At 38.4% G+C, this 72,089-nt stretch overlaps 1 protein-coding gene and 2 non-coding genes across 3 annotated transcripts; 2 read left to right on the top strand and 1 right to left on the bottom strand.

Moving 5' to 3' along the window:
• Positions 1–2,668: 2,668 nt before the first annotated feature.
• Positions 2,669–4,722, bottom strand: LOC112085113 (microsomal glutathione S-transferase 3). The gene is made up of 4 exons (XM_024154080.1): positions 4,691–4,722; positions 3,100–3,175; positions 2,844–3,016; positions 2,669–2,744 (listed from the first exon to the last, which is right to left on the bottom strand). Exons 1-4 carry the CDS (start codon positions 4,720–4,722, stop codon positions 2,669–2,671), a joined length of 357 nt encoding a protein of 118 aa, XP_024009848.1.
• Positions 4,723–41,962: 37,240 nt separating this feature from the next.
• LOC112087133 lies at positions 41,963–42,068 on the top strand. Its single transcript, XR_002899910.1, has one exon. It is a non-coding gene; the product is annotated as a small nucleolar RNA R71 (small nucleolar RNA).
• Positions 42,069–65,487: 23,419 nt separating this feature from the next.
• On the top strand, positions 65,488–65,598 carry LOC112087399. The gene has a single exon (XR_002900086.1). It is a non-coding gene; the product is annotated as a small nucleolar RNA R71 (small nucleolar RNA).
• Positions 65,599–72,089: the final 6,491 nt, after the last annotated feature.

The following is a 72,089-nucleotide window of genomic DNA, read 5'->3' as shown; positions in this document are numbered from 1 at the left end:
GAAAGGAGCTCAAGCAAGAGGCGTTATCTTTTCCCAAATCGTTCATAACGAGCTCACCGATGGTGGTCCACGGATCACTAATACGATGGGCCAAATGTGATTGTACTAGATGGGTAGTGGAAAAAAAAAATATAGATTTCATTTTTTTTTTTTGGGTTTCTTTAACCAATATAAAACCGAACAAACACCAAACGGAATTGAATCAAACTAGTCACAAACCAATTAGCTTCTTTTTTTTTTGAAATGAATGTAAAATTATATTCATGATCAAAAAAAGACTTTTTTACAACCCCTTGAGGTGCGACTTGTGTTTAAAAGAGAGAGCTAAAAGAAAGATAAAAAAATTTGATCAAGCTCGGGCACTAAACCACATTTGAAGCGCGCCCTCGTATCTTCTATCACCTATGTTGCGAATGGATTGGATTCAGCATCGAACTAGCTTATCGATGAGATGCAGAATTCTAGTTGCCGGAAGCGGGTCGTCTCCATGCCGGCGAGAGTTGCGTTATCTCCAGATACTATGGACAGTAGCTTGAAGAGAGAAGCGAAACAAGAACAGAGTTATACGATGGAGCCGCGAGTCTGAGAGGAGACTGAGAACATCATTCCAGCTTGTAGTAAACCTGTTCCGGAGCAAATTTTTGGTAAGCTTTGTCCATATTTCCCCCGAATAGCTGCAAGAGAAAAATAAATGGTCCCGAGATTCCAGGCTAGAATTGCAGAGAGAGCACAAAGTGTTTGCCCCAACATTCCAGCTTTGCATCCGATCTCCTGTGGATAAACGATTTAGAATGGCGAGCCATGTGAAAACCACGAACTTCGGAGTACAGTGCGTGAACCAGACTCCTGAGTGCCATGGAACTGTAGCTGAAGCCGATCGAATGAGAAGCCAGGTCTGCTTCGAACTAAAAGAGGGTTTGAAAGATCCCTCTTTGTGCTTCCATAAGAAAATATCCTTTGTTCCCGAATTGAGTTGCGCAAGTCTGCTTTCCAACGCATTTTCAATCTCTGAGAGCAGATCGATTCGGTGGCGTCGACGGCGTCTTCGTGCTAATGACGCAATAGAAGCGTTAAGAGGGATACCAAGATCTATAGGTCCTCTCACCCCTATCAGATCAAAAATGCGTCCCATACCCGACCAAATATCAAACCAGAAGCTCGTGTTTTCCCCATTTCCAATGTCAACCTTACAGAAAGAGCTAGCCAGAGATCTATATTTAAGGATTTTACGCCACATCCATGATCCTGTACTAGTGTTGTTGCTGATCGACCAGAAAGACTCTTTCCGAATAAGATACATTTGAATCCATTTGACCCAGAGGGATGGGTGAGATGAAACTATGCGCCATATTAGCTTTAAACAACACACATTGTTTGCCTCTTTCAAAGGCCGAAGACCCAAACCTCCTTCAGATTTAAGCTTGCAAACCTCTTCCCAAGCAACCTTTGCCCTGCGAGGGTTCAAATCTGGGCCTGACCAAAGAAATGCAGAGCAGAGTTTATCGATATCTTTAAGGCATTCACTTGGAAGTCGAAATCCTGCCATCCAAAAATTCGTGATACTATGTAAGACAGATCGAATGAGCTGCAATCGGCCTGCAATAGACAAAGATCGAACAGTCCATGAGCAAATTTGCTTGCGGCATTTCTCAAGTAGAGGCAGATAGTCTTGTTTCCGCATTTGCTTCGTAAGAAGTGGCAAACCCAGATATCGTACAGGAAGGTGTCCTGTCTGAAATTCAAATCTTTCCTCAAGTTCAGTCCTTACCGAGTCTGTAACCCCTGCGACATAAATCGTAGACTTCTCCATACTAATCTTCAGGCCTGAGATCCTCACAAACTCATCAAAAACCTTTACAATGCCTTCAACCGATCTCACTTTACCATCAGAGAGAACCATAATGTCATCAGCAAAACTGAGGTGGGTAAGTCCCAGGTTTTTACATTTCGGGTGATAGCCAATACGCTTAGCACTTGCTTCTCTGTCCAGAAGTTTTGAAAGCACATTCATGCTAATAACAAATAGATATGGAGATAAAGAGCAACCTTGCCTCAATCCTCTGCTACTTCGGAAAAAACCGGCAAGCTCTCCGTTAACTTGTACTGAGAATGAGGCTGTAGTGATGCAGAGAGAGATCCAGTGAATGAACACATCAGGGAAGTTCATAGCGCGTAGGGCATTAAGAAGAAAAGGCCATTGGACAGAATCAAAAGCTTTCGAGATATCTATTTTGATTGCGCAGCGAGCAGGGGAAGTATCTCTATGGTAATCCTTCACAAGTTCTGTCGCTAAAAGGAGGTTCTCAATAAGTAGACGATCCTGAATGAAGGCTGACTGATTCATCGCAATGAGCTGAGGCAGGATACTTTTGAGCCTGTTGGCAATAGTGTTCAGTTATTATGTTCAGCAATAGTGTCCTTAAATTCGATCGAGACTTAAAGCAAACCGAAATGTCCAAACCTAAAGAAGAGGCTTGAGATTTTTGCATAGGTATGTGAAATTAATCGTTCTACACAGCACCATGATTTATTAGAAGTTTAAAAAGTAAGAAACGAAGTGACAAACTCTCTTTATTACACAAGTTTGTGGACACTTTACATGAACCGGATCCAAAAGTCCACGATCAACCCCCGAGAACCATCAACCTCACAAAAAGACTATCTCAACTCAACCACGGATCAGACTGACACCAAACGAGATGGTACAGATCATCAAACCAAGCAATCCCAAAAAACCGTATTTGCTGCAACATAGAGATCAAAAAGGCCAGTGGATAAGGCTACAAGTTGAAAAATTTTAATGTCAAATCAACTATCGGAAGAAGACGAAGAACAAATCAAACCCGATGGTGAGGCGTTTCATTGGATCTCCAGTAGAGTAACCTTTAAAGTAGAAGAATCGAGTGATATTGTAAAGCAAACCCAAACCAGCACAGAAGCAAGGGTGTTTCATTCCACCAAGGATCATTAGTATGAAGTACATTGGCATTATCTCTAGCGAGTTTTGATGACCTCTCTGCAACCAAAATCCCCAATAAGTTTGTCTCAGAAGAGCACAGAAGAACACAGAATCACAAGAAAGGTTTTCGTTTTAAGAACCTGAACGCAGTTGAAGAGCTTAGCGTCTTTGTTTTTTGATTCTATAGCATATAATGTTGGATACGGAACATTGTACCTGCATCAAGGATTAATAGAATGAGTTCATAAATGTTGATTTGTTTTTTTTTCTCTAAATTGGAGATGAACAAACATGCTTCTCAAATGAAATTGAATAAAAGAAAAAAATAGAAAAAAAAACAAAGAAGGTTCACACTAAGCGAACCAAACCAACCCGAATTGAAATTTTCGGTTTCATTTCGGTTTGGAAGTCCGAACCACTTGGCAGCCTTCAAAACTGGGATCGGTTATCGGTGCTGAAGCGAAATGTTTTTCTTAAAAAAAAAAAATCCCAAACCGACTGATACTGGATTATACCAAAATTCATGAAAATATATTTAAAATTTTAAACCGAATAAACGACAAAATTAACTGAAAATAACCGAAGATATTCGATTTGAACCAAATCTCACACAAAACAAAAAAATTTAAACTACCCGAAATAACCAAAAACCGAACCGTAATGTTTACGGTAAGATTTAAGAACCGAACGAACCAAAAATTTGAAAAACAGCCCGATTCGGTTTGGATCGGTTAACCGGATTCCCAGGCTATTACGAATTTACTATCGGACTACAAAATCCAAAATTTCAAGACGAAATTGGATCAGATTGAGACCAAATTCTTCCAGTATTTGATAAAAAATTGCAACGAGATAATAATTTTAGATCACAATAAGTCAATAACATGTTTTCTCAAATGAAAACTGTTGAGGTCGGTTTTCACCCTAAGTAGATAAACCACCTCAAAATAGCTAAGTATGGAAGAAAGATAAGTGGGAGAGCCGTGGTCGCCAAGTGGGAGAGCCGTGGTCGCCAAGTGGGAGAGCCGTGGTCACCAAGTGGGAGAGCCGTTCTCACCATGACAAGTGGAGAGCCGTTCTCACCAAGACAAATGGGAGAGCCGTGCAGATAGGCCAGTAGGGAGAGCCGTGAAAGAAGACAGGTGGACCGAGCCGCATCGAAAGAAATGGGCCGAGCCCCACTTCAATACTTTTGGGCCGAGCCGTGTATCGGTGCGGTGGGCTGGATAATGTCTCCATGGCAAGTGGGCCGAGCCGTGAAGAAGGCTAGATGGGCCGAGCCGTAAAGATGCTTGGACGGGCCGAACCAAAGCCTTGAGAGATGAAGTCCATGGAAAACCCTAGGCGAGATGCAAAGGCGGTCAGCCGCACGAGGCGATAAGGAAATACTCCGAAAATCTCGCTCGAGATTTTCGGCTAGGCAGTTTAGAAAGTTAGTATAAATATATGATGTATGCAATTCATTCCGCCAACTTTGGCAACCCTAAGCAATAAGGACTAAACACTTTACAGCAATAAAAATCCTCTTTTGATCTTACTGTTCTTGCGATTACCCTAGAAGTTTCAGATCCCTTAGTTTCTCTTCACAAATTCTTGGTTGTGCGAGTTTTGGCTCACACAATTTGGCGCCGTCTGAGGGGAATCGAAACTTTCTTACTCTAAATCGACGAGACTTTAAGATCCGAAAAACATGGCGAGCAACACCCCCGACGACAACAACAACAACAACACCGGCAACGGTGCGGAGAAGGACGCTCCGGCATCGGGCACGACGACGGAAACGATCGAAACCCAGGAGGAGATGCGAAACATAATGGTTGCGTGATGAAGAAAATTGACGAACAGGATAAAAGAAACGAGGCGATTACAGAGAGGCTCGACGCGATGGCGGCTGAGCGACTGCACCCAACTTGGAGAGCCGGAATTCCCGACCCGATGGATGGAATCCGGAGACGCTTCGATTTCTCGACACCTGTAGAAGCCTCAGGGAGCGGCGCGAGAAACCCCTCGGCTCCTCCAATGTCTCGTCTCCTCAACGAACAGACCCCCGCGGCGACCCGAGTCAACATAACCGAGCCGCCCCCTCTCCGCCGAAACTCGAAGCGACGAGCCAGGGAAGAAGGAAACGATGCGATCGACGTAGACGCCCAGCAGAACGACGAGACCATGAATCCGCAACAAACTGGCTCGGCTCGCCGAATTAGTCAAGAAGAACTCGCCTCGGCACTGAACGGCATCCGGACTGACGAAGTCTCCGATCCGACCCGCGGCGATAACCCAACCGAGGTAGAACAAAATCTCTAATGGATCGAGCAGGCAGAACGCGAAGACGAGCCGAGGCGAGAGGAGCGGGAGCGACCCCCCCAATCAAAGGGAATGACTCACGCACAAACTCTCGAGCTCAAAGAGCTGCGAGCCTCTATGGCTCGGACAGTGGCTGAAATACGCGCCATGAAATCTCAAGTGCACAACGCGACAAGTGCCGCGCCCGAAATCGACCGAATGCTTGAAGAAACTCAAAGAACCCCGTTCACTGCAAGAATCAAGGAGGCCAGGATTCCCGAGCCGGGGAAGGTGAGAATCCCGTTCTACGAAGGAACAACCGACCCAAAAGCACACATCACCGCATTTCGAATAGCGATGGGACGAGCTTCACAAAGAACGCTGCTAAACTCACCGAACGCGAAGTAGATGCCGGATACTGCCTGCTCTTCCTGGAGCATCTCAAGGGAGCCGCGCTCGAATGGTTTTCGAGGCAGGAGCGCAATTCTATCGGCAGTTTTCAACAGCTCTCCGCTTTGTTCCTTAAACAATACTCAATGTTTATGGACAGAGGAACATCTGATGCCGACCTGTGGACACTATCCCAAGGACCGAACGAGCCGCTTCGGGATTACATGGCAAGGTTCAAGACATTCGTATCCAAAATAGAAGGGATAAGCGACAAGGCTGCACTCGAGGCTCTGAAACGATCTTTGTGGTACAAGTCTGAGTTTCGACGGGAGATGGCTCTCAACACGCCGCAAACAATCCAAAACGCTTTGCACCGATCATCAGACTTCGTCGTAAACGAAGAGGAAATGAAAAACTTGGACGAGCAGTACGAAGCAACGAAAGCGGCAATCCGAAGCTCAATTTTGCCGCGCCCCGCGAAAAAGGGCAACCCATCGAGCAACACAACAACGCAGAGCTCGGATGAACCTAGAAGCGGAGGCGCCCATAATTACCAGGTAGGCACCGGACGCGGAAGAGGAGAGCCGCGCAACAACACTTGGGTGAGAAAGTCTGCCAACTACGACAAGAAGGCTTTCTGCGAGTATCACCAGACCTACGGGCATTCAACGGCTCAATGCCGAACTTTAAGAGCAAAGCTCGCAGCAAAGATGGCAGCGAGAGAGCTCCAAAATGCGGTTAGCATCAAAGACCTTGTCCCTAACGAACAACAAGAGAGAGATGAGCCGAGCGGCGCGGCGGAACCCGCGAATCCTCCCCGACGAGGCGATAACCCCAAGCGTGACAGGAGAGGCGAACCTGAAGAGCGATCCGAGCCGAGGCAAAGGATCAATATGATCATGGGTGGATCCCAATACTACCAAGATACCGTATCCTCCATCAAAGCCTATCAGCGCCGAGCTGAAGCGAAGGAGAATTGGACAGAACCAACCGACATCCCAAACACAGTGATCTCCTTTGCCGAGGAGGAAACGGCAGGAATCGATCGATCTCATAACGATCCGTTGGTGATTGAGTTAACAATCAGGGATCATGACGTAGCAAGGGTGCTCATCGATACTAGAAGCTCGGTGAACGTCATCTTCAGGGAAACACTCAGAAGAATGGGATTTGACCTCTCCGAGGTCGAAGCGATCCCCAAACTTCTAACCGGATTTTCAGGAGACACGACGATGACTATGGGAACGATCAGGCTTCCTGTGGTAGCTGGTGGAGTCACTAAGATCGTCGAATTCTGCGTCACCGATCACCCAGCAATATACAATGTGATCATGGGAACTCCGTGGATCAACGGGATGAGGGCGGTACCCTCTACCTATCATCTCTGCCTCAAATTCCCAACCCCAGCAGGTGTTAAAACGATCTGGGGGAGTCAAAAGGAGTCGCGAATGTGCTGCCTAGCCGAGCATAAGCTAAGGAACCCCGTCACCGACGCACGAGCAGACATCGACCGAAAAAAGATGAAGACAGACCGAGAGCCCGCGAACGAGCTCTCGAAACTCTTATAGCAATTACAGATCGCGGAGAGCCGCGAAACACGCGCCGAGCCAGTATGCGACGCAGTGGACTCGGTATGTATAGATGAGGCGCGCCCGGAGCGATGCGTCGAAATAGGAACAAAACTGGAAGAGCCTCTGAAAAGCGAACTCCTTTCCCTCCTCAAGGAAAACATCAACACTTTCGCCTGGACAGCAGAAGATATGCCAGGCATAAGCATCGACGTGACCTGTCACGAGCTGAATGTGGATCCAACCTTTAAACCAGTGAAGCAGAAAAGAAGGAAGCCGGCCCCGAACGAGCTAAAGCAGTTAACGACGAAGTCGAAAGGTTACTCAAAGTAGGATCAATTGCCGAGGCCAAATATCTGGACTGGCTCGCAAATCCGGTGGTCGTGAAGAAGAAGAACGGCAAGTGGCGAGTATGTGTGGATTTTACCGACCTCAACAAGGCGTGCCCAAAAGACAGCTTTCCCTTGCCACACATAGACCGGCTCGTCGAAGCCACTGCAGGGAATAGACTGTTAACGTTTATGGACGCGTTCTCCGGCTACAATCAGATCCTAATGCATCCTGACGATCGAGAAAAAACGGCATTCATAACTGATCGCGGGATATACTGCTACAAAGTCATGCCGTTTGGGCTCAAGAACGCAGGAGCAACGTATCAACGGCTCGTAAATAAAATGTTCGCAGCTCAGCTCGGAAAAACTATGGAAGTATACATCGACGACATGTTAGTCAAATCACTCAAGGAGGAAGACCACGTCGCGCATCTACGGGAATGCTTCGAACAATTGAACAAGCACAACATGAAACTAAACCAGGCAAAGTGCAGGTTCGCGGTCACCTCGGGAGAATTCCTCGGCTATCTGGTAACTCACCGAGGCATAGAAGCAAATCCCAAGCAGATCAAAGCTTTAATTGAGATGCCCTCTCCGAGGACGAAGCGCGAAGTGCAGAGGCTCACAGGAAGAGTCGCCGCGCTAAACAGGTTTATTTTCCGTTCCACAGACAAATGCCTGCCCTTCTACGACACCCTCCGAGGAAACAAAAGATTTGAGTGGGACGAACGATGCGAGACGGCTTTCCAGGAATTGAAGAATTATCTGGCGAGCCCACCAATCTTAGCAAAACCAGTCGAATGAGAGCCACTCTTCCTCTACATCGCAGTGTCTGCTACAGCTGTAAGCGGTGTGCTTATCAGAGAAGAACGATCCGAGCAAAAGCCCATTTTCTACATCAGCCAGACATTAACCGATGCCGAGACTCGCTACCCCCAGATCGAGAAGGTTGCCCTAGCCGTCGTAGTCTCGGCTTGGAAACTGCGCCCGTACTTTCAATCACATTCGATTGTTGTGCTCGCTACGCTTCCACTGCGCTCGATCCTACACAGCCCTAGCCAATCCGGTCGGCTCGCCAAGTGGGCCATAGAGCTAAGCAAATATGACATCGAGTATCAGAACAGGTCGTCTGCAAAGTCACAGGTGAACTTCCCGTCGAAGCAACAAACGAGCCAACACTAGACGAAGTGTGGACGCTGCACGTCGACGGCTCGTCTTCTAAACACGGCTCGGGAATAGGAATCCGCCTCACCTCTCCCACCGGAGAAATATTGGAGTAGTCTTTTCGCCTGAACTTTCACGCCTCGAACAACGAAGCGGAATACGAAGCACTGATTGCGGGCATACGACTAGCGCAGAGAATTGGAGTTCGAAAGATAAAAACCTTTTGCGATTCACAGCTCGTAGCATGTCAGTTCAACAGAGAATACGAGGCGAAAGACGGACGAATGGGAGCTTACCTCAAAGTGGTCCGAGAGTTTGTGCAAAAATTCGATGGGTTCGAACTCACTCGTATCCCCCGAGGAGAAAACACCTTGGCCGACGCATTGGCAGCACTCGCTTTTACCTCGGACCCAGACCTCCGGCGAACGATCCCAGTCGAATTCATCGAACGTCCTAGCATCGAAGAGGTGGAAGGAGTTCGGCTGATAAATCCTCCTGAACAAGAACCAGAGGACGACGAAGCCGTTCCTATGGACGAAGACGCCTCGCCGGCCGAGCCGGAGTACGGCTGCGATAAGGAATGGCTCGGAGCTATCCGAATGTATATCGCCGATGGAGAGATGCCAACCGACAAATGGGAAGCCCGCAAACTAAAAGCTCAGGCCGCGCGGTATGTCCTCGTCGATGGCGAGGTGTTTAAGTGGAGATTTTCAGGGCCTCTCATGACATGCGTCGAAGGACCGGAGGCAAGAAAGATCATGCACGAGGTGCACAGCGGCGCGTGCGGGAACCATTCCAGCGGAAGGTCGCTCGCTATCAAGATTAAACGGCACGGCTACTTCTGGCCCACGATGGTAAAGGACTGTGAGAAATTTACAGCGAAGTGCGAGAAGTGTCAGCGGCACGCTCCAACAATTCATCAACCCACCGAGTTGCTCTCGTCAATTTCATCACCTTATCCATTCATGAGATGGTCGATGGACATCATCGGACCTCTACATCGCTCGAAGCAGAAGCGTTTCCTGCTCGTCCTCACGGATTACTTTTCCAAATGGGTCGAAGCCGATTCCTACGCAAGCATAAAAGATGTTCAAGTCGAACACTTCGTCTGGAAAAATATCATCTACCAAGACGTAGAAGAAGCGTTCAGTCCAAAACTGATCCTTGCTGGGAAAACCGCCAATAATCCGTCGCTTCGCCTTGTTGGAAATATAGAACCTATTTCCTTTCGGAGCTTTCCTGATTTCCAGCAAGTTCAGCAGGTGATTCAGCTCGATGTCAAGACCGCATTCGAAGCTTCGGATTAAAATGCCGATCATATGCCGTAATCCCCTCGGCATAATCTGCCCAATCGAGATCCTGTGTTTCCAAAGGTATTCGAGGATCACTCCGGGTATCGGGAACCAGAGAAAGCAAAGCTCGAAGAACGCCTCGTACAGAGTGAAGTGATTCTCCGGATGCTTGTCGGCTCGGTCGCTCTTCTCGGGAACGACAAACTCCACCGCCTCGGATATCCCGAAGCGATGCCTCAACGCCTCGAGCGACTCAAGGGAAGAAAGCGTAGAGCCAGGCGGATCAGGCTTTTGTCTTTTAACTCGTGGCCCTCGCCCAGATGTGGAAGCGCCTCGGGACGCCATGAGACGTTCCAACTCGTACTTCGCCTCGAGCAGGTCAAAGGGAAATGCTTCCTCCTCGACTTTTACTATGGCGCGATTAACACTTATCAGGAACCGGGTCCTGGGGACGGCTCGTCGAAGCCAACGGCTCGTCATCTGCAGAACCCTCGTTTGATGGATTCGCATCATTCGACGCCTCGTCAGACGAACGATTGGAAGGGTTCGGCGAAACAGACGCCTCAGAGGATTCTGTTGAACTTCTCGCCTCGGCATCTACGCGGCTCGGCTCGTAATGAAAAAGCGAGTCCAACGAATCGTTGGAGCGGCTCGACATGATTTACAAGTTATACAATAATTACAGAAGGGCTCGGCGAACCTCTGCCGGAAAAAGATCTGGGACGGCGGAGACCTCGGAAACCCTAGCCGGAAAATAAATAAACTAGAGAGAGAAAGAAGAGAGAAGGGAGAGCTACCTTTAGTGAAAACGAGTGAGTCTGGAGATAATGAGGAAGAGTGAAGGAGCTCACCTATTTATAGAAAAAACGAAGCGCGAGAATTCCGCGTAAACCTCGGGAAGCCGTCCAACAGCGCGTGGGATCCGCGGTGAACTGGCTATACCGGATTGCGTCGTTGGCATGCGCCAAAAGATCAGGGATTTCCTCTCGGAAGACCAACAGTCAGGACACCCAGGTTAATGAAACGGCTTGGTATTGACTCTTTCCCTCTTGAAACGCCTCGTCGTTAACAAAACGGCTCGGCATTGAATCTGTTCTCTTGAAACGCCTCGTCGTTAACGAAACGGCTCGGTATTGACTCTTTCTCTCTTGAATCGCCTCGTCGTTAACGAAACGGCTCGGCATTGAATCTGTTCTCCTGAAACGCCTCGTCGTTAACGAAACGGCTCGGTATTGACTCTTTCTCTCTTGAATCGCCTCGTCGTTAACGAAACGGCTCGGCATTGAATCTGTTCTCCTGAAACGCCTCGTCGTTAACGAAACGGCTTGGTATTGACTCTTTCTCTCTTGAATCGCCTCGTCGTTAATGAAACGGCTCGGTATTGAATCTGTTCTCTTGAAACGCCTCGACGTTAACGAAATGGCTCGGCGTTGAATCTGTTTCTTGAAACGCCTCGTCATTAACGAAACGGCTCGGCATTGACATTCTTTCTTGAGACGTCTTGCCGCTAACAAAACAGCTCGGCACGAGCTTTTTATATAGATATTCTATACAATTTTTTGTCATTTTTATCAAATTTACTAAAATAAATGTTTTATAAACAAATTTACAAAAATAGACATTCTATACTTTCAATTCTGGGTGATTCGACGAACAAAACGCTGGAAAAAGGAATGATTCATGTGATTTGATGAGGACTGGTCACGAGACAAGAGAACAGCCAGTCCAAGTGATTCATTTTCATCAATTCTAATGTTAAAAATTCTTTAAATATAAATATTTTATAAAATATTAAATTTTCTATACAAATTTACAAAACAAATGAAGAGTGAATACTCACTCCACCAGTAACGACTCCGTTGGCAATTAAAGACATGAAAAATAGGCAAAACTCACGAGGAAAGAGAGGCAGCGGTTCGAATTGATCCCATTGGCTTCTTTGAATCTGGGTACTCCTTGATATGGCTCTTGATGTAGGCAACATCGATCGCACTACGATCAGTTACTGTTTTGTGAGAATCCAAGCAGGTATAATGAGAGAGACTACAGCAAGAGGGGCTGCATTGGAGGAGGAGATCGCGTAAGATTGTCGATAACAGCGAGAGATGTGCAGCGATGAAGAATTAGATAGATAGAAAATCTGTTAAGAGAGAGAGAGATGAGAGGTTTAGAAATTTTTTTTTACATTAAAAAAAATGATTTCAACAAAATAAATCTGTGAAGAAGGGTATTTTGGTCTATATTGTACATTACACATAAAATATAATTACTAAATGATTTAGATATTGTTAATTTGTTAATTATTAAATATTTGATGGTAATATAATTTCCCTAAAATAATTAATTGGGAGAATAATTATCCTATATATTAAATAAGAATGAAGTTTAATGAAAAAATCCGATTTGTTTTAATTTGATTGGCTTAGAAAATCTCCCTTGCCAACGTCAATGATGACGTTTATTCCACGTCATATGTGATATGGCAAGGGTGCTAGCTCTGTGCAATTTCATTGGATGTTGATGCTGATGTGTTATTTCTGTTCAAGTTTTTCTGATTTAAAAAAAAAGAGAAAATCATAAATGGATAAACACGCGGATCTTTATACCCGATCCAGCCCAATTATCTGTATTTTAAAAACATCATTTGGCCCAATACTTCATACAAGCTCATTTATCAAAATTTTAAAATTATGGTTTCAAAAAACTTTTCCGCGTAAGAAATTAGAATTTTTTTCCAAAATAGAAGATTACATTAACTATTAGCAAGATTTACCGGAGTTAATGTAACAGAATATACAGAAACCTTAATATTTCAAAAAGAAACAAGAATTTATCTTACATTTTAATACTATACGTCTATTTTGGTAATTAAATCAATTTGAATATATTGATTCTCAAATATTTCCGCAACAATACCTACTTCTACACACATTCCGAATATCCATATTCTTCATTTCATTCTCTTTTTCAAAATAATTTCAGTTCCGCCTAACATCAATTTTAAAATGTTCTCATTGACTTCCTCTCCCTATATATACCACCTATCCTAAACCCTAAAACTCTACCATTCTCATTAACAAAAATGGCTTTAGTTCGCAGACGTTCGGCTGCTATAGTTCCATTTGCCAAATTAGATCAATTAAAAGAAATTCAGAAAGTTAGAGCTACTATATTTTCACTTTGGAAAGTCAAGAACAGACAGTCTGGCTTTGTTATAGAAATGGTATCGGTTGGCGAAGAGGTTTGTATGCGATCTTATGTATTTTGTTTATTGTTATTTTAATCAATTTATAGATTATATAGTAATACTATTTATGTGTGATTCACAAGGCACTAGGATTCATGCTACTGTTGATGAAGAATTGATCGCAAAACATAAAGGCATCTTTATAGAAGGAAAATCACTTTCTATTAATTGCTTCATCATTAAAGAATACTATGGTGATTTTAGGACTACTCCATTACCATACAAGATCGGTTTGTGCAGAACTACCTGTGCTAAGGAGATTAATGATTTTCCATCAGACTTGCCAGAAAAATATTTGTCTGATTTCAAGTCAATCAAGGACGACAAACTCGACAAAAAAGTCCTCATCGGTATGTCATCATCGCTATTCTGAAAATTATATTCTAATGTACATATTTATCATTGTATACAAATATTTTGTCATCAAGATGTCATTGGACAAATTGTCACCGTTGGGAGTATGGAAGTTATAAAAACTAAATGCAAAAGTGGGATCAGCGAGAAATTGATGATAACACTCCGAGATACCAAGTAAGTAGTTATGATATCATACTAAAATAGACATGACAATATTTTAACAATGGAACGCTAATATGTTTATTGCTGAAACGATGTCCAACTGAAATGTACACTATAGGGACAATATGCAAAAGCAACTGTTAAGTATACTGATAAACATATGGCTGCTATTGTTGTTTGTATAATGCGATTTGTTTGTATAAAAGAGTACAAAAGTTAGATTTGTATTGGATTAGTTTGTTAATTATTCTTATTTTTTGTTTTTCGAGTATAGGTGACATTTCAGTATCAAATGCTTTCAACTCCACCAAAATTTTGTTTGATCCTGACGTCAAGATCATGAAAGACTTCAGAGAAAAGTATGTTATATGACAATTTTAATATCATTTTAACATTTTTATATTTATATAATTATTTTTTACGGTTTTGTAGGTTGCCAAAAAACAATCAAAGGATTGTGCATGCTGAACAGAGTTATTCGACTTCTTGGGGTGGTGCTATTGACTACCGTGAAAAATTTTTAGGTGTAAAAATAGGAGGCAGACGATAGCTGGAATTCGTGATACAAAAGTGGTATGAGCTATATATTTTATTCATGGTACAAATATATTTACATTTTGCTATATACATATTAATGGTTTTGTTATAGCCTGGCAAGATTGTAACATGTGTAACGGTCAAAGACGTTGACACTTCAAAGCTGTGGTATTATTGGGCATGCAAACCTTGCAACATCAAAGTTTTAGAGCATGTATTATGTCTGATGATGAAGATTACGATAAGAGGATTCCTCTTTTCAGTTGCAAAAATTGTGGAGATATTTATTCATATGATACCATCGTCGCAAGGTAATACAATGATTTGTCCCATGAAGTCAAGAAAACATTACTTATTTCATTAAGACTTTCTTTGGTAAGATATATAGCAGATATAGCAGAATTATTTCATGTCGACTTTCTCTGATTGACTGGCTAAATGTTCACTTTATTTTATTACATTGATTCGTTCCATCATACATTTATTCCGACACTAGATTACATGTTTATTCATGTAACATTTAAATAACTCATTCTTCTGTTTCCTTTCAAACTATGTAGCTACTATATTGTATTATTTGTAACTGGTGATTCAGACGTCGATGTCCGCTTCCTGATGTTTGATGACACTGCTCAAAGATTGTTAGGTCATTCAGCTGAGTCTATAATGGAGCAAAATGATGAGGTTATTTTTTAAATAATTGTATATATTATGCATTATTTATATTTTCTGAAATAATATTAATTCATTTAATATAATGTTGCGCAGGATTTACCAAGAGGGCTCCCTAATGGCTTGACAAAGCTCCTAACCATGAGGATACTTTTCAAAATAACAGTTTCAGAAGAGCATACAAAAGTTAGCCAGTCTCCGTATGTAGTAGAACTATGGTCTCAAGATGTCGACGTTATGACTGAGTGAGATTCTCGATCAGAGGTAATATATAGGATAAATTTTACAGACTTCTCAAGCTCGCATATCTGATCATTTAGTTAAATTAAGGCGTCAACAATGTTTTATATTTCAGCAACCGTTGATGCTTACGAGTTCTGACGAACTTGAGAATCCATCGTCTGGATCTTCACTCACTCCTTCATCTAAGAAGCTAATTAAAAGTCCCGACTATTTTGATGAAGGTGAAAGATCTGTTAACAAAAAGCGACCTAAGCAAGAGATCCCGATGAATTTATGAAGAAGCAAGAAATTGTAATGAACTTATTGCAGAAATGCATTGCTGGTGATTGATTATTGCTTTTGATCATTATAACAAAGTTGTCCAATGGGTGGATATCGTTTGAACTCTATTCGTTATTTTTTGCGGTATATGTGGAACTTTTTTGGCATATTTTTATTTAATTGTGGAACTTGAATGTTGCCCTAGAATTGTTTTTAAAATCCAATTTTTTGAGATTTTAATTTATGATTTAAATTTTTTTGGTTCAACCAACTGTCATAAATTTACACAAGAGTTTCAATTAAGACGACATTAAAACCTTAACTGTTTTACTCCATCACATAGAAAACTATTCATTTCCTTATTCTCTTTCATCTTCAATCATAAAAAAAAATTAAAACAAATAATGTCTCCTTGTGAAAGAGTTTCCGATCTTCAGAAGACAAACGGCGGATATCGTATTTGTGTACAGATACTAAGAGATTATTATGATTATACTCTATTTGATCGACCTAATCTGATGTTAGTTCTTGTGGATGAATTTGTAAGTTTTGGAGGGTTAAAAAGATTTACCGTATATATGTTTTAGGAATGTATTTGTTAATTATTTATTTTTATAAACCGTGTAGGGCAATTGCATCATGTCTACTATTCAATATCATATAATGGCAAAATTCGAGTATGAATTGGTTGAAGGAGATTGTGTTTTTCTTGGTAATTTTGAAGTTACTGACATAGTGATTCGTCCAAGTATATCATCAAACAACTATCATATACATTTCATCGAGGAGACCATTGTTGAGAAAACCGATCCGAAATCTTCCAGAGGAATATACTTTTTTTGAACATTCATAAGTTTTTTATATAGATTTATTCATACAGATAGATATCTTGGTATGTTTCTTACAACTTTTTATTTTAAATCGTTTATCTAAGGAACTCCCAACATGAATTTAAAGGCAGTCCTTTATTTTTGCAGTTGATCTTCTCGGTGTTGTCACATTTGTTCAGAAACTTCAGTTAGGAGTTCCTATGTCCGATACATCGGACACACCCACGCAACATCCACTTATTTGTTTTAAAATTCAAGATTTCAGGTCTGTACAACTTATCCTCAAAACATCTGTTATGTGTATATTGTTTACAAATTTTAAAGTATATTAATAATGTTCTAAATGATTTAAATATACAGTGGAAAATCTTTGAAATGTATTGCTTGGGATAACTTGGCAAAAAAATTTGAAGAACTTTGGAGGAATCGTAAAATGTCTTCTAGGCATATTATTGTATTGCGATTTTTCTCTTTCACTAGATGGAGAAGTAACTAAATAGTAACTACCTCATTATTTGATACTGTTAATCAATTACAAGTTTAACATATATATTTTTCCATATACTGAGTATGTTTATGTATTTAGATGAATGGATAGTTGAATCGGAAATATTCATATCTGATATTCTCGAGGATCCTCTTACTCCAGAAGTGGAAATAGCAAGGTTGAGGTATGCTTATTCCATCTTTGATATTGTATCCTATATTTTAATATATATATATATATATATATATGTACTATGATAAAAAATTCTAATATTATTTCAGGCTTGCAACTTCAATTGATTTTACTCCGGTCCACGATGAATATGAAGACCAGTCTCAGTAAAAGAGATTATTGTTTCCTATTACTAGTGTTAAACTTGGAAATCTTCCCTTCTATATTATTCTGATTGAGATAACTTATCCAATGATAATGTATATATGTATATATATATATATATTTAAAACAATTTAATTGTGTTAGCATTTTTTCGTGAATTGGACTCTATTGTTTTCAACGAAAAAATAACTATGATATTCATATCTGTATTAAAAAATAGAGTACATAAATTCCGGTAACTATGATATTCATATCTGTATTAAAAAATAGAGTACATAAATTCCGGTATTGTACTCTCATTAATTATTTGTAATTAATGAAATGAATTAATTGACTTAATTAAAGAGAAGTAGTCAGTACAAGATATGACATTTTCTACTATCTTTACATATTTTTCTATATAGGTTTAATCAATATAAAAGTCAAATATACCTATGAACTGAATGTAACCAATTTGGTTTGTTCGTAAGTCACTTGGTGCAATAAATTTCAAATATTGCAATTTATTCTAATTTTAAAAAACGACACAACCTTTCAAACCCTATACTTGCTTTGCTGTACATATAAAAGACCAAGTAAAAAAAAACGTCTCGCCATCTTAAGTAAAAAAAACCTAAAGTCCCAGAAAACAACCCTTTTCCTCAAACATGCCTCACTATTGTACCCTTGAGTATCTTTCTCCCACAAAATCTGACTCCAGAATTCTTATAAAAGTTCTACGAGTTTGGGAACAATTCAACTACCGTAATCAACGCCATGAATTGCGTCTTATCTTCGGTGACGAAAATGTAAGTTCATCTTCTTGAAGTTTTTTTTTTATTTTGTTGCATGTTATGAACATTTAAACACATGAATCTCTAAAATGATTACTTGGTTCACAAATTTATGACTACAAAATAGAGACATCAATAGATCATGATCTTATTTCTTCGCTCGGTCCAAAGTTTAAAGAAGGAGAATGGAATTATGTCAAATTCTTCAACGTTGTCAATGCGTTCGGATCGTTCAGAAATACTATAAACTACCACTTCATCAACATGAACGCCAATACTGTTGTAGACAAGACATTTCAAGTCAATCCTAAGCATATGATAGATTTATGCCATTTGATGCCATTATCCGAGGGAATTTCCCTACTGAGTACTATATCGGTTAGGTTTCTCACCTCTATTCAATTAAAGAATTATTATAAATATTGTGTAATAAATGTTTTTTCTTCGTAGACTTGATTGGCGTAATCATCTATGTTGATGATGAACTAAGTACTGACATTGATGATCCCTATGAGATGATTTTTGGACCTTCTCACAAATTGGACATTCAGATAAGGGACATGAAGTAAGATGTTTTATATTATCATCTATATATGTAAAGGCCAATAATTTGTCTTATGTTGTACATATGTATTTTTGTTAATGTTGTTGTAATATAATTGTTTGGTTTAGTTATGTTGATATGGATATCGAAATCATTCGGAAGACTGCTCTAGAATTCTGGAAGAAGTGAGAAGACATAGGTACTTATGAAACAGTCTTGACTTTGCGGATGTTTCATCTGACCTATGATTCTGAAGGTTAGTAATTAAATTTTATAATCGAGTGGAAACATTCATTTCCACTTTCTTAATATGATAATTTGGCTTCTAACATGTGTGTCATTTATATTTTAAAATCATACAGGGAGATATCACATAAGGAATGCTAGAGACCATTCTGAAATACTTTTCAACCCCCACATCAAAGAGGTTTCTGATTTTCTTGACTGATAATTTTTCTAATTGGTATTAAAATATATAATATGTTTTATGGTTTATTTTTTTTTTTTTCAATTGTCAACTTGAAATTATGTTTGGTCAGGCTTCTTTTTACTGATATCCATGGAGATCCGAGCTGGCCATAAGTTTAATCCCTCTTATGTACTTATATTTTCCCGTAACTGTTAAACATTCCCATTATGTAATATTTTTCCATAAAACTGGGATGGATTTGAACCTACTTTCGTATATTTGTAATGAAATATTTAGTATTTATTTATGGTAATGTATAATTACCAATTTACTTATATCTTTTAATATCATTGTATTTATTGTTTATATATTTTACATGTATATATGTATAGTTTTGGATATAACATATACCAACTATATATAGAATCCATTTGATTTTAGAAAGGTTACTTTTTTTATAGACATTTTGTTCTATCGAATAACGCACATTTCCATGATAATAAGACATTACCAAATTATACTACTATAATATAGTAACAGCCTTTTTTCATATTATGCCAATTTTAGTACCATAACAATTTATGTAAGTAGACTTCGACATTTACATTTATTGTGAACCTTTATGAATTTTTTTATTCATAATTATGCCAAACGATGCAACTATAATGCTTCTCATAGGCAATTTCATCCAATGCTCATTATTGATCTAATAACAAATTTACGTGTAAGAGTAAATTGAAATTAATTCCGATTGACGTTTTCATTTCAATGCTGACAACTGACGTTAAGCTTTTCTCATAACATTTAGATCTGAGTGTAAAAATATTATATAAATTATCGATGTTTTAATGTTGAGCTTATAATCTTACGAATCAATACACACATATGAGAAAGTGATCTGGGAAAATAATTCATTTTTATTTGAATCAAGATAATACAATTTATTGTAGCAAACATGCTTAGATAATTCCAATAAACAGAGATACTTTTAGCTAGACTCCAAAGGTTTTCCTTCCACGTTTATTCTTATGTGCCTATAAGATTCAAAAACATATAATGTTGTTAAATTCAAACATATTAGTTAAACAAATCAATGTTTTAATGGAATATATATATATATATATATATATATATTAACACCTTACCCACTCCGATGTATCTAGGTAGCGGATCTCCGTCTTAACGAAGCCGCATTCTATACATTTCAAACCTATCTCCAGATCTAGATAGAGATCGTGTTTTCCTTTCTTGCAACATTCCTTTGGATCATCAGTCGATATTTCTTCATCAGGCTGCAGATATTACATATTGATATAAACATCCAATAATACAGAAATCATCAATAAAACCGAATAATTTAAAGATGAAATTACCTTAGAAGGAACCTCGATGGCCTTCGCAGTTGATTTGCTCAGAAAATCATTCATCTCTTCCCACATATTAGTTTCCTCCATCTCTGATTCAAAAATTGGAGGAGGTGATGGTTGTTATTCCACACCAAATCTCATGTTCAATAGTGGTGTATTAATTCTCAGTAATCCGTTTTCATCATAACGTTTTTCTTGGTGATTCTTCATTTTTGTCTAATCTCTTATCAGGCGTTTAGGGTTACAGAGAAAATTTTAGAAGTATGTTTATAATCGAAGCAACTCTTATTTTATATAGGATAGGGTAGTTAAAAAATATTAAATGTCACCAAATTTCTATGTTTTCTTGGGAATACTGTTTCAACCAACCAGTTTGACTTTTTAACTTTCGTTTTTGGTATATGGACATAATATTTACACAAATCTTCTGCGTCCAATTCATACAACTTAGCTGATACAAAAATATTGAAAAGTTTGAATTTTCCTCTTTACAATTGTATTTTAAACCGAAGTATATGGTAACATAATATTGTGCTCCGATAATTTCGAACTAATATTCTTATGATGCAATTATGTATAAATTGAATTAGCTAACCATATATTCGGGATTTTTATAAATATAATATGAAGGATATTTATATATTGTTATTACTTTCTAAAACCAGATGCATATTGTAATCTTTAACGTATTCGTATATTCGTGTATGCCCTATTTAATCCATCTATATATTCATATCATACTTTTGTGAACTGCAACTTCATTTGTTACACTGAATAAAAATTCTCAATATTCTCTATTTCTACTTCTATGAACAGGATAAGTAAGCCTTCTGCGTCCAACTTTAATCTAGTAAGAATCCTTTTGATAGAATTATAGAAGACTTACCCTTTATAATTTATTATAAAACATTATTTGTTTCCTTTTAACTGTTTTAACAAGTACTTTATGATTGTTTTCAGAAATTATTCAATTTCATCTACCAAGAACAAATTCTTCCAAGCGAAACAAGGTCGACAAACTAATGAAAAATACAAAATTTACTGCTCGGATGGAGTGTAACAAGATATACGCAACTACCAGATTCCTGCTCTACACTGAATTATCTCATCAATTTGTCTGGAATGCCACATTGCATGAGTGGAGGCCACGGGTGAATGGTTCAGGAAATCCAACTATTCTTCAACAGTATTCAATTTATGATGGGAAGATTTTTTATTTGGGTTGTCAGTTGAATATCCTTAGAGGTCCTTGCAGTTATGAAGATATCCGAACATTTAATGGTGTTGTATATGACACCTTCAGAGAAGCTTGCTATGCAAGGGGCTTATTCCCGGTCAATTAGATTTAAATGTCTTTCTTAATTTTAGTTTTGAAACTGCATGCTGAATCTTTATTTCAATAAGTTATTTTCGTTTTGTTGTTTTTAACCGTCTTCATTTTTACAGTATTTTTTATGTTGAATATATGAAATACTAAGGTAATTCATCTACTAAATACTATATTTTCAACAGTTACATATTACATAATTAATACAAGAGTCAACCAATTAAAGCATTATAAAATATAGCATAACTTATAATTTATAATTTAGTGAATAAACTGTTATCATTGTATGTTTAAAGTATTATTGATGCAGATTAATCATAACTTAATTGTTAATATGATAAATTATATCTCAATTTTTGGAAATCTCTCATAAAATTAAAAAACTTTTTGAATTTCAATTTTAAATGAAATACATAATATAGATAAATCCAATTTCTTGTTATTTTAGATAATTGTAAATGAGAAATAATAAATCTAACAATCCTATAAATTAGGAAAATCATTATAGATTAATATTTCCACTCCCAATTAAAAGTTTGTATTTCTTACACAATATTGGATCTCATTCGATGTAAATAACAATTTTCTACATAATTAGGATTCTTTCTAAAAATTCCAGTGAATAATAAAAAATATACAATAGCAAAAACTTATGAAAAACGTTATATATTTCTGTTTACCTACTGAACAAAATTACTTGTATCTCACTCTACAAGAAGTACACTGTCAAAACTCTATCCAGAATTTGGTATAAAGTACTAACAGTATACTTCCTTTCGAAAGTGACCATTCACAAGTAATATAATTACAATAACTCTGTGGCGATACAATGAATAAAACTACTTCTTCTGATGTGATTTTTCACAGATGCACAAGAAATATTATGTAGGAAAACATGTATTTTTCTTTCATGTAAACATATTTTTTGTACGTCTGTGAGAGGATCACATTAGAAGAATAATTGTAGTATGGGTTGTGTTTGAGTGAGTAATTGTTTGTTTGGTTAGTTGATCAAAATTCTCTTCTGGTGTGTATTTATAGAATTCTTAGAGAGTGACTCCTCATTTTTCTTCCTTCTGTTTCATATTCCCCAAAAGTCGTTTATAATTAAAACATATTAAATAATATTTGACTGATTTATCACAAATTTCGAAAGAAGATACATTGGAAATAAATGAATACATCTTCGCATATAATCTATAAAATATGGTCATATATGTATTCACAATTAGATGTATTCTTCATCTACACTTTCTTCATTATACATACCTAATTATAATTACGTAGAATTTATAACTACAAATATGAGCCAATTTTAAGACACAATCCAATTCTTAAACTAATAACATACAATTCGGCCCAAAATTAGTAACATTGTACCCACACACACTGTAAACTATCAATTTTGTAAAATTTGATCCAATAAACTTAACAATATACCCAATAAAATTAAAATTTAAAAAAACGTTCAAGCCCGCACATGCGTGCAGGCCAGTATCTTAGTCTATATTAATAAATCAGAAACACTATTACTTAGACTATTAAAATAATCAATTGGGAGGATAATTATCTAAACAAAAAAGTTTATCGTAGACTATTATATTGTGTGAATCTATATACTATTAAATGATAATCGATAAAACTATTACTCCTATTTTTTTTTAAAAAAAAACTATTTATGTTGCCAAACAAAGCAAATCTATTTAGTTTTGATTTAAAAATTAATTATATTTTGCTTATATTTGAATTTAATTCCAAAATTTTAAATATGTATTTACATTATTTTGAAAGAAAATTGCATTTTATAACTTACAAAAAATCACAATTGACAGGCTGACCATATCAAAACTATATGACTATTAGATTCTCTGTATAATATATATAGTGACTAAAATAATTTTGTAACTACGTGATTATCCGCACCATGTGTGGAGTAAATATTAACCATAATTCAAATTTGTAAATATAAATACAACTACAAAAATATTAGCTGATATTTATAATTGCAAATATATATGCTGAATATGCAATTGTAAATAATGATTAAATTAATACAATTGCATAAATGCTAATTAATTATTAGTTTATAATTAATTTTAATACTATTTTATATGAATAAAATTGCACATTAAATATACTAAAATTGGATTAATAAGTTTTATCTTACCGGTTCAACATCAGTCAAGATACTTTGCTTTGATATATAAAAATTTGAATTATAATATGTATGAAAAAATTTAGATTTTCTTATTATTAAATAGATAATATGATTATTTTTTTTAACAAAATTAAGATTAAATATACAATTAATAAAAACTACACTCTAACCAAATTAATGTTACTTAAATGTTTGAGTATTAAATATATAATTAATATAAACTACACTCTAACCAAATTAATGTTAATAACATATGATGTAATTAATCTATTAAGTTGAGTCTACTTTAAAAATTTTTTTGAGAAGCTCTCTGAAATTGATACCTCAGCATGACAAAGTTGTTAATAACACATGACATAAATATCTTGTTTAAGTGTCCTTCTCAAATATTAATATAAGATATTACTAAGAGAAATATGTTTTTTTTTCCTTTGTTTACTTCTTTTCTCTCCCTCTTAGCTTATTTGCATTCTTTTTAGCCAAAAAAGTATATCAAATTCACTGAACCACAAAAAAATAAAATTTTTTATCTGCACATATTATAGTTTAAATTTTGAAAATGAACAAAATTTATTCAAAAACACATGTCTTAATACAAATAAAACAGTCTATATAGACTATACATACATAAATATAGATTGACTATTTTATATATTATATATGTTTGTGGATTAATGTTTGATTATTTTTTATTCAAATTTAATATTATTTTATACTCATATATATATAACGTTCGCATGTTCTACCTTTCTTTGCTTCGTCACTTCCTGGGTTAACAAGCACAACATTATATCCAATATTGCTCTGATCATTCTTCTTATGATCCTTAGAAAGTTTCTCAACTTTCTCTTCTACTTCTTCTAGAGCATAGACAACTCTATCCAAAGTAACATCAAGCTCTTCAGTCTTTTCAGTAACCTTTACTACTCCTTGCCACTGCTCCAATGTGTAGTCATATGTTTGGTTTTTGCTCTCATTCAGCTCCTTATCCAGATCATCGATCTTGAAAGTTAGGGTTTGCATCTCCGTTTCACTTTGTCGAATATCGAATTTGTTCTTCCCTTGCTCTTCTTCAACAGACTTCATTCTCTGATTCAGCACTTCATTGTCTTTGGGTTTCTGTCCCTCCAGTGTCTTCACATGCTCAGAGAGGTCATCAAACCTCTTGTTAAAGTCGATGGTGATGGCATTTATCCTTGTACGCAGGGCAGCTTCAAAGAAGGCTTAAGAATCAAGGAACCGATTCAGCTTGGATTCCAACTGATTAAGAAGGATGTGAAATCGATTGTTCTCATAGTTCTGGTGCAGAATCTGATGAGGCAGAGGGTGAGATGGTCGTTGGTTCACCAGGGGTGGAAAATAGGGTTCATCTCAGTAGGTTGGAGTTCGTACGCCTCTAAGGTGGTGGTTCGGCTGAGGGATCCGATCCAAGTGGTTGGAATCACGCCTGAATGGTGATTCACATGCGCAAAACCTTCGCTTGGAATTAGGGTTTCTTCTTGGATGATCCATGCTTCAAGGAATCTGAAACTAGGGCAAACAGAAGAAAGAATAAGCAGAAAAAGAAAAAGCTAGGGTGTTTATAAGTTCGGTTTACTTCCTATGGCGTTTTGGCAGAAACTTGACATATATATAGCCTTCTGTGGCTAAAAACTTCCCCAAAAATGGCGCCAAAATTTGATGGACCTCAGGGTCGCAGGTCTTTTGCAAGCACGTTGGTCTGGAGTTATAAATTTTTAAAACCCTAATGTCTGAAAGTGCACAGATATAGGTTGTAGGATTTAGGGTGTCGATCCACAGGGAAGATGATTAATCTGCAAAGAAACACCAAACTGGGATAGTAAGCAAATTCATAAACTCATGGAGGTTTTGGGGTTTTTGGTTACGGGAACTAAAACTAATCCTAACCTAATATTTACGCAAAACTAAATGCAATGCAAATGAGTTGTTAGAGAATATGTAAAAGGTGTTCAACTCAAACTAAGGATTCTAATCTCATAGCGGCGATTAAGACTTCTCCGGTTTACTCTAATCGATGGGCTAGCATCTTCCGATTAGCTTCCGGGCAATTTATCCTTATCTATTTCAGGGATCTACATGGAACTGGAATAGGCATATGTATGGCTAACCAACTCTCTTCATCTTAACCAACTAATCACTTAATTCTGACAATTAACTCTCGCTCTCATGCCAGGAATAAGATCATGCATTCTCAATTGAATTCGTTTGCTCACATCTTCTCTACAGGTAGCTTTCGACTCATGTAGCGAATATGTTCTTCTGAAACTAGGTACGGATGATCTAATACAACACTCACGTGGTTCTGGTCGATCCTAGGCTCAGAGAATATGTTATGAATCTATCCTCATGCAGTATAAACAACTTAGAAGAGATGAGATCCAGAATATGGCTTAGAAACTTAGAAATCCTAATCGAAGATAGACTCCTATCGATGAATCTTTAGAAACTTGACTCTCTGGGACAAATCTACATGATGCAGGAAATGATATAAGACATGAAATAATGCATAAGATGAAATAGAAAAGCTATATAGATAAACAGGAGAAAGAACAATGGATCCAGGGAAAAATCCCCTTCTCCATCGCCTAACTCTAAGAAAATAAAGTTTTGTGGCTCAAAAACTCATTACAGGAGCACACACCCGATTAAGGCTGCTAAAAAATGAATTTATAGGTCTCTAGGTCTTCCAGGTCTCATTTAGGGCTTCTCTACAGAGAAATGATGAAATGGGCTTTGATGTTAGGCCTGGTGGCTCAGCATAGGTCCACCGCTGGTGACAATCCTCCAGGGCAGGTGAAATGCTTGTTTGCCGCGGGTGAGAGTCTTCAGGGACTGGTGAATTTGGTCAACCTGCTTTCTCCTCTTGAATCTCTACAAAATTGAGCTGGGTCAGACGGTGGGAAGGTCTTCATTTGAGACTGAATTTCTGACGATCTGACTCTGAGATAAAATGTGAATTTCTTCCATTTTGCCATCTTTTCCCCTAGGTTTCCTGAAAAGAGCCTTGAAACTACAAACATAGAGAAATCATAATAAAAAATTCCTAAACTGATTAAAACCTTTGAAAAACCATTTGAAATCAATGGTGAAAATGCGTACAAATACGGTGTTATCACTCATTCATTTCTTTCACTTTTTCTCTAGGGGAATGCTCTTTTTCTTTTCAATACTTTGTTATTTTCTTTCATTGAACACTTAACTCTTTTCTTTTCTTTCAGTCTCTCTCTTCCTTTTTCTTTCTTGAGACTAACAATTCACTTAGAGCTTTTCTTTTAATTTTTCACTCACCACTTTCTTTTGCAGAGTTCATTCCCCTATTTCATTCCCATTTGTTTCCTCATGTCCACACTCTCAAAGATCTCACTTTCAGCACAAATCTTAATCAATCCCCAAACCTCAACTAAGCCTAAGCTAGTCCTGATGATGGACTAGAATCTACATGCGGCCCTATCTCTGTCGCTCTAGACCCAAAATTTTTTACCAAGTCTACTTTGAAAGAGGCTTCACATGCACACACTAATCATTTGGCTTCAAGGATGGTTAAGTTCAAGATGTGGTAGCTGTCTCAAAAGTGGAGGACTGCTATTTGAGCTAGCAAGTGTGGCAAAAAGGGATAAGAAATCTCAAATATGTATAATGGTACCCATGAATCAACAAACAAATGCATGAACATGATAATTAAGAAGTCAAATTCAGGGTTATCACTTTAAGCAGGGCTGGAACTATTCAAAACCTGATCCACCTAACACAAAGATAGTGAATAACAAGTTCCAAGCATGGATCAATCTTGATTTATTTCTTGTTTGCATGCATCAAATAATTAGAAACTAGGACAATGAACCAAACTCTTAAAGTGATGCTCTCTCAAGGAAAAATCTATCATTACTCCCTATGGATATGTTGCAAACCTATATGAAATGCAATCTAGACACAATCCTAAAAATGTGAATGCAACTAAATGACATTTTTTGTGAAAATTTTTTAGATTTTTTTGTTTTTTTCGGGTTTCTATGCACTTCGATGCTATGCATAATCAAATGAGACTCAAGATGCAAAAAGGAACATAAAAACATAGAAAACATGATCAGTAGACATAAAAGCCCTCCCCCACACTAAAGTTACACAGTCCTTGTGTAATAAAAGCATGAGAAAGAGGATAAATCAAACAAAAAATGCAAAATGCAAAAGAAAGAAGCTATATGGATATGTACAAAGGTTTGAAGTGTACATAGCTACTCATGTCTGACCCCAAGCAGTAAGAGAGGTTTGAAGTGGAGCAGTGCAATACCCTGACTTAGAGCTAAAACGGCCGGAAAAACAAAGTCATGGAATCGACTGGGAGTTGAGCTGGAAAGTAAGCTTGGGCCAAGAGGAAGCTTTTGGTCGAAGCAGATGAAAAAAAAACGCAGGCAAATTTCAAAATGGTTCGGTGGCGAAGAAATTGGCCGAGTATTAGGCAAAAATAAAAGAAAAACGGCTAAGTGTCAAGAGGAGTGTGGAAATCTGGCCCAAAGGAATATCCGAATATTTATAACCACAAAAAGAAGGAAGAAAACTGTGTGGCAGACTGGGAATATTCCTGACGTGAACAGTACTGTGAACAGTGTCGTGAACAGTACCGTGAACAGCACCGCGCTGACACATGGAGACAAAGGGAATGTAGTGGGGACAAAAGCTGCGGCAGACGACCTAGGCCTGAACAAAGGCTGCTGTAGAACTGTGTGGTGTAAGGACGGACCAATGCATGTACTGATGGGACAGGGCGCAGCTGGCTTAGTGGGGGACAAGGGCTGATGTAGCCAACCTAGGTCTGAACAAGGTGATGTAGACCTCCGAGGTGGCGAGATGGACTGTTGCATACGCTGATGGGATGTCTTGTGCGACACTTGTACGGCTACATGGGAGGGATGCTGGCTATATATAGAACCTCACCCCTTAAGCGAATTCATTCCAATAAAACTATGCTTCTCTCTAGAAAACATTTCTGTGTGAGTTTAGAGAGAGAAATTTCAAGAGTGTGAGAAGTAAATGGTGAAGGCGGGTCGTGGTTAGGTTCGCAGACAAGATTTAGGCTCGGAGGATCTAACTTAGCGCAACAGAAAATCACGGTGAGTCCCTTTGAGTGTCCCTTAGTGTAATTCTCCCTATAGTCCATAGAATTTTGGTGCAGGTTTAAGGATTGCATGTGGGCTTAACCCGAGAGATTTTGGACGTGGTTCAGAGATTGTGAGAACCCTCGGATATAGCCGTGGGGTGTGTATCCGTTGGTGCGTTGGGATGGTGGTGCTGGTAAGCCGTTGTGGATAATAGTGAGCCGAAGGTGTCTAACGGTAGACAGAGAGTCAAGCCGTAGCGAGGTAAGTCCAAGTAGGGCAAGTAGAGCGAGAGACGGTGTAATCCGTCAAACTGGGAAAAGAAGTAAGTCCCGAACTGCAGAAGCAATACCCAGCACGCGACCGATGAGCTTAGAGTAAGTCCGGAGGAAGGACAAGTAGGCAAGAGACAGTGGATCCGTTGAGCCGAGAAAAGTATAAGTCCCGGAAGGGCAGAAAATAGCAATAGATGGTATGTAAACGTTGAGCTAGGTGTGTGACAAGTCCCAAAAGGCTGAAGCGACACCAGGTAAGTAACCGGTGAGCTTAGGATAAGTCCAAGTAGGGCAGAGAGAAGCAAGAGACGGAGGAGAACCGATGAGCTCAGAGAGAAGTCCCGAAAGGCAGAAGCAACACCCGTTAGGTAACCAGTGAGCTTAGAGTAAGTCCGGGTAGGGCAAATGGGAGCAAGAAGCGGTTGTGAACCGATGAGCTCAGAGGAAAGTCTCCGAAGGGCAGACTACGGGAGAGACCCGTGAATCTTGTGTGAAAAACAAGAGAGCTCCGTAAGTGTTTGTGTGTTGCATGTAGGTTGCATGTAGAGTTAAGGCGGGAGTGAATTCTGGGTGGAATTCCTCGGTCTAGACACAGCCCAATGGTGAAACTCGGGGACAAACCTAGGGTTGCGCTCTTGGCCGAGTGCTGCACGACGGTGTGGCCCGACTGGTCAGTGGACCGTGGACATGTTCGGAACGTGAACCCGCTTTGTGATCCTGTGTGGTGATCAAAGTGTGCAAGGTGGTTCACGGGGCAGAGGTGTCGAACTGGTGCATGTTCAGGGTGGAACATGGCACGTTTTAGGGGGCCCTTGCATGATGTAGTTTATGTCAATAGATGCACTTAGAGTAGTGATCTAGACTTGTTGGTGAATAGCTTTTGCTGTGAATTGATTGGTTGGTGATTGTGTGTGAACATTTCGATTGCTTGGTTGGTTGTCCATTGCTTTCCTTGTTGTGTGAGCTTTGGCTATGTATGTTAAGCGAGATTGTGGTGGATTGTGTTAGAGTCTGGACTCACTGAGTATTGTGAATACTCAGGACTTTTAATATCTCGCAGGTAGCCGTAGAAACCGGGAACATAGAGGGAAGGAAACATACACTAGGCAAGCCACAGTAGATTGCAGTGTTCTTGTAAGATCTATATATGTATATTCGTTAAGCACGGTTTTGTGAAAAGATGAATCAAATATTATGTATTGGAACATGGTTTTGTAAAGATATTTTCAATATGTAATAAAGAAGTATTTTCTCACAAAACCTCGTCTTAATGATACTAGACCTTGTCGGGGTCGAAACAACTCGGGTTCGCAGTATGGGTTGAAAAGCCTTAGGCTGTGAGCTCGGGGAACGGTATCGGACATGGACTAGCTCGAGTAGTATGGGATGCTCGGGCCGGTCTGTGTCCGTCTCCGCATTGTAACGCTTCCAGCTCGATCTAAGTCATGAATAGACTTGGGTCAGGGGTGTTACAAGCAGGATAGAGTGTTTCCCAATGGCAGGCTACCCTCTAATGACTCCTCATGGAAAACATTGGCTGGATCAATCAGTGCTCTTTGCTGTGTGGCACCAAAGCAGTACAGGTGTTGGAGCTCTCTCCTACCTATTCTTGGCGGGTTGGTGCTGCTCTTGTGAATTATTTTTGAAGTCGTGAAGGCACGGCTTCTTTAGCTGGTGTCACCATCGATTTGATCTTCTTCTTCAGCTGCCTAACACACTTTGCCAACTTGTGAATGGTTTTCTCCTGGTACTTGCACCACCTCTGAAGGTTGTTCAGGCGATGATGAACCCTGCAAGTCTGGTAATCAGGTGAGCCCAAAATGTATGGGTCAAAGTGGTATATCTTCCCACCATATTGCTTGAGAGAAACCTGAGGTTCATCATCATCATTGGCAGCTTCAGGAACCTCATTGGTGTTACCATCCCTTTTATCTTCTTTTTTTTTCTTCAAGTTGAGGACTGGTGGATCTCTTGCTGAATTGAAAATCTGATGCTTAAGCATTATGAAAGAGATGTTGTGCGTCTCCTGAAGAGAAGTGAGAGATGGGTTTGGCAAGAAAAGTTGCACAAGTTCATCTTGGATGAGTTTGAAGTTGTAAGCTAATCTATCCAATAACTCTTTCAAAGAAACCGATTTTGCAAAGATGGGCTTCATCAATCAAATCTGGCTTCACACCTTTGTCTTCAAAAAAAACCTTCTTGCCTTTAAGATCTTGGTGAGCAACCAACCATTATGCAGCTTCCTGATAGCGGCCTTCTTTCTATCACAAAAGACTTCCTGACAGCTTCCTGATAGCGACATTGTCCTTGTAGACCAGCATCTGAATTGCAAAGAAGGCGCTAAGAGAAGGAGTTTGTTGAGACCTCTAAACTTTTCCTTGTTTCTGAGACGACTGATCAGCGGTTTCAAAGCAGCTCCCAAAAGCTCAATCTCTGGCAAATGAAGAACTCCAGAGTTGTAGGTGGTGAAAAACATTTTTGTCAAGGCTCTGTGTGCAAATCTGATTGCTGGGTTTCTGATCCAAGACCTCTTGCTTTTTTCACCTCTGTAAGCTCCAAAGGCTAATGGTTTCCCATAGACCACTGATCTCGTGCTCTGGGTAAGAGAATTTCTATGTATCCTCTTCAGCAGTTGCTCTTGCAAATCCAAAGATTTCTTCAAGCTCTCTAAAGGACACTTGTTATTCTTTTTCATTGATGGCAAAGGAGATGTGTCCAATTCCATTGTTTTGGATCCTTCTTGGATCCCTCTTCCCATATATGAACATCTCCAAAGAAGCAGCTGAGTTACCCCATCATAAGCAACATCTTTCATCTCAAAGAAAGCTCCAAGACCCATGTTGTTGAAAAGGAGCTTCACATCATCAAGTATTCCCATCTTTTTCAACAACTCCTCATCAGGAAACCTAGCTTGTACAACTTTTTCCTTGGAGAACTGCTTCAGGAGATCAGCATGGGTCGGTTCAGGCATCTCAGGTTTCTTGGCTTTCTTAGCCGATGGTTTTGCACCTTGAACCGCATCAACAACAGCTGTGGCTTCACCCTCGGCATCACTCTCAGTCCTCTCATCATCAGTCACCACCACCTTCTCTTTGCCTTTTCCCTTGGGCCTAGGCACTACATTAACTGCTCTCTCATCATTCTTTGCCTTTTTAGCAGCTGGTTCTCCATTGCCTTTCTTGGTGATCTTCTTGGTGTCCTTTTTGGATCTAACATTTTTGCCTGATGTGGATGCATTGCTCTTTCCAGCCTGTGCTTTCTTCACTTGTGCAAGTGCAGCAGTCTTCTCAGTCATCTATAAAATTTTCTCAAACAAAAAATGAGCACCAAGGGAAAAATCCACAAAAAATCACCAAGTGTCAAACAAAATTGCAAAAATTGGTTTTTCTTGAAGCAGATGGTTTCCCAAGCTAAGCATTGATAAAACAAGATCTCAACAATGCCAATCACAAATTCATAGCAACAACTCAGCAAGAAACCCACAAAACTTCAAAAATCAATTTAAAGCTGACAATTTTGCATTTTAATTTCCAAAATTCAAGAACAGGTGAATCTTCAAGCAAGAACCAAGTTTTCCTCTGTAATATACTCACCAAGCATTTACAAAATTAATTCCAGGGCAACTAACAGCCAAAAAAAATCGATTCCACAGTTTTCAAATTCAAAATCATCATTGAAGGTATGAAAAAAATGAGTTTTCAGAGACAAAATACCTTGGTATTGGCAAGTTTCGAGCTAAATGCGGTTATGAGGCAAGATAGGAAACAAGGAAAAATACGTTGGTATTAGCAATTTTTCCTCGGTAATAAAATTGATAATTTATCCCCAACACACATATACAAATTGAAGATACTTTATATATGCGACAAAAAAACATTATCAATTTTATTGGTTATTATACATGAATATATATATATATATATATATATACTATATATCTAAAAATCTGAATTTGCCATTCTTGGAATCTTCATGTTTTTAGTGAGTTAATACAGAATGCTTTAATGCTTTAATATATATATCTATATATAATTTGTACATATTGATATATTTTTGTGAAAATTAATTGCTTGTTTCTTGTGCCGCTAGAGAGTTGAGAAAGATTATAAATCTTGATTTACTTCATCTGTCTAGAAAATTATAATACAGATATGAAGCAACAAAATTCAAAAAATTATATTATTTCTGAATCAGGAGATAAATAATCTCTTCTTGCATCCAAAATAAAGATATTAGCAGAGAATAAAATCGATGAACAATGAAAACAATTATTCAAAAAAAACTATATAATTCTTAATTTTTTTTACAAGACATTTTTTTGCTAAGAAAACAATGTCTCAACATATTTTATATAGATTATTTCACGTTATAATATAATTAATCAAAAACCAAAGAACAAAAAGTCTCGTAAAGCAAAAACAGAGGAACAAGCAACCATATAAATAACGCATCAGTCTCCAATGATTCCAACATGCTTTCCAGTTCCGAGTTTCTCAATATTAAATATCTTGTGGTACATGCTTGATGTGAGTGCAGTTAGCAACACAAGTTTTACCCTAAACAAGCTGCAAGTGCACAACAAACACAAAAGTACTTAAAGATGCTAACTGTGTGTTGAGGACTCCTATCTGATGCTAAAAACAATCGTAAACCTAATCTAATAAAAAGGGGTTTTGGTTTGTCACTAAATCTAATTATGCAGAAAATTAAAAAGCTGGAAATAAAAATCGGTTGAAAACTATATGTAAAACGGCGCTGGATTCAAAGTTCATCTTTAAGGTTCATGTTCTAAAACACAAGGAACTTAGGCAAGGATTTTCTATGACTCTGAAACTAGGATAGACACATGTAAGATTAGCCAACTGTCGTCACCCTAATCATCTAGTCACTTGTTCATGGCAATTAACTCTCGCTCTCATGCCAGAACAAGATCATGCTTTGTAGATCGGAATCCATCTCGGCTTACGTATCCTCTGTAGGAAGCTTTCGTCTCCTACGACGGTGACGTCCATAAGATTCAGTTCAGACAACCCAGATACAAAACTCTCGTGGCTCGGTTTAACCCTAGGATCAGATTCTGGGTGATCAATCTAAAACTACCGCTTTGAGATTTGGATGAATGGGAGAATCAGTTAAAAATCGAAATCCTTTTTCCTAAAAACCTAGATGTCATTCGAATATGGGGTCCCTTTGGATTACCCTTTCACCCAACTAGGTCACTACTCAGACATGGCTGAGGTAGACATCATCATCGGTTTAGAACTAAGAAGAAGAAAAGTAAAAGAAACAAAGTTGCAGAAAAACTTCTCTTATTGAAGACAGAATGGCGATGGAGAGCTTCTACAAAAGCATAAAAGTAAAACCTAAAACTACAAATGAGTTCTCTCTCAAAGAGAAGAAATAAGCTCTCTTACAAAAGACCTAAAAATGAATATTTATAGTGTTTCTCCAAGTCTTGGGCGTCTAGGGCTTGTAAAATGGGTGCAGGAAGTGTCTTGGGCCTTAGTTGGGCTCCTGAGGTTCGGACATAGGTCCACCGGCGGTAAAACCTCCTGAGCCGCGGTGGGAAGAAGGCTGGCCGCGGGTGAAAGCACTTGTGCTTGACTGGACTTGTGTTGATCGGTCTTCAGTGAATTGATGATATCTTGAGATCTAAACGTTGGATTTCTTTGATTCCAAGTATGTTGGAAAGCTGGTTGTCTCCTCTATAGTGTCTCCAAATTGGGGATGATCAGACGGTGAACGGTTTTCATTGGTTGCCAAACTTCTGACAGTCTGAATTTATCCAAAAATGTAATTTTGCTCCAAAATGCACTCAAAAGTTTCAAGTTTCCTGAAAAGCCTTTTAAAACTAAAAAACATGGAAAACACTTATAAAACCTTTAAAACTAAGTGGAAAACCCTGCATAAGATACTGAAAATGATCCATAAAAATGGTCAAAATCAGGTATTATCAACTCCCCCAGACTTAAACATTTGTTTGTCCTCAAACAAAACCAAAGATCTGAACCTGGAAAAGAGGTTTGAAAATCGCAAGAACTAACAAAATCTCAGAGACCATGCTTCTAAACCAGAGTTAGTCATTATGCTCAAATCAACGATAGTCTATAAAATTCTCACCAAAACACAAACATAACTAGTCCGTTGATCCGTCATGCGAAAATCTACACACTTAAACCTATCCTCCAGTCAACTAGCTCTTAACATTCATTTATAGGTTCCACTGGTTCTCATCAAAAGGAGTTTAGCAAGGCAATCAAGGCTAGGTATTCAAAATGGCTGTTTAGAAGGTGAGACTTTTAGTGTTTAGGGTTACCTTTTCTGGAGAGACAAGTTATTATGCAAAACAGAAAGAGAGGGTGGAGCTGTTGATATCCACAGTTTCCAGTCACATTCTTCTTGCTCTAAGATTCTTGATCTCCCTTCTTTAGGTTCTCCTCACAACTCCCCCAGACTTAGATTTTTGTCCAGGTTTTAAAACCAATGCTCACAAATGAATACTTGCAGCCTTTGCTTCAAATAATTTCGGCTATCCTAGACTCTTTAGGCTTTTAATTTCCTTTCCTTTCATTCTTTTTCTCTTTTTTTTTTTTTCTGAAAGGGGAAACCGCCTTTGGATGTAGAGTCTTAGGAAGCACGAAATTTACCTTTAAATTCAAGCTTTTTGAGGCACCATTGAGCTTTGATAGATTCTTGATGCTCCACTTTCCCAAATTCTTTCAGTGTTCTTCTTGACTGACTAAAAACCATGTTGCTCCTCTCTCTCCGGCGTTTTTGCACATATCTGTTGATATAAACTAAAGAGAGAATGCGTGAGGTTTGAACATAAAGGTTTGGGTAAAGGGTGTGGTACCAGCTAAAGATTAACTGGCCATCTAGGACAACAAAGAGTGGTAATAATGATGTAAAGATGTCCTGGATGTATATCATGATGCCTGCTAGAACCAATGATGAGAAAATTAGATGTCAAGATTATGTTCAAGTGAAATGAGCTAGTCTATACAGTCAAAAAAGTCTCCATGAATGGAAATCCTCTGGTGGGAGTTCGTAGTGCAAGTACTCTAGCTACCGCCTTTCCAGTACTAACCACAAAAGAAACTAGCATGTAAAGTCTAGAAGCACATGGGTCTTACTCATCATAGTTTTGTGTCAAACATTCCTGAAAAATACTCAAGGTCTTTTAATAAGCATAGAAAATTTTAAAAATTGCAGAAAAAGATAAGAATCAAAGAAAAATAGATTAGTACGGATAGACATCCTCCCCCAGACTTAAATCACACTGTCCCTAGTGTGAGAAAGTTGGCGAGAAGATGGTGAAATAAAATCAAAAGAGTCTAAAATAAAGGAAAACAAAAATGGTGATAGAACCGTGGGTATGATGTTGTGATGGATAGGCGCTTATGTCTCATGGCTGTCATCTGTCTCTGTAGATGAGGAGTCATCATCAAACCGGCAGTTCTTCAGTTGTCTCTTCATGTGCCTGTTGATCTTCTCTTGCTGTTCTTCAAAGCTGCAAAGTCTGCATCACTCCTAGTGGATGCTCTGATCTGAGAAGAACTGGCTCTGGATGAAGATGGTGCAGGATGAAGTCTCCTGCTGTTTGCAGCTACCTCTTTCTTGGCTTTTGCAGCCAGAAATTGCTTCATGGTTAGAGGTAAGAGTGGCAAAGATGGTAGGAAGTTGCTAGTCTCCGGTTTCCATCCTGGGTCTGAACCATCTCGTAGACGTGGCATTGATTCCAATGGTAGCAGGACCCTGTACTCGGTGGAACTAGTGGAGAACTTGTAAGCAAATCCAATTGGGTCCATCTTGGCCCTAGTGATAGTCCTGTCTCTAGAGAACTGGGAAAGATCAAACCAATCCTCTCTAAGAGGTGTCTCAGCTGAAAAATCAACTCCTGTTGCTATCATAAGCGAAACAATGATGCTCCCAAAAGCCGGTGAGTAGTCCTGACAATCAGATGTAAGCATCTCATGCTTAACCTTCACTAGGTTCCTTGCAATGATACATGCAAAGCAAGGAAACCTGGGTTGATCTGCGAATGGTAGTTGTAGTGTCACCAACTCTGGCTTAAGGACATTCGCTTGATTCGCTCGCAAAAACATAGTGTGTGCTAGTAGCTTATGAACATAGCGAACAACATGATGAAAGAGTAATGATGCCTTGGACCTTCATTTGTCATAAACTCAATAACCCATCACTTTCAAAAGATCCTCATCTGGATCCTTCTCAAATGCAATCTCATCACAATACGGCCATTTCAAAGCATCACATATCTCTAAGATGGTAAGAGAGTAAGGATGACCTCCGATAGAGAAGGAGAGTGTGCCATATAGAGCTCTAGGAGTAGTTCTCTTCTTGGGAAAAGGCCAATTAGTACCTCAACACAGATAACTGGTACCGATTAGTACCCAAACAATTTTGGTGTGCTAATAAGTACCCGAACATTTAAAATTTTGAATATCAGTACCTGAACAATTTTTTTTGGCCAAAACATGCTTTGACTTAATTTTCGTTAGTCAACTCCGTCTAAGTATTAACAGAAAATCCGAGTTGGCACTAGAAATCTGAGGTGGCACTATAAATTAAAACTACTGCGCATTTACCAACTGAGCTAGAGAAGTCTTTTAATTACTCCTCTCAAATGTTTTTACTATGACTAGCTCAAACCATGAAGACATGAACAACTCGAGGATCTGATTCTGCCCTTCGATTTTGTTTCAATTAGCAAATTAGATTTCGTTTTTGTTTTCAAATGAATCCATGTTTTTTGAAATTTTCCTTGATTTGAGCGATTTTTTTTCATTGAATTTTTTTTATTTCAACTGAATCCATCTTGTTTAAATTTTTTTTCCCGGTATAGGTTCTTATTGAACAGATTTTGCTTGTATTTCATGTTTTTCTTCTCGTTTCATCATATTACTTTTTTTTGTTTTTTTTTGTTCTTTATTCTTCTGTTTGGTTTCTCCAGAGAGATCCGGCAATGTCGAACCTTTACCAAAATTGAAGTTTTAATCGATCCATCCAACCCGATTTCATGGCGAGGAACAGATCTCTGCAGCTGGGAAGGGGTCATCGAAAATGGAAGAGTCAAAGTTTTTTCTCAAAAAATGGAAGAGTCTCGAAGCCAACTCCTTTTCCGACAATCTTATATTTGGATGCTTTGTTATGTCTATATAAACAATAGTTGGTAAACATATGTTAATGGGTTTGGCTAGCTCAGTGGATACACGCGTGAATATAAACCTTGTGGTAGAGGGTTCGATTCCTAGCAGCTGGAGATTTTTTTAAAAAAACTTAAACTTATCAAAACGACGTAGTTTTAATTTCATAGTGCCACCTCAGATTTTTAATGCCAACTCGGATTTTCTGTTAACACTTAAACAGAGTTGACTAACGAAAATTAAGTCAAAGTATGTTTTGGCCAAAACAAAATTGTTCAGGTACTGATATTCAAATTTTTAAATGTTTGGGTACTTATTAGCACACCAAAATTGTTTGGGTACTAATCGGTACCAGTTATCTGTGTTGACTAATTGGCCTTTTCCCCTCTCTTCTTGTAGCTCAAAGTTGCTGATGCAAGGAACTCCTTGGTGTGGTTCTCATAGGTCTGAAAGTTCTGCTCCATGAATGATCTCATTCCAAGCCTATCAAGATACCATATCACATCTTCTCTGATTCCAAGCATCTCAAGAGTTAAGTAGTCAATTGCTGGAGTTGGCTTGATCTTCAGCTTCCCAAGCTGCGCCAAGTAGTTGATGTCTGGGTCAATGGCTTTACCAACAAACTTCACTTTCGGCCTAGAGGAAGACTTGACTCTTCGAGGGAAAGATAGCTGAGTGGAGGTTCGCTCAATCTCTCCTGAAAAGATTCTTTTTTGCGCGGCAATGAAGGTGGATAGAGGTTCATCTTCACTCAGTTGTGTCTCGTTCAATGCATCATATGTCTCCTGCGAATGGGGCTTTTTCGCATGAGGGCTCGTCTTGGTTCGAATCAGTCGAACTTGAGAGAGATCCATGACCTGCAAAAACGAGATTCTCGAGACAAAAGATAAATCAAGCTGCTTTGATATCGATTTTTATGAACAAGGTGTTTATAGAGATATCACAAACACATTATCATGACAAACAAGCTGTAAATGCATCAATTATTACAAAATCTGAGAATTTCTGGTCAAGTTCGATATATTGATGTTCAACACATGAGATTTCTAAATCAGGATGTTGTTTATGCTCACTCACATGTAATCTAATCTGTTTTTCTATCAACAAGAACCAAACAATCCCGATTTGCAAAGCTGAACCAAACAGATCTCCAAATTTCGATTTGCTCAAAGTCTCAAATCTCAGATTCTCGAAAATTTCAAATCTATATGGTCTAAGTGTTTAATCATGCAATTAAACTACCCAATAGTCTAGTCTTAAGTCCAAAGACAATCTCCAATCATTCTAAGGTGAATTTCTACTTATTTAAGAAAACCTTAAATCTGAGTTCTTAAATAATAGTAAGAAATTTGAGCTCATACCTTGGAAAAAGAGTGAGATATGTTCGAAAATTTGGAAAGGATTTGTCAAGTTTGAAATGTGTCTTTTTCTCAAGATCTCCAAGCTTGTTGGGGAAGATGAAGAGAAAGACCTTTTTGATTTTTTAAATCCTCTTTTTCTTTTAAACAGGTGTTTTTCCTAAGAAAAATTTATTTTTAAAAGTTTAGAAGACTTACCTGGCGTGTTTAACACGGAAATTATGCTTTGGGAACTTCCCGGTTAAAGTCCGGAATAAAACAGGAAATTGAAGTTCCGGTTTATGGGAAACGGGGAAGAACTCGCCTGGGAACCAAACTATCACCGGCCGCAGGTGAGACGCGCGCGGCCGCGGCGGAGATAGGCTTGGCCGTGGGAGAGGAACGTGGACCGCAGCTGAGAAGGGCTTGGACGCGGCTGGGTTGAACTTCCGGTTTCTCCCGTTTTCCTGTTTCCTCCCACTATTTTTTTTTGTATTTTCTGGTTTTTTTAATGTTTTTGGTTTTTCTCGGTTTTATGAAAGCCTGAAATGCATAAAAAAAGAAAGAAGATAAAATAGAAAAGAAATAAAAAGAAAAGAAAAGAAAATTATACCAAATGGGTTGCCTCCCATTAAGCGCTTTTGTTTAAAGTCTTTTAGCTAGACTCTTGGCAGGATTAGGATTTAGAAGAAGAGACAGGATCCCTTGAATTAAGAGTTCTTGGGATCCTTCTTAGTCTGAACTTTGGATTTCCTTCATCTTGAATCACAATCTTTTTTCCTTTCATAAAGATTTTTGCATCCTTGAGGACATGTTTTGTCTTCTCAACAATCTTTTCAAGGTTTTTCTCCTTCTCCTTGCTGATATCTGGTGGCACCACTATTTTGATCTTCTCAAATTGCCTGAATGCAAGTGCTTTTAGTTCCTTTTTGTCCTCCAACACCTTCTCCTTGTTCTTGTCATTTTGATTTGGAGCTGGGTCTGGCGTGGTCTTATAGAACTTTTTCCTGTCCACATTTAAGAAAACTAAACAGCAATTAACATGGTCAATAACAGCACCTACACTGGCTAAGAATGGGCGACCAAATATCAAAGGCCTATCTTTGTCTTTGTCCATCTCCAAAACTTGAAAATCGGCTGGGATTGTTTTGTTTCCAATGATCAGTGGCAAGTCCTGTATCATTCCTTCTGTTCTCTTTTGAGATGAATCACCAAAGATTATCCTTACTGGAGATGGGACAAATGTACCTATACCAAGTTTCTCACCAACAGATTTTGACATGACATTCACATAGCACCAGAATCATATAAACAATCTGAAAATTCAATTCCAAAGATTGAACAGGTGAAAGAGTAACACCTTGGATCCTTAAACTTTCTCAGTCTTTGGTCAGGCAAGCGTTTGGGTACCTTAACCGAAATGACATGGCTTCTCTTATGCTCGGTTTCAGAGTCCATCATGAGAGGTTTAGGTGTCGAATTTTCCTTAGAGTCTGCGACAGGTTCTTCTTCCAAAACTACTGTCATAGCATTGCAGAACTTCTTTGGGTTATCTTCCACTGTTCCTGGTAAAACTTCTGTTTGTCTCTTCATTGAATCTGCAGTTTGACCTATCTGATGTTCCAACTTCTTGACATGGGTCGCAAGAGATTCAAACTTCCCATTCAAGTCATTGTAAATACAATCGATCTTCACCCCCATTTCCCTGGATGACTTCTCATTGCCTTGAGTGGTCTGCATCATAGTTTGTTCAAGCGATTTTACCTGTTTACTTATATGGGAAAGGGTTGCTTCTAATGAGCTGGTCTGTGCTTGTTGAGGATTGAAAGCTGGTCTTTGTTGGAAGTTTCCTCCTCCATAGTTTCCACTTTGAAACTTGTTTTGAAAAGTCCTTTGCTGCTGCGGATAGGGCTGATTCTCGGCTCCTTGATTTCTGTATGAGAGATTGTTGAAGTTGGCACCAGAGTTCCTGAAGTTGTTGTTGAAAGCTGGACTAAATCGATTATGATATTTCTGAGCTCCCATAAAATTGATCTCTTCCTCTTGGTACACGCCATCTTCTTCATATCTTCCATCTTCCTCATTTCCTACAGCAGTATCACAAGCATGTATATTCTTATTTTGAGACTTAAGAAGTTGACTTACCATGATTTTTAGCTCAGAAATCTTCCTTGATTCATGACTAGTAATAGTCTTCTTTGATCTGTCATACTCAGGGTTGTTGTTGCTGTTAGCTACAGCTAGATTTTTGATGAGTGCTCTCCCTTGTGGTATGGTTTTTGAACTGAAATCTCCATTGCTGTCAGTGTCAAGAGAAAGTTGATACTTCTGCTGAAGTCCTCTGTAGAAGGTGCTTAGCAGGTTTGCTCCAGAGAAACCATGATGAAGGCAGTCTCTCTCATACTCCTTGAATTGCTCCCAAGCTTCATAGAATGATTCTATTGGGCTTTGTTAGAAATTTTTTATTTTGTTTCTCAGCTGGTTCGATCTTGACTTGGTGTAGAAGTTGTTCAGGAATGCTGACTTGCATTCTTCCCAAGAAGTAATAGAACCAGATGGCATGGATTTTAACCATCTAAAAGCTTTATCACTTAGAGAGAAAGGAAAGAGCTTACACTTCACATAGTCCACAGTTTCTGGAGTTGTTTTCACCATTCCAGAGATTTCTTCAAAAAGATCAGTGTGGTCCATTGGATGCTCAGTAGAGATTCCATGGAATTGGTTCTGCTTCACCAAAGAGACAATCTGAGGTTTTATCTTATGATTTTCTCTTGGAACAGGAATTTGAATAGCTGATGGATTTTGAAAGTGTTGGTGAGGTGCATCGAAATCGGCAATGGTCTATTCTGAGGCTGTCTTCTCGCAGGATTGGCAAGCTGTATTGGTCGGTTGGCTTCTCTAACAACTGTTGGAACAATGTTTTCATCGTTCCTTCTTCCTTCAGCATCGGCCTGGTATTGTCTCCTTTGATTATCAGCGGCTTGAGCAGGATTTAGAGGGACTCGGTTTCCCTCTTCATTGAGTTGTAGCTGTCCATCTTCTTCATGGGCAGCATCTACGTTATCACCATGAACTGAATCACGATCATCATCTCCAATATGATCCTCCTGATCACGGTTTAAAAGATCTTCCTGATGGGCATTAGGATTGGCCATCTTGAGCGTTCTTCGTCTGAGTTTCCTAAGTGCTCTTTCGTGTTTATCAATCTCGTCTAAGGGCAATACGATTTTGTCAGGATTTCTCCTAGTTTTCATCCACATGTGAGCAAAGAAAGCAAAGATAAAAAGAGGAGTAAGAAAATCTCCAGCAGAACTCGAAAATCTTGAGGTTTAGGATTGAAATTAGATTAAGAAGTCAAGTCAACAGCGACAGATCCCCGGCAACGGCGCCAAAAACTTGATGTGAGTGCAGTAGGCAACACAAGTTTTACCCTAGACAAGCTGCAAGTGCACAGCAAACGCAGTAGTACTTAGGGATCGAATCCACAGAGATCTGTGTGTTGAGGACTCCTAACTGATGCTAAAAACAATCGTAAACCTAATCTAATAAAAAGGGGTTTTGGTTTGTCACTAAATCTAATTATGCAGAGAATTAAAAAGCTGGAAATAAAAATCGGTTAAAAACTATATGAAAACAGCGCTGGGTTCAAGGTTCATCTTTAGGGTTCATGTTCTAAAACACAAGGAATTTAGGCAAGGATTTTCTATGACTCTGAAACTAGGATAGACACATGTAAGATTAGCCAATTGTCGTCATCCTAATCATCTAATCACTTGTTCATGGCAATTAAATCTCGCTCTCATGCCAGAACAAGATCATGCTTTGTAGATCAGAATCCATCTCGGCTTACGTATCCTCCGTAGGTAGCTTTCGTCTCCTACGACGGTGATGTCGATAAGATCCAGTGCAGGCAACCCAGATACAACACTCTCGTGGCTCGGATTAAACCTAGGATTGGATCTGGGTGATCAATCCAGAATTACAGCTTTGAGATTTGGATGAATGGGAGAATCATGTTAAAAATCGAAATCCTTTTTCCTAAAAACCTACATGTCATTCGAACGTGGGTCCCTTTGGATTACCCTTTCACCCAACTAGGTGACTACTCAGACATGGTTGTGGTAGACATCATCATCGGTTTAGAACTAAGAAGAAGAAAAGTAAAAGAAACAAAGTTGCAGAAAAACTTCTCTTATTGAAGACAGAATGGCGATGGAGAGCTTCTACAAATGCATAAAAATAAAACCTAAAACTACAAATGAGTTCTCTCTCAAAGAGAAGAAATAGGCTCTCTTACAAAAGACCTAAAAATGAGTATTTATAGTGTTTCTCCAAGTCTTGGGCGTCTAGAGCTTGTAAAATGGGTGCAGGAAGTGTCTTGGGCCTTAGTTGGGCTCCTGAGGTTCGGACATAGGTCCACCGGGGTGAAACCTCCCGAGCCGTGGTGGGAAGAAGGTTGGCCGCGGGTGAAAGCACTTGTGTTGATTAGGCTTCAGTGCATTGGTGAGATCTTGAGATCTAACCGTTGGATTGCTTTGATTCCAAGTGTGTTGAAAAGTTGGTTGTCTCCTCTATAATGTCTCCAAATTTGGGAAACACTTATAAAGCCTTTAAAACTGAGTGAAAACACCTGCATAAAATACTGAAAGGGATCCATAAAAATGGTTAGAATCAGGTGTTATCAATGCTTCTCGATATAATCTCTCATAAAGCCATGCTGGTTCACCCGTAGCCAAATATGATTGGAAACAACCATCCCTTGTAATGCTCTTTGCTATGTCCCAAGTCATCCTATTAGGTTTTAGAGTCTTCATCATAAAGAAGATACAGTTAAACACAAATACTAGGAGCTAAATGTTTGTTGTTAGGGAGCTATTAAATAGAGTAAACCCTAATCAACATTTCACATAGATTAAAAAAAATATTTAAATATACAAAAAATCATAGATTCATTAAAGTACATACATTTAAATAGTAATCACCTGCCTTAAAAAACATTCATAATATTTTTGGCTAACAGATAAGTTAGACATTTGATTAGAAAATTCATTTTAAAATTTATGTAAAACTTAGTACCAAATTTGGTAATATATTAGGTAGTCACCATTACCCTAGATTCTAACTCCAATATCTTAGGTAAACTTAACCTATAAAAATAAAGTGTATAGTGCACTTTAGAATATGGTTTTCTTACTTATCAGACTGTGAACGTCTATTCTCAAAACGCTAACGAAATCATATATTATTAAATAAAAATGACACATATAAAAAACTATAAAATAAAAAAGTATAATCATTCAGATAATAAAATAAAACCACAACAATATTAAAAACAGCAACTGATGTGGTGTGTCGTGAGGGTTGTCAAGTTTTACCCTAAATGAAATCAATAGCCGCAAGTGCACAGCTGGTCGATTGTAGTACTTAGGGATCGAATCCACAGGGAAGGAGGATCTTTTCCTGCAAAAAGCCTTTGAAATAAGTATAAAGTAAGGAAGTCTAGAACCAAAACGGTTTTGTGGGGGTTTGGTAGTGTGTTTAAAATGTGAAAAAAACGAAATCTTAAAAGAAAGTACGAGAATTAAATAACCTAATAACTAAACTTAACGAAAATGAATAAAAACGAGTAAAACGGATGTAATTGTTTAAATGAAAATCTACTAAAAAGGAAAGACAATATTGAACTAAGGCTTGAAACAAAAACGGTGTAAATCAATAGGAAAGAAGGCGTTGGGGTTCAGGAAAGTTTTCTCAGGGGTACGAACGATTCAAAACATTGCTAGAGAGTAAAATTGATAAGATCTTAGCTTAAAATTTTTGAACTGGAGTCACGGACGTATGAATACGCCACTGTCGTGATCATAGACAACTATCTCTCTCAACCCTGACCAGTAGGTTTCCACTCTGGCCCTGGAAGAGAAGAGATGCATTATGTTTAAGACTCGTCAGCATTCACAAATCGCCCATAGGTAGGTTTCCACTCCTATGTTTGTTTTGCTCTCCCAAACTAGATCTGATACCTGATGAACACTTTCGTGACACCAAGCATCTGGATCAGATTGTAGTTCATGACACTACTCTCATGCAGTAAAAACGAATTCAGAAGAAAAAGTTCTAAGATTCGGCTCAAAAGCTCATGGAATCCTCATCGAACATATAAATCCCCATCGAAAATCCCTTAATCCCAACAATAAAACTACTCAGACATAATGAACGAAATCAAAAACATAGTATTAACAAGTAGAATAGAAACCGAAATTGAAAAACAAAGAACAAGGGTTCAAGAGAACAAATCTCTCTTGAGCAGTTGGAGCGGCTGGAGCAGTTGTAGCCGAAGCAACTACCAAAGATCCAATGCCTTCAAAAGAGTGAGCCATAGCCGCAGTGAAAGCAGTATCAGAAGATTCACCCATCTCCATACTAGAACTCCCCAAAATCTCGATCTTGCGATTAATATCTCTTTGATATTGTTTAATTACATAACCTAAGTCATTGAGATCCAAAATATTGAGATGAAACCTCCCTAAGCTTCCATCCCAACATTGGAACATGACTTAAATCATCTCTTGCTCCCTGTTATCATTTCCCAGCCTCCTCAGATTCTCGGACAATTTGGCGATCCTCTGTCTGAGAAAGGTCACTTGGTCTACTATTTTTTTTTTTGGTCCATCTCCGTCAACGTCCGGAAATCTGAAACTATCCTTTGTACACCAGAAGTTGATGGCCAGACATCTGGATTGGACTTATAGGGACTGTAGATGATGGCACCAGCAGTGACACACTATAAGAAAACTACCTATTTACATCGGAACATTTCGATGTAAATTCGACGTAATACAGAGTTTTCATCGAATTAGCGACGAATTCCAATTCATTGTAAAATGAGTGTCGTAAAATACAAATCGTCGTAAAATGGAAGTAAATGTTCCGACACATAAAAATTGTCGTAAATTCGTCGGTAATAATGCATCGTAAATCGAAGTAAAGAATTACATCGGTTTAACGACAAATTGCATTTCAACACAAAATTGACATATGTAAATTTACATCGATTTTACAACGATTACCCGACAAAGAATATTCATAATAATGAATTAATTTCTTCAGAATTTGACGTTAATTCATCGTATAATTTTGATGGTAAATCGTCGTAAAATAGTTTAACGTAAATTCGTTGTAATGATATCAACGTAAATATATAAGAAAATATTTTTTTTTAAAAAAATTGATTCCTAATTTATTTAATATAAAATATATCAAAAATATTATTAATAAAATATTGAATTCAAAATAAATAATAATATTAAAATTTAATTCAAATATTCAAAAAAAAAATATATATAAAATCTAGTTCATGTTCAAATCATAATCGTCGATATTAAGATCGACGTCCGTATGCGTCTCCTTGTCATTTTTCGCTTGTCCGCGGGAAGCCGCTGTACTGTCAGTACCGGTCTGTGGACCAGAAGTAGTGCTACCCAAAGTCCATGAAAGCTGTTGCTTCTCTCCTAACGCGACCATCAAGTCCGGAATGGTCGCCGCTATATATGATATCGAAAAGGCCGTTGAAGAACTAGATCTCCTGCTTCTGCACGACTTGCTCAGTCCGCGAGCTGGTGATCTCTGCATGTGCGACATCTAACTTCTGCCGCAGCTGAACCGGATCCTCGTATGGCCGGCTTCCCGTAGTCAAGGCGACTGGACAGTCTCTAATAGAGCCCATCCCTAAAATACGATCCTTCTTTCTCGGGGCAACCTAAAAATAATTAAAAACTTGATATAATTAAAAACCTTTTCAAATAAATATTAAGTAGTAGTTAAAAATTAAAAAGAAATAAGGTTTAATTATTCGAAGATCTTATCTTGCTCGAGGACGGTCAAAGGTACTTGGATAATACCGCTAAGTGTGACTTGGGTTTGCCGTTTGGTGATTTTCTCCATGCATCGTTGTAGATCTTCTCTGACCGAGCGTCTACAAATGATCACTGGAGGAAGTTCTCTTCCGTTCTCCTCCGCCTACGAAAATGTTAAACATTAGTAAATAAATGTAATATTTAAATGATAATACTTTAAATATAAAAGTAAATAAAAAACGACTCATACCATCATTAGACGTCTTCCTGCGAATGGTACTTGGCCAGAAGTGTGTCACTATCTTCTGTATCTTGTGCATGCGGATCGAGCAAATAAGCCTTCAAATTGTTCCAGCAGTGTAACGACATCGAACTGGGCTTCGCGTCATCGCCCTTGACTTCCCAGTTCCGCTACCAATCTGAAACGGTGTTGACAAAGCGTCTTATTGCCTTCTTCCTCAACTCCATCTTTACCGTCTCGTTGATTGAGATGTCCCAATTTCATTTTTGCTGCAAAATAAAACAAAAAATTTATCAAAATAATATATTTATCAAAAAAATATTAATATACATATTAAATAGAATTATATAAATAGAAAATGTTAAAAAGATGATATTTACCGCAAAACATTTGTATCAGGTCTCGAAAACGTCTTCTGAAACCTTACTTCAATTGTAGTGAGGTTCGACGAAGTAACTCTTGATTGTGTCGGTGACACTACGCCCGACACAATTGTCAATGCCAAACCTAGGAAAAAAATTGTTAGTAAAACAAATATATATGAATTATTTGAAAAATAAATAACTCAAATAAAACTTACCAATACGTGGGCGGTTTACCTGGCGACATAAACTGACCCACCCCGGTTGGAATAGTGGATCCTCCACTATGTAGCTAGCATACGGGTGCGGAGGGCGGGGTTCGGGTGCTGGTGGTGGGGGTGGGGGAGGCGGTGGTGGTGGTGCAGACTAGACTCCCGTATTGGGAATCAGTGTGGCTCCGGAAGATGACAGGTTATCGGAAGGAGCCGTGGCAGACGTCCCGGACGTCCCATCACCCATGAAGTTGATGTAATGACTGTTGCGCGGTATTTGAAAAAAAAAATTATCAAATTAATAATTCCGGTCCTAACTAAGTCCATTCCTACTCTAATTCCATTCTTAATCTAGTTCTGTTACTTATTAATTCTAAATAAGTAATATTAATTATAAAATAAATAACACTAACCTTGAGTAGGAGGAAGAGGAAGGAATGATGTAGAGAGAAGGAGGATCAATTTTTAGAGATGAGAGAAATGAGCGACGAAGGAGGAAGGGTTGCGTCCTATATATAGTTTTTATATTCGTCGTAAATATGTGATACTTTGGTTGAATTTTTTTTTTTATCTGAAACTGATATGTATCTTATGAGATATTAAACCATGAAATTTTCATGATTTAAATCCATCATATGGGGCAGGAAATCAAGATTGCAAGATTCAGGGTTTTCGAGTTTACGTCGCTGATACGGCGATTTCAACAGAACATCGTAAACGTAATGGTAATTTATATCGAATTTACGACGATTTGTAAATTCGACTTAAATTTCAAAACATAAAAATTCTTTTTTTTTACTTACATTGTAAGTCTTTTTACAATAAAATACCTGCTTAAGAAAATTTATTAAAACAACTAATGTATAAGGTGAGAAAGATCAAACCCTATTGATGGGTTTAAGATTTACGACGATTTTACGATAATTTGTTCTAAATCATCGTAAAATCATCGTAATTTATACAAATACTTAGATGTATTGCATTTATTTTAAGTATAACAATGTAATTTTAAATTGTAATACTAATGTATTAATGCATCTATCCTTGGCAGATTTATTTCATAAAATGCAAAAAAATAATCTTTTAATCATATAAAAATGAAACCCTAAACAACTAAGAAAACATGTTAGGAGTTTGACTATTTAAAATTTTTTTTAAAAAAAAACATATCTAAAAGAATTTTTTTTTTTTTTTTTAAAATCACAATGCAAAGATACATATGATTATCAGTCAGATTCATCTGATGCTCTGTTGTGTTCACTGTCTTCATCATCCTCATCATTCTCATCATCATCACTACTTTCTTCAAATTCATCTGAATCTTCTTCAGTGTCATCTACATGTAGATCTCGAACTTGTCGATTACGTGGGTCAATTAAAAGAACGTGTTCTTCAACCTCTGGTTCAGTTATGTCAACACAATTATTTTCTTGGATAGGCGGGAGATCTACACTATCAATTATACATCTTAGAGCAACTTTAATAACTTTTAACCTGATGTGTCGTGTGGTGAGGGTGTCAAGTTTTACCCTAACTGAAATCAATAGCCGCAAGTGCACAGCTGATCGATTGTAGTACTTAGGGATCGAATCCACAGGGAAGGAGGATCTTTCCTGCAAAAGCCTTCGAAAGAAATATAAAGTAAGTCTAGAACCAGGCGAGTTTTGTGAAGGTTTTGGTGGTGTGTTTAAAACGTAAAAACTAATCTTAAAGAAAAAAACGGGAATTAAAATGACATAATAACTAAACTTAACAAAAACGACTAAAAACGAGAAAACGGCTAAACCTAATTGCTTTAATGAAAACCGATTGAAAGAGTGAAGATACTAGACTAAAGCTTGAATAAAAGTCGGTGTAAATCTATAGATAAAAAGGCGCTGGGGTTCATGGAAGTTTTCTCAGGGGTATGAACGATTCAAAACATTGCAAGAGAGTAAATTTGATAAGATCTTAGCTTAAACTTTTTGAACTGGAGTCACGAACTTATGAATACGCCACTGTCGTGATCATAGACAACTATATCTCTCAACCCTGACCAGTAGGTTTCCACTCTGGCCCTGGAAAAGAAGAGATGCATTATGTTTAAGACTCGTCAGCATTCACAAATCGCCCATAGGTAGATTTCCACTCCTATGTTTGTTTTGATCTCCCAAACTAGATCTGACACCGGATGAACACTTTCGTGTCACCAAGCATCTGGATCAGATTGTAGTTCATGATGCTACTCTCATGCAGTAAAAACGAATTCAGAAGAAAATGTTCTAAGATTCGGCTCAATAGCTCATGGAATCCTCATCGAACACATATATCCCCATCAAAAATCCCTTAGACCCAACAATAAAACTACTCAGACATGATAAACGAAATAAAAAACATAGTGTTAAAAAGTAGAGAAAAAGTCGAAATTGGAAAAGAAAGCACAAGGGTTCAAGAGATAGATCTCTCTCTCCCTAAAACCTAAAAACAAAGCTCAAAGTAAAATTTCTGTAAAGTATTTTGTCTCTCTTCTTCTCTCTTTAAAAACGACCTAAATGATATGTATTTATAGTCTCTAATACTCTCTGGTGTCTAGCGTTCCAGAATTGAGGCTGGGAAAATGATACAGACTTCAGAAATGGGCCTTCGAACTCGGAGTTAGCTGGCTGCGGTCGGGAAGTGCGTGACCGCAGGGAATGGATGGCTGGCCGCGGTTGGGATGTTTGTGACCGTGGGGAATGGCCTGTTGGTTTACGGGACATCTTGCTCTTCACGTATCTTTTGATTGAACCGTTGGATTGCCAAGCTGTAAAGTGTGCTGGAAAGATGATACTTCCATCTTTGAGATCTCCAAATTTGAGCAGGATCAGACGGTGAGAAGGCCTTCAATCGAGGGTGAACTTCTGACGGTTTGACTCTGAGCTAAAAATCTGGTCTTCTATCCATTTTGTTAAGTTTTTCCCTAAGTTTCTTGAAAAGAGTCTTGGAACTACAAATACTAGAAAAACGTAATAAAAGTACATGAAAGCAATAAAACAAACATTGAAAAAATATTTCAAAACGATCCATAAAAGTGGTCAAAATACAGTGTTATCATACCATGAAATCTCAGTATTTTGAACTCGTGGATATGGAATAAATTTGACTTGTTTTGCTTGTGATGCTAGGATAAAAGGCTCAGACTTATTGTACCATCGTGAGGCGTTAACATCTACCACTCTGAACTTGTTAATACGCACTCCAAGACCAACTGTTGGATCGAACTAGTCACATTTGAATAGACAGTTTTCATCCTTACCAATCCGGAGTATTTCTATTCAATAATGTCTTTTAAGATCCCATAATAATCCACTTTAACTTGTACACAAACTCTATAGTTGGTAGTTGCCCGTTGAATATCATGACTGTATGTATGGAAAACATAACCACGAGTGAAATACATAGCTGTTGTTGTTATCTTTGATATAGGGTCATGGAGTAACTCATGAAACCATACTGGATATGTCAGGTCATCGTGATCCACTTGAGCTTTTAACCACAAGGTGTAATGTTGGTCTTTCAGATTATTGATTTCATTTTCTGAAACACCGTCAATACATTCTCGTACCTGACTGACAAAAGTGCTGCATCAATGGTAATACACCCAAATTAAACCCCATGTATTATACATACCTCTCGTAGAGCCAATTCGTCACAATTTAGAAGGATGTATGTATGTGCTCTGTGATAGTTTTTTTCGTTAGACCAACAAGTTTCCTTTAGCTTCCCACTAATACGTCCATTCGATGAGAAAATTTCTGGTACACCTTCCACTGCATAAGTTTGTCCCACACCCCCACCATCATAACGTCTTGGAGCTCGTTTGCGTGCATGTACTTTTGGAGCAAAATAGTATGATGTAAAATGCGAAGTTTTTTGGGAAAAACTTCCTGCAACGATAGAGCCTTCAACTTTTGCTAAGTTTTTGGCCTTCCCCTTTAAATGCTTCATGAAGCGCTCAAACGGATACATCCACCTAAACTGAACAGGTCCTCCTAAATCTGCTTCGTGAGGGAGATGAATGGGTAAATGTTCACATGACAATCATGACTATTCATCCCTGAAAAATTTTGTCCTTTCTCAACAGATTTAGCAAGATTAGATACATACCCATCAGAAAATTTCACGGTGATGCGAGCAAAAGCGGGGTGTTGTTTGTTTTAACTAAGCTTTAGGTTTTAAATATATAACCCTAAATGTCTGCAAGTGCACAGATGTGTGCTGTAGTACTTAGGGTATCGATCCACAGAGACTTAGTTGTTTCAGTACGAATTCACGCTATTGCTTAAATCAGACTAGAACTAAATAGGTTTGAAAAAAGTAAAAAGCAAGTAAAAAGCAAGTAAAAAGCAATTGAAAAAAGTAAAAAGCAAGTAAACAGACTTAGTTGGGTTTTGGTTTTCATTAAATCTAAACTAGAAAGCAAGTAAAAAGCAATTGAAAAAAGAAAGCAAATGAAAGCAGGTAAAAATGGAATGAAAATAGAAGGCTTTAATCGATGGAAAACAAACGTTAAGCTCAAGGGTATCACAGGGATTCATGGAGTAAACCTATGTCGAAATTAAGCAAATAATAAAGGTAATCAACTACGTATGTTCTAGAACTCAAGGCACGGAAGTATGAATAGCCTGCTTTCACAGCACTAAACAACTATCTCTCGCAACCCTGATCCGTAGGTTTCCACTCTGATCTTGGAAGGGAGTAGATGCAATAGCAGAACAAGACTCATCAACATTCACAACTCAAGTACAGGTAGGTTTCCACTCCTATAGAATCATTTTTCGTTTCACCCTAGTTCAGACAATCAATGAAAGCTTTCGCAATATTTCATATCAGATCGGCTTCTAAGTGGCCAGTAGAGAATCACGCAGTAAGATTAAAGGCAAACAAATAACTTCTAGAAGATTATAAATCCTAAATCTATCGATTCATAGATAAGACATACGAAATTCCCTTTGAAAAATACCTTTAAACCCAATAGGGGAACTACTCAAACATATTGTAAACAATCATCACAGAGTATTGACAGTTGCAGAAAATTATAGAAAACATGGAAGAAAAACGAAGAACAGAGGCGACGGTGGAGGCGCGATGATGCTTTCCCTCGGTGGCTCCTCCTTCTATAACGGCGGGCTCTCTCTCTCTAGGGTTTGTAAAATCTGTACTCAGACTCTCTCTCCTTTCAATCTAAATTTTTGGTCCTCTTATTTAAAATGACCGAAAGAGGGTATTTATAGCTTTTGGAGTTGTCTTGGACACTTAGGGCTTCAAAAATAAAGAATTGAATTTATCTGAACTTTAATTAAGTCATCTGGGAAGTGAACGACTACTGGCCGCAGTCATGGTGCTTCTACCTGCGGGGAAATGAGGCTTAGCCGCGTTCCCGGCTTGTGTTGTCTTCCGAGACTGCATTTTCTGTCTTTATTGTATCGGGTGTATATGAAGATCTAACCGTTGGATTGTCTCTAAACCAAGTGCATTAGAACACTGATTGTATCCTCTAATGTTTTCACAAATTTTGGGGGTGATCAGATGGTGAGAAGGCCTTCATCGCTTGCCACACTTCTGACGGTCTGCATTTATCCAAAATTGCTCATTTGTTCCAAATTGCATATCTTTTGCCCAAATTTCCTGAAACGTCTTTTGAAACTCTAAAACATTGAAAAAACTTTAAATACCATTGAAAAAACAGAGTTAAAACACCTGCATAGGACATTATTATGATCCATAAAAATGGTCAAAATACGGTGTTATCAACTCCCCCAGAATTACCTTTTTGTTTGTCCTCAAACAAACTTAGATCAAGTCAGGAAAGAATTTTTAAAATTGCAGGGTAGAGGGCGTTTGGTATTAAGAGCTTTTTAAGTGTTGAAGTTAAAGTGTTTCGGGTTACCTGAAGATCAGGAGGATGCAAGATATTATGCAAAACAGCAAGAGAGAGAAGGATCTGTTGATGTCCGCAATTTTCAGTCACTTCTCTTTGCCAGATGTTGTTGCATAATACTTCCTCCTTTGTTGTAAACAGCTACTTCCCCTAGACTTAGATCTTTTCCGGGAATCAGAAAGATGATCTCCAAAACTCCAAATAATCGAATCAAGCTTGCCTCAAGTATAAAATTTGATCCTTTTAGACTCTCTAAGGTTTTGATTTCCTTTCATTTCTTAGTTGTTTTTCTTTTCTTCTCTTTTTCGGTTTTTTTTTTTTTTGAAAAGGGAAACACCTTTTATAGAGAGGGACTCTAAAGGACGAAATTTTACCAAGATTTTGAAGTTTTTCTAAGGCAAACTGAGTTTTCTCCTTTTGTTGAATAATTCCGGTAATATCGCAGGTCTCCGTCTTCAGTGACTGAAAACTGCGTTGATCCTCTTTCTCTCTGACGTTTTTGCACATATATGCATATAGGACAAAAGAAAACAAGAGTGCATGTAGTTCGAAAGAGGCTTGGTTAAGGTGGGGAACTAGCTAAAGATGAACTAGTCATTCTTTTTTTTTTGGACAAAGATGAACTAGTCAATCAGGATCAACAAAGAGTGGTAAAAGGATAAAGGAGTCATGAATGTATGATTCGTTTCTTTGATCTAATGCTTAATTGATAAAATTAAGTCAAAATTAAGTCCAAATAAGATGAGCTAGCATATCCTGTCAGAAAGAATCTCCATGAATAGAAGTCTTCTGGTGGGAGTTCGTTGTGCAAGTATTCTAGCTACCGCCTAGTCTAGGCCTAAATCACAAAAAGAGCAAAAAACGAGGAAATAGCGTAGAAGCACACTGGTCTAAATCATCACAGTAATGTTTATTGTGTTCCTGGTTTGAAAACTTTTTGAATAACACTTTAAAAATTTTTATGTGTCCAAAACAAACTCAAAACAAATCAAATTTCGTTACTAATGGATGAACATCCTCCCCCAGACTTATTTCACATTGTCCACAATGTGACAAATCTTGGAAGGAATGGTAAAGAAAATAGAAAAGTTGAAATGTTTAAGAGTACTTATCATGCTGGAGAATGCTGCTCATCTTTTGTGTTTGTTCTTCCTTATTGAAAACCTGAAATTAAATACCAAGTGGGTTGCCTCCCACTAAGCACTTGTTTTAAGTCGTTAGCTTGACATTGTTGCTCGATTAGACTTATCCGGGGTCCTGACACTCATTGATCTCATCATTGGCCGATGATGGATCAATTAAAAGCATCACTTCTCTCTCGTCTTCACTTTCTTCAGCCAGATATGGCTTGATGCGTTGTCCATTCACTGTGAACGAGTTTCCGGTTTTGTCCCATAGGACAATGGATCCGTATGGTTTGACTTCCTTTATCGTGAAGGGTCCGGACAATCTTGATCGTAATTTTCCTGGAAAAAGCTTAAGACGAGAATTGAAAAGAAGATTTTTATCGTTAGGAGCAAAAGTTCGATGAATAATCTTCTTATCATGATATGCTTTAGTTTTCTCTTTGTAGATCTTCGTGTTTTCGTAAGAATTGTGTCGGATTTCTTCTAACTCGTGAAGTTGAAGTAGCCTTCTTGCTCCAGCTGTTTTCAAGTTCATGTTCATCTCCTTGATAACCCATTGCGCTTTACACTCTAGTTCTACTGGAAGGTGACATGCTTTTCCGTAAACTAGATTGAATGGTGTTGTTCCTAATGGCGTCTTGAATGCTGTTTGGTATGCCCACAGTGCGCCGTCAAGCTTGGTAGACCAATCTTTGCGATGGACTGCAGTTGTTTTCTGCAAAATCGACTTGATTTCTCTGTTTGAGATTTCTACTTGACCGCTAGTTTGGGGATGGTATGGAGAAGCAACTTTATGCGTAACTCCATTCTTTCTAAGAAGATTTTCGAAAACCTTGTTGATGAAATGCGATACTCCGTCACTTATCACAATTCTAGAAACTCCAAAAAGCGGGAATATAACAGATTTAAGCAGCTTCATAGCGAGTTTTCCATCATTGGTGGGACTAGCGACTGCTTCAGCCCACTTAGAGACGTAGTCTACTGCTACTAAGATGTATTGGTTTTCAAAAGAAGTAGGAAATGGTCCCATAAAAGCTATCCACATACATCAAAAATTTCGACTTCGAGAATAAAATTTTGAGGCATCTCATTCTTTTTGCTTATGTTGCCCATCTTTTGGCATTTATCGCATCGCGATATATAAGCTTGAGTGTCTTTGAACAAAGTAGGCCACCAAAAACCTGCTTGTAAGATCTTTGAAGCGGTTTTGAAGGTTGCGAAATATCCTGCATAAGACGAGTTATGGCATCCGAATAAAATCCTTTCAATCTCTTCTTCAGCCACGCATCTTCGGAATAACCTATCAGCACATCTCTTGTAGAGATAGGGTTCATCCCAAAAATAATGTCTTACGACTTTCAGAAACTTTTCCTTCCTATAACCAAAGAATTGTGGTGGTTCTACATCAGCTGCTAGGTAATTCGCTATGTGCCTAAACCATGGGGTGTTGAAGGCATCTGCTCGTCGCATGAGTTAAAGTGGTGGTGCTGCATCAGCATTGGTTGGGGTTGTATCTATTGCATAGATATTTTCCTTCGACAAACTATCATTTAAAGGCAATCTTTCTTCAACTCGAATTCTTGAAAGATGGTCTGCGACTCCATTATGTGCTCCTTTCCGAATTCGATGTCGAATTCTTGCAGTAGGAGGATCCATCTTATCAACCTCGGTTTAGCGTCTTTCTTAGACATTAAATACTTGATTGCAGCATGATCAGTATGAACTATAACCTTATTTCCTACGAGATAAGAAAGGAATTTCTCAAATGCAAATATGATAGCTAGAAGTTGTTTCTCTGTTGTTGCATATTTGCATTCAGCTTTGTCTAAAGTTCTGCTTGCGTAGTAGATTACGTGCAGTTTCTTATCTTTTCGTTGGCCAAGCACTGCTCCGACTGCATAGTCACTTGCATCGCACATGATTTCGAATGGGAGTTCCCAATCAGGTGCTTGCACGACTGGAGTGAAGACAAGGGCTTCTTTGATCTTATGAAACGCAGCTAAGCACTCATCATCGAACTCGAAATTCGTTTCCTTGCAAAGAAAATGCGTAAGAGGTCTAGCTATTTGAGAAAAATCTTTTATGAAGCGTCTATAGAATCCTGCGTGTCCTAAGAAACTATGAATTCCTTTCACATTTGTGGGGGGGGGGGTTGTAGGCTTTTCATGACTTCGATTTTAGCTTTGTCGACTTCAATTCCTTTTCCCGAAATCCTGTGCCCAAGCACGATTATGGCTCGTACCATGAAGTGACATTTTTCCCAATTTAATACTAAGTGCTTATCTTCACATTTTTGCAGAATTTTACCAAGGTTGGCTAGGCATTTTTCAAAAGAAAAGCCATAGACGGAGAAATCGTCCATGAATATTTCCATGAAATCTTCAATAAATTCTGTGAAGATCGACATCATGTATCGCTGGAAGGTAGCAGGTGCATTACACAACCCAAAAGGCATACGTCGCTAAGCAAACGTGTCATATGGACAAGTGAATGTCGTTTTTTCTTGATCCTCCGGTCGACTGGGTATTTGGAAAATTCTGGAGTATCCATCAAGGAAGCAATAGCAAGGGTGATTAGCTAACCTTTCTAGCATTTGATCTATGAAGGGAAGTGGAAAATGATATTTCCTAGTTGCTGCGTTCAGTTTCCGGTAATCGATACACATACGATGTCCAGTGACTGTTCTTGTAGCCATCATTTCATCTTTAACGTTTTTAATGAAAATGATTCCTCCTTTCTTCGGGACAACATGAACTGGGCTAACCCAAGTGCTATCTGAGATAGGAAATATTATTCCGGCTTCTAAAAGCTTCATAATCTCCTTCCTGACAACATCCATGAGATTAGGGTTCAGTCTCCTTTGACTTTCAATTGAGTTTTTAGCATTATCCTCTAGATTAATCTTGTGCATACAAAGATTTGGAGAGATTCCAGGTATGTCATGAAGTGAATATCCTAAGGCTTTTCTATGCTTTCTAAGCTCAGACAACAGCATTGTGGTTTCTTCTTCTGTCAAAGCAGAGTTTATAATGACAAGATAAGTAGAATTTGGTCCAAGGAAAGCGTACTTAAGTCCGACGGGAAGAGGTTTAAGCTCGACTTTAGGTGCTTTCAGCTTGCTCCAAGGATCATTCATTTCACGGAAGTGTCTTTATGAGGTGTAGGAATGTTTGTTTGGTCCTTAATATGTAGATAGTTTAGAGGTTTCCTATAAGTTTCAGACTTATCAAGCATTTGCACGCATTCACTCGAAATTTCTTCAAAGAAATTGCGTTCGTCTTTTGTGGGTGAAAGCGTGACATTTAAAGGGTCGTCGCTAAGTAAGTCTTCATAGACTTTCCCAATAATTCCTTCTAGCTCATAAATCCAACAAATCTTGCCATCCAAAGTCGGTTTATCAAAACTTTTGTTCATGTCACATTGCATAACTAGGCCGGCTAAATGAATGTCAATTTTTCCTTATGGGACATTGATTATGGCTCCGACTGTAAATAAGCATGGTCGTCCAAGAATGAGGGGATCCTTAGGTTTTCTTTCTAGTTCTAGAACTACAAAATCAGTTGGTTTGGAACATTTTTTTATTTCAACGGGAACATCTATTAAGATACCTACGTGTTGTCTAACAGAACGATCAGCTACTACTAAGGAAATTTTAGTGGGCTGGAAAGTGTTGTGTCCTAAACATTTTGTGACTGAAAGAGGCATCATGTTTATGCTAGATCCTAAATCACAGAGAGCACGCTCAAAAGCCATATTGTTGATAGTGCAGCAAAGTACGAAGCTGCCAGGATTGTTTTTCTTTTCAGGGATTCGGCTTTGCAGGATAGAACTACATTCATGGGTTATCTTTATAACGCCTTCGTCAAGAGTTAAAGAATTTGTTAGAATACCCTTTTTGTATTTTTTTTAAAGCAGGAATCATAGCACAAGCTTCTACGAAAGGTAATCTCACGCTTAGCTTTTTCTATCTCCTTCTTTGGGGCTCTTAACGCTCTAGCATATGGAGGTTTAGGTTTGTAGACACAAGTTGGTGGAGGTGAAATCGGGTCTTCTCCAAGGGTTTTTCATGATGTATCTTTTCTAACTTCTTCTCCATCCTTCTCTCCTATCACTTATTTTTCAACGTCTTCAATTGTGACTCTTTATCTTTCTTTTTCCTTTTCCTTAGCCTTTTCCTCATTTTTGGGATTTTTAAGAAATTCAGGCTCTTTGTAAGCTAAACCACTCCTAAGTGTGATAGCTTTCACATAATCGGAAGGGTCGGCTACGCTTAAGCTTTCGAAAAAACTTTCACTTGGCTCCTGATGTGCTCAGGTTTTAACCCTAGTTTTATGCAAGCGCACAGATATACGTTGTAGTACTTAGGGGTCGATCCACTGAAGACCAAGTAACTGCAATATGAGTTTAGTTGAGATGAGAACTGAGCTAAGATGAAAATATGGGTGTTTGTTTGGGAGTTGTGAACAGTGACGAAAATAGCAAATAATAAACTTAAAAACAAGTAAACAATAAGATCAAATCAATACGAGAAGGTGTTGGGCATTAGGGAATTCACCGGGAATCATAGACTAGCTAACAAGAGAATCAAACATAGAGTTTTCTATAGATTTGTTCCTGAAATCAAACTCAGACTAACCTACTCACGTAGTATTAATCACAAATCAATTCACTCAGATTTACTAAACTCCCATTCAGTTCTCTAAATATCTAGACAAATTAGTTTGATAATTTCACAAAACACTTTAGATCGACTCACACCGTCTAAGAGAATTTGTTCATCTAAATAGGGTTAATCGATTCAACAATACTTTCGATGAGTAAATCAACCTAATCGCAGTAGCTAGATGATCGATCCAAGCCACATAAACGAAACGCAAATTTAGATGAAGAACTCTAAAGATAAACCCTATTCTAACAAACCAGAAATCAATCCATGAATCCCTTTGAAAAATCCCTTAAAACCCAACAAGGGAATTACTCAATCATAGTGTATAAAAACATCACAGAAGTTGGCTCCTCTCTGCTCTCTCTCCACGACTTGGTCATTAGAATGACCTAAAATGAATATATATAGCTTTCTAATTCGTTGGAAACGTGTAGGGTTTGAAGAATGATTAGTGGGCTGTACTTGGGCTTGAATTAGGTCACTTTCAGACGTCAACGTTTTCTGGCCGCGGTCGAGGTTGTCCGGACCGCGGGGAATCATGGTCTGGCCGCGGTCGCGGTCTATGCTCTCCTTCGAGACTGCATTTTCTGGCTTTAGTGCATCGGGAATATCGGAAGATCTAACCGTTGGATTGTCTCCAAATCAATTGCATTAGAAAGATGGTTGTCCCCTCTATGTTGTCCCAAAGTTTGGGGATGATCGGACGGTGAGAAGATCTCCATCGAGTGCCATACTTATGACGGTCTGCATTTATCCAAAATTGCTCATTTGTTCCAAATTGCACACTTTTAGTCCAAGTTTCCTGAAAAATCTTTTAAAACTCTAAAACATAGAAATCACTTAACCATTGAAAACAGAGTTAAAACACCTGCATAAGATATTAAAACGATCCATAAAAGTGGTCAAAATCCGGTGTTATCAACTGCCCCAGACTTAAACCTTTGTTTGTCCTCAAATAAAACATAGATCAAGCTAGGAAAGAATCTTTAAAAACCCACAGGAACTAAACTATATCTCTGTGACCGTCCTTCTAAACCATAACCTATTGTAAAACATCTATCTGGATCTAGTCTAGAAAATTCTCACCAAAATACAAAAATAACTAGTCCGTTGATCCATCATGCAAAAATCTACACACTTAGATCTTACTTCCAGTAAACCAGCTCTTTACATTCATTAAGTGCATAGTGAATTCTCATTAAAGACATCATTCAGGGTAGACGGCGTTTGGTAATGAAGGGTTATTTAAGTGGTGGAGTTAAAGTGTTTCGGGTTATGTGAAGATCTGGAGGATGCAACATATTATGCAAAACCGCAAGAGAGAATTGACCTGTTGATGTCCGCAATTTTCAGTCACTTCTCCTTGCCAAATGTTGTTGCATAGTCTTTCCTCCTTGGTTGTAAACAGATGTTCCCCCAGACTTAGATCTTTTCTGGGAATAAAAAAAATGATCTCCAAAACTCCATATAATCAAACTCTAGCTTGCCTCAAAGATAAAATCGATCCTCCTAGACTCTCTTAAGGTTTTTATTTCCTTATCCTTCATATATATATATATTTTTTTGTTTTTTTTTGGTTTTTGAAGGGGAAATAACCTTTTATAGAGAGAGAGAGTCTAAGGGACAAAATTGTACCAAGATTTTGAAATTTTACAAAGGCAAACTTAGTTTTCTCCTTTTGTTGAATCATTCCAATGAAATCGCAGGTCTCTGTCTTTAGTGACTGAAAACCGCGTTGATCCTCTTTCTCTCCGACGTTTTTGCACATAGCTGCATATAGGACAGTGAAAAACAAGAGTGCATGTTGTTTGAAAGAGGCTGGGGTATGGTGGGGAACTAGCTAAATGTGAACTAGCCATTCAGGATCAACAAAGAGTGGTAAATGGGTAAAGGAGTTCGGAATGTGTTATTCGTTTCCCTGATCTAATGCTTTAATGAGAAAGTTAAGTCAAGATTAAGTCCAAATAAAATGAGCTAGTATATCCTGTCAGAAAGAATCTCCATGAATAGAACTCCTCAGGTGGGAGTTCGTAGTGTAAGTACTCTAACTACCGCCTAATCTAGGCCTAAATCACAGAGAGCAAAAAACGAGGAAATAGCGTAGAAGAAAACTGGTCTAAATCATCATAGTATTGTTTATTTATGATCCTGGTTTGAAAATGTTTTGGAAAAAATTTTGAAAAAATTTTGAAAAAATTTATGTGTCTAAAACAAACTCAAAACAAATCAAATTTCGTTAGTAACAGATGAACATCCTCCCCGACACTTATTTCACACTGTCCTCAGTGTGATAAAATCTAAGAAAGGATGGATAAGGAAATAGAAATTTGAAGTGTTTAGATGTACTTACCTTGCCGGAAGATTGAGTCGCGGTTGGAATGATGGCAGTGCAGGTTGAAGTTTTAACAGGGCCGGAGTGATTGCCGTTTTATGGTTTATGATTTATGCTTGTCTTTTATTCGTTCTTATTTGTAAAAACCTAAAATTAAATGAAACAAAAACAAAGCAACAAAATAGAAAATAAAGATCAAAGGGAAATAAGTAAAATACCAAGTGGGTTGCCTCCCACTAAGCGCTTGTTTTAAGTCATTAGCTTGACTTGATCGTCTTTTATGCATTAGGCACATCTGCTAAGGAGATCGGATCTTCCTTTTCTTCTTGAATGTCTGAAAGATATGGCTTAAGACGTTGTCCATTGACAGTGAAATCGCCTCTTTGTCGGTTCCATAGAACCACAGCACCATAAGGTAAAACTTCTTTGATCTTGAAAGGTCCAGACCATCGTGATTTAAGCTTTCCGGGAAACAATTTTAGACGTGAGTTATAAAAGTAGAACCTGGTCATTAGGTGAGAACGTCTTATGAACTATTTTCCTGTCATAAAACTCCTTCGTCTTCTCCTTATAGATCTTAGAATTCTCATACGCGTTATGGCGAATCTCGTCTAACTCATTTGCCGTCTGGATATCGTAATTCAGCTTTCTTATTGCACATTCTGCCCTGAGCTCTAACTCCCATGGAAAATGACAAGCCTTACCATAAACAAGATGAAAAGGTGTAGCTCCCAATGGGGTTTTGAACGCAGTTCTGTATGCCCAAAGAGCATCATCAAGCTTTGCTGACCAATCTTTTCTTGTTGGTCCTATTGTCTTTTCCAGAATTCTTTTGAGTTCTCTGTTTGATACCTCCACTTGGCCAGTCGTCTGTGGGTGATAAGGTGTAGCTACCTTATGTTTCACTCCATTTTTCTTCAAGAGATTCTCAAACACTTTGTTGATGAAGTGGGAACCACCATCACTGATGATGAGTCGCGGAACACCAAATCTTGGAAATATGATCGACTTGAACATCTTCATTACTACTTTTGCGTCATTTGTTGGGTTGGATATGGCTTCTACCCACTTAGACACGTAGTCAACAGCAACGAGGATGTACTTGTTTCCAAAAGACGAAGGAAAAGGACCGATAAAGTCGATTCCCCAAACATCAAAAACTTCAACTTCTTGAATGAAGTTTTGTGGCATCTCATGTCGCTTGCTGATGTTCCCTTGTCTTTGGCAAGCATCACACTTAGATATGAATTTATGGGCGTCCTTGAACATGGTAGGCCACCAATAGCCAGCTTGTACAACCTTCGTTATAGTCTTATCAGTAGCAAAGTGTTCAACATAGTTAGATCCGTGACAATGAAAAAGGATTTCTGGAACTTCTTCTTCGGAGATGCACCTGCGAAACAAGTTATCTGCACACTGCTTATAAAGATATGGTTCATCCCAAAAGTACCTTCTTATATCACGCAAGAACTTCTTTTTGTTGTAGCCTAAGAATCTTGGCGGTTCGACCTCTGCTGCTAGGTAATTCGCGATATGCATAAACCAAGGAAGCTCGGAAGGTTTTGCTTTTGGAGGCGGGGCTGGACATGTCTCTGGGGTGATTACTTTAGCATTATCATCTTTCTCCACGTCTCCAATAGGGTCTTGAGAGGTCGATGTCAAGCTTGCACCAGGTGAGGTAGCTTTGTCCTTAGATTTCTTTGATTTGCGCGTAGACTTCCTTGCTTTGTGCTTTGATTTTCTCGACTCGAGAACTATCTTAGGCTCGACTAAAGGGGTTTGTATAGAAACATGTTGGCACCTTCCCTTGTTATCTCCAGGGTCTAAATTCACTTCTCTTCCTTGTAGATGGTTATACAGTAAGAGCTTGCACCGCTATAGACTGCAGGATAGAAGATTCTCTTTTTGACTTTAGAAAAACAAACTCTTCGGTTGGGATAATCAACAATTGCCCCCACTGTTGCAAGGAATGAACTTCCAAATATTAACGCCCTGGGAGAGTTATTTTCCATCTCAAGAATGTGAAAATAAACAGGGACAAGACACCCTCCTACTTGCACCATCAAATCCGTTATGAAACCATACAAAATCGTGCTTGAATTGTCTCCAAACTTAACAGAATCGTGAGGAGGTTTGATATCACATATCCCCAGCTCGGTTGCAATTGCTTTAGACATCACATTCACATTCGCTCATGTGTCACATAGAGAGTCATAAAATTCCATACCTTCAATTATGCAGGGGAAGACAAATTTCACCGAATCGTTTATCTTATGAAGCTTCCTTTGGAGTGGAACTTTACCTATTGCATCATACACGTCAGGACATGCTGGAGATTCAACTTCAGTGTTCTGATTGCTAGGAATAGGCGTGACTTCTCTCTCACCATCAGTGTTTATGACATTGCAACGCCACATTGGATTGTCTACTGTTTTTCCCGGAAGGTGACCATCTTGTCTCTTCACACTTTCTCCAATTTGTCTGATTTGTTTCTCGAGCATCTTGACATGAGTTGAGAGGTTAGTGAACTTATGAAATGACTCCTCATTGTTCTTGTTGAGGTGATCATTCATGATGTCTAACTTAAGCTCAAGGTTGCGGATGTCTTGGGCGATTTATTCATGTACCTCAGCGATTCGTATCTCCATAGCTTCAGTGCTTTTTGAACTATTTATGATTTGCGATAGCTGCACGTCCATGCTATCAACATGAGTGGAAAGAGCTTCAAATTTACCATTAAGGTCAGTGTATAAGCAGTCCACGTTTATATCGACATCATCTGCTAATCTTTGCAGCTTCATAAGAAGTGGTTGCACCATAAGCTCGATCTTGTTGTCTTGAGAGGTTGGAGATGATTTTGGAGCAGATAAGAGATTCATATGGGCGTGATCTTGTGCTCCAAGTTGATGATTAATCTCAGCTGCATTAACTGCTTTGCAGACATTAACAGAACGCTGCTGATTTTGGAGAAACAATTTCACCATGGCTTTAAGTTCTTCAATCTCCTTATGATCATGGGAAGTAGAACGTGATGTTCTTCCCTGATCAGCACAATTGTTTCTGCTGCTTGTAGCAAAGTTATCAATCAAGATGTAAGCTTCTTCCACAGTCCTTGTCATGAAGTTTCCATCGCTTGCTATATTTAGAGGTGCCTTAGATGTCCATTCAAGACCTTCGTAGAAGGGGTTCAAGATGCATGTCTCTGTAAAACCATGGTGAGAACATTCCCTAATGTAGCCTTTATAACGATCCCAAGCTTCATGAAAAGGTTCGCCTCCTTTTTGTTGGAACCTAAAAATCTTGTCTCTAAAGAAGTTTGATCTAGAGGTGGTGTAGAAATGATTAAGGAAAGCAGCCTTGCATCTGTCCCATGATTCGAGTAAACCAGGAGAAAAAGACTTGAACCAAGCACGTGCCTTATCACAAAGAGAAAATGGAAACAACTTGCACTTTATGTAATCTGCAGGAACTCCGATGGATTGCTTGGTGCTGCAGATTTGTTCAAAATCTTCAAGATGGTCCATAGGATTCGCCAAAAACTTGATGTGCTCAGGTTTTAACCCTAGTTTTCTGCAAGCGCACAGATGTACGTTATAGTACTTAGGGGTCGATCCACTGAAGACCAAGTAACTGCAATACGAGTTTACTTGAGATGAGAACTGAGCTAAGATGAAAATATGGGTGTTTGTTTGGGGGTTGTGAACAGTGACGAAAATAGCAAATAATAAACTTAAAAACAAGTCAACATTAAGATCAAATCAATACGAGAAGGTGTTGGGCGTTAGGGAATTCGCCGGGAATCATAGACTAGCTAACAAGAGAATCAAACATAGAGTTTTCTATAGATGTGTTCCTGAAATCAAACTCAGACTAACCTACTCACGTTGTATTAATCACAAATCAATTCACTCAGTTTTACTAAACTCCCATTCAGTTCTCTAAGTATCTAGACAAATTAGTTTGATAATTTCACAAAACGCTTTAGATCGACTCACACCGTCTAAGAGAATTTGTTCATCTAAATAGGGTTAATCGATTCAACAATACTTTCGATGAGTAAATCAACCTAATCGCAGTAGCTAGATGATCGATCCAAGCCACATAAACGAAACGCAAATTTAGATGAAGAACTTTAACGATAAACCCTAATCTAACAAACCAGAAATCAATCCATGAATCCCTTTGAAAAATCCCTTAAAACCCAACAAGGGAATTACTCAATCATAGTGTATAAAAACATCACAGAAGTATTGTAGTTTGCTGGAAATTAAATAAGAGAAAGGTAAAGAACGAAGAACGAGGATAAAGATGGAGATCGATGGTGGCTCCTTCGGCGACTCCTTCTTCTCCCGAAGACGGCAAATCCAAAGTTATGCGGCTCCTCTCTGCTCTCTCTCCACGACTTGGTCATTAGAATGACCTAAAACGAATATATATAGCCTTCTAATTCGTTGGAAACATGTAGGGTTTGAATAATGATTAGTGGGCTGGACTTGGGCTTGAATTAGGTCACTTTCAGACGTCAACGTTGTCTGGCCGCGGTCGCGGTGGTCCTGACCGTGGGGAATCATGGTCTGGCCGCGGTCGCGGTCTATGCTCTCCTTCGAGACTGCATTTTCTGTCTTTAGTGCATCGGGAATATCTGAAGACCTAACCGTTAGATTGTCTCCAAACCAATTGAATTAGAAAGCTGGTTATCCCCTCTATGTTGTCTCAAATTTGGGGATAATCAGGCGGTGAGAAGGTCTCCATCGAGTGTCATACTTCTGGCGGTCTGTATTTATCCAAATTGCTCATTTGTTCCAAATTGCACACTTTTAGTCCAAGTTTCCTGAAAAGTCTTTTAAAACTCTAAAACATAGAAATCACTTAAAACCATTGAAAACAGAGTTAAAACATCTGCATAAGATATTAAAACGATCCATAAAAATGGTCAAAATCCAGTGTTATCAGCTCCTCCTCGAAATTTTCTATGTTTCTAGAATTAGTTTTGATCATCAGGCTATGGAGGGTGGAAATTTTTCATTGAAATCTTCTTGCATCGTTTTTAGTTCAGATCTAAGATGACTAATTTCATGGGACCTAGATTTTTCAGGCTCCATAATTCTTTTGCTTAGATTTTCAGCTTCAGAAGAGGGAAAACTAGGATAGGGAATGGAATTAGATTGAACAGCCCATATTGGTTCGGAAGATTGTTTCCTGCTGTCGTATGCCTTATGGCGAAAAGGGTCTTGGCCGCGGCCGGTGAAGCACGACCGTGGTGAAAGCATGGTTTCCCGCGGTCCGAAAGAATGGACCCACGGTGATCAGGTACGAAGGGAAATCTTGAATTTGATAGAATTCAGCAGTGTTCACCTTCCTTGATTATAAGAATCCATTGGGTTGTCCCAACCATCAAAGTTACATGTATTGTGTGCCTTGTTTGGTTGTTGACCGCGGTTCAAAGCTTCGTGGCCGCGGCTGAACCTCTTTTGGCCGCGGTCAGCTCTTTTTCTTCTTCTTTTTTTAATGGCATACTAAGGCCTGTCTAAAATAAGAAAACCAAAATTTCAATAGAAAAAAAGATTAAACAAAAGCAAATAATTACCTAGATAGGTTGCCTCCTATCAAGCTCTTTGGTTTATAGTCCTTAGCTAGACTTTGCAAAGAGAAGGCTTAGTTCAAATAAGATCTTGTCCTAAGACAAGTCTTTTTCGAAATCCTTCTGTTATGTCTTGCAGGTTCTTTATCACTCCAGAGTTCTTCTGGTTCAAATGCCTGGGCTTTATGCTCTCATCTTTTGCTCTTAATTGGTGTAGCTTCATAGAAGATGTCCTTGTCGATATTTGCAAAATAAACTCTCCTGTTTGGCCAATCCATGATAGCTCCAACAGTTGCTAAGAAATTTCATCCAAGGATAACTTGATAAGAGGCATCTTTGGTCTTCAATATGTATAGATCGACAGGTGCTATACAATCTCCAATCCTAGAGGAATGTCTCGGGCTATCCCTCTTGGTGTTGCACTTGAATCAACTGCTAAGCTAATCGTTGTCCTGGTACTTGAGATGTGCTTAATGCCAAGTCTCAAAGCAGTAGCTTTGGACATCATGTTAATGCAAGCTCTAAAATCACATAGAATATTGAGAAATCTTTCACCTCTAATGTCACAAGAGATAAAAAAATTGACCTTTGTCTTGAACTTTGTGCAGAGTTCGAACTAGTCTTTCCTGTGGATGATCTGGTGCCTCAAATGCAGAATAAGAATCACAATAGAACTTTGCTGCATCGAATTGGATGATTGAATCTATGTATGGCATTTCAATTCTCTTAGGTGATTCATCCTCCATATCTATGCCACGGTGGGGAATCCCAAAGGTTGTTCAGCTGCTTCTCCCTCTTGCTCTTCCAGAATGTCTTCAGGGCTACTCTGGATGTCCATTGTAGGATCTCCTGCATCAGAATTGGTTGATCCTCCTTCTTTTTGCTGACCATGAACAAGAAAATCCTTCTTATGATTCTCAAAGATCTTCCTCACAACAAGGTTTGTGTCTCTTTGGTACTTAGAGAGATGCTTGATGAGAACTGGTATCCATGCTCTTGTGTTCAAGCTTGCTTAGGCGAAATTCAATCTCTTGAAGTTCACCATCTGTCTTTCCTCTGTACCATGAAGCAATTTCATTGGACTCCTTGATCTCTAGCTTGGCAGCCTTGGCATCGATGGATCCTTGAAGGATATCATATTTCTGTCTTCAAAGAAAAAGTTAGGGTGTTTATGAGTTTGGTTTACTTCCTATGATGTTTTGGCAGAAACTCGACATATAAATGGCAGAAACTCGACATATATATAGTCTTCTGCGGCTTCAACCTCCTAGGTTTAGACCTCCAGCGACTAAGAACCTCCCCGGCAACGGCGCCAAAAACTTTGATAGGCTACGGGCCTAGGGTTGTTTTTCATACAAGCCCAGTGGTCCATTAAGAAAGTTTTAAATTTATAAAACCCTAAAATCTGAAAGTGAACAGATGTACATTGTAGAACTTAGGGTGTCGATCCACAGGGAGAATGTCTAATCTGCAAGAAACAACAATCTGGGAAGTAAGCAAAGTCATAAACCAATAAAAGTTTTGGGATTTTTGGTTAAGAATCCAAAACTAAACCTAATCTAATATTCAAAAAAAATAAAATGCAATGCATGATGAATTGTTAAAAGAATATCTCAAGCATATGGACTCAAACTAAAGAATCTTAACTCATAGGTGGCGATTTATACTCTCCGGTTTACTCTAATCGATGTATGATGGCATTTCCAATTAGCTTCCGAGCGATTTATCTTCATCTGTATCTGGGAATGTGCATGGAACTAGAATAGACATATGTATGATTAACCTACTCTCGTCATCTTAATCAACTAATCACTCAGATCAGACAATTAACTCTCGCTCTCATGTCAGAAATAAGATCATGCATTAGACATTGAATTCGTCTGCTCACATCTTCTCTATAGGTAGCTTTCGACTCCTATAGCAACTATGTTCTTTTGAAGCTAGGTATGGAAGATCTGATACAACACTCTCGTGGCTCTGATCGATCGTAGGCTCAGAGAATAGGTCATGAATCTACTCTTATGCAATATGAACAACTTAGAAGAGATGAGATCCAGAATATGGTCTAGAGACTTAAAAATCCAAATCGATATATATGGTTATCGATAACTCTTAAAACAACTTGACTCTCTGGGACAACTTTACATGATGCAATGAATGATAAAAGACATAGAAAAATGCAAAAGAATAAAACAGAAAAGTTAATAAATAAGATAAAAAGGAGAAAGAACAGTGGATCAGGGAAGAATCCCCATCTCCATCGCCTAACCCTAGAAAAAAAAGTTTGGTGGCTCAAAATCTCATTACAGGAGCACACACCCGTTTAGGATTGCTAAACAATGTATTTATAGGTCCTAAGGTCTTCCAGGTTTCATTTAGGGCTTCTCTGAAGAGGAATGGCGAAGTGGGCTTTGATGTTGGGCCTTGTGGCTTTTCCTAAGGTCCAACGGGGGTGAGAGTCTTCCGGGGCAGGTAAAGCATATGTTTCTCGCGGGTTAGAGTCTTCCGGGACTGGTAAACTGGGTTAACTTGTTCTCCATGTATCTTTTGATTACACTGTTGGATCTTTGTGATGTAAAGTGCTATGGAAATCTGGTTGTAGGCTTTTGATTGTCTCCAAATTTGAGCTGGATCAGACGGTGAGAAAGTCTTCATTTGAGGCTGAACTTCTAACGGTGTGACTCTGAACTGAAAAAGTTGATTTCTTCCATTTTGCCATCATTTTTCCTAAGTTTCCTAAAAAGAGCCCTGAAACTACAAATACATGGACATCATAAGAAAAGTCCCTAAAACTGATTAAAACCTTTGAAAAAACATTTAAAATCAATGGTGAAAATGGGTCAAAACAGGTGTTATCAACTACTCAGACATGGCTGAGCTTGACATCATCATCGATTTAAGAACTAGAAAGCAATAAAGTAAAAGAAAAAAAGTTGCAGAAAACCTTCTCTTATTGAAGACAGTGTATGGCGATGAAAAGCTTCTACAGATGCATAAAAATAAAACCTAAAACTACAAATGAGTTCTCTCTTAAAGAGAAGAAAGAGGCTCTCTTACAAAAGACATAAAAATAAGTCTTTATAGTATTTCTTCAAGTCTGGGCGTCTAGGGCTTGTAAAATGAGTGCAGGAATTGTCTTGGGCCTTAGTTGGGCTTCTAAGGTTCGGACATAGGTCCACCGAGGGTGAAGGAGGCTGAGCTGCAGCGGAGAGAAGCTTGGCCGCGGGTTAAAGCTTATGTCCTTGACTGAACTGTGTTGATTGGCCTTCAGTGCATTGATGATATCTAGAGATCTAACCGTTGGAGTGCATTGATTCCAAGTGTTTTGGAAAGCTGGTTGTCTCCACTATACTTTCTTCAAATTTGAGGATGATCAGTCGGTGAGAAGGTCTTCTTTGGTTGCCAAGTTTCTGACGGCCTGAATTTATCAAAAAGTGTACTTTTCCTCTAAAATGCACTCCAAAACTCCAAGTTTCCTGAAAAGTCTTTTAAAACTCCAAAAAATGAAAAACACTTATAAAACCTTTAAAACTGAGTGAAAACACCTGCATAAGAAATTGAAAGTGATCCACAAAAGTGGTCAAAATCAGGTTTTATCAACTTTCCCAGACTTAAACCTTTGTTTGTCCTTAAACAAAACCAAAGATCTAAATCTAGAAAAGAGGTTTGAAAATCGTAGAAACTAACAAAATCTCAGACACCATGCTTCTAAACTAAAGACATTAATTATGCTCAGATCAGATATAGTCTAGAAAACTCTCACCAAAATACAGGCATAAGAAGTCTGTTGATCCGTCATGCGAAAGTCTAGACACTTAAACCTATCTTCCAGTCAACTAGCTCTTAACATTCATTAAAATTTCAAGTGGTTCTCATCAAAAGGATTTTAGTAAGGCAATCAAGGCTAGGTATTCAAAATGGGTTTTTTAGGGGTGAGGTTCTTAGTGTTTAGGGCTACCTTTTCTGGAGAGACATGATATTATGCAAAACAGCAAGAGAGGATGGATCTATTGACGTCCACAATTTTTACTCACATTCTTCTTGCCTTAAGATTTCTGATCTCCTTTCTTCAGGTTCTCGTTATGACTCCCCCAGACTTATATTTTTGTCCAGGTTTTAAAACCATTGCTCCACAGATGAATACTTGTAGCCTTTGCTCCAAATAATTTTGGCTATCCTAGACTTTAGGCTTTTGGTTTCCTTTCCTTTCATTGTTTTTCTCTCTCTT

The sequence above is a fragment of the Eutrema salsugineum genome, unplaced genomic scaffold, assembly GCF_000478725.1.
Source record: "Eutrema salsugineum unplaced genomic scaffold, Eutsalg1_0 scaffold_9, whole genome shotgun sequence".
In the NCBI taxonomy this organism is placed as follows: Eukaryota; Viridiplantae; Streptophyta; class Magnoliopsida; order Brassicales; family Brassicaceae; genus Eutrema; species Eutrema salsugineum.
The sequence above is the reverse complement of the archived record's forward strand: the minus strand, read 5'-3'. Positions and strand labels throughout refer to the sequence as shown.

What these genes read in the sequence shown, in the direction of transcription:
- LOC112085113 (XM_024154080.1), bottom strand. Translation starts at nt 4,722, where the DNA reads ATGCCGGAGCGTCCTTCTCCGCACCGTTGCCG. An exon ending in CCTTCTCCGCACCGTTGCCG is followed by an intron (nt 3,176 to 4,690) that starts GTGTTGTTGTTG and finishes TCCTTGATGCAG; the next exon opens with GTACAATGTTCCGTATCCAA. An exon ending in ATGAAACGCCTCACCATCGG is followed by an intron (nt 2,745 to 2,843) that starts GTTTGATTTGTT and finishes TCTATGTTGCAG; the next exon opens with CAAATACGGTTTTTTGGGAT.